The following is a 63590-nucleotide window of genomic DNA, read 5'->3' on the forward strand; positions in this document are numbered from 1 at the left end:
GACTTATTCCCATCAAAACAACACTTGGCCAGAAGGAGCCGAATCCGAATTCAAAGAAGCCCGAACGCACGACAGATTCCCCTGTTTCGCGAACAGGTTGGCATCAGTACGATTACCGCACAAATTCAAACCGTCTAACCACTCCAAGTATGATGGCAAAACCGAACCAAGGCAATGGCTTAGAATATATTCACAATCAATTGAACTAGCCGGAGGAGACGACGATATCAAAACCTTGTTCTTTCCCATGGCACTAGAAACTATGCCCCTTCAATGGTTCGACAAGTTAAATCTAGGATCTATCAGAAATTGGGAGGACTTGCAAAGAGTTTTTTGTGAAAATTTTGCAGGAATCATTACACACCCAATCACTCATGCAGAACTGAAAGGACTCAAGCAAAAGGGAGGCGAAAGTCTCAGAAATTACTATCGACGATTCGGCGAACTACGAGCTCAAGTGCATGACATCACCGAACGAGAAGTAATTGAAGCTTTCTCTCACGGAATCATGGCTAGGTGGCAATTTTAAGATTTCTGCAAAGAAAATCCGAGAAACAATGAAGAATTCAGGCGAACAGTGGAAAAGATGATTACTGCAGAAGAAAAAACACGAGAGAGGTTTCCGGATAGAAGCAACCAGGACAACCCGGACAAGCAAAATCATCGAAATAGCAGACATCAAGAAAGGAAACGTAGACCAGACAATACCGTGGCAATGATCGACAAATCAAAGAAGTTTTCCAAACCCAGAAGATATGATGACATTGAAAACATACGTTGCCCATTGCACCCTAATGGGATGCACACCATCGGAAATTGTTACACCTTCAATGATCGATACGCAAGAAAAGACAGTAAGGAGAACACCAAAGAGGACAATTAGAAAAAAGACGAAGACAACCATGAGGATATAGGATTCCAAAAACCTAGGGGAACGGTAGCAGTGATCTTCTCAGGGGCTCCAGATTGCAGGAGCAAACATCAGGAAAAACTAGCACTACGGACTATCATGACAGCAGAACCAGCTACACCAAGATATCTCAATTGGTCACAGTATCCTATCCAATTTACCAGAGAAGACCAATGGACTAGTGTGGGAAATGTAGGCCATTATCCACTGGTGCTAGATCCAACTATTGCTGGTATGACTGTCACCAAAGTATTAATCGACGGGGGAGCCGGACTCAACATCATCTTTTTGGAAACACTAAGGAAGATGGGACTACAACTCGCCAGGATGATCACACCAACAAGCACACCTTTTTATAGAATAGTACCCGGCAAAGCAGCCATGTCGCTCGGACAAATTACTCTACCAGTCACTTTTGGAACACCCTCAAACTACCGTACGGAATTCATCAAATTTGAGGTGGCGGACTTTGAGTCATCATACCACGCGATTCTCGGACAGCCAGCACTAGCGAAATTCATGGCGATACCGCATTACCCATATTTGCTGCTCAAGATGCCAGGACCTAATGGAGTACTTTTCCTTCGAAGTGACTTGAAACGCGCCTTTGACTGCGATGTTCAAGCAATCCAGATTGCAGCCAGAGCACAAGATGACCAAAGTAGAAAAGAAATAGCCACAATTGCTGCAGAGATAAGCCAAGAAGAATTAGAAATACCGGCTAAAAAGCCCAGCATCATCACGCCACCAAAAGAAGTCGACATCAAGCAGATTGACCTGGGTACTGGCGATACCTCCAAGACGGCCACTATCAGTGCTCACCTCTCGGCAAAATAGGAACGCGCGCTCACCAACTTTCTTCGAGACAACAAAGATATCTTCGCTTGGAAGCTGGCTGACATGCCAGGTGTCCCAAGAGAGTTGGCTGAGCACAGAATTGATGTTAATGAAAGCTCCAAGCCTATAAAGCAACGGCTACGACGATTCTCACCCGACAAAAAGGCAGCGATTAAAAAGAAATCACAAAACTGATGGCAGCCGAATTCATCAGAGAAATCCTTCATCCAGACTGGCTAGCAAACCCGGTCCTTGTGCAGAAGAAGAACACAAACGAGTGGCTAGGGTCTGCACTATTATCCTTTCTCGATTGCTATTCAGGGTATCACCAGATCGCATTAAAAGAACAAGACCAGAGCAAGACATCTTTTATTACTCCGTTCGATGCTTATTGTTACAAGACCATGTCGTTTGGACTAAAGAACGCCGGTGCCACATACCAAAGAGCTATCCAAACTTGCCTTGGGGATCAAATCGGTGAAAATGTGGAGACATACGTGGATGATGTAGTGGTGAAAACAAAGAACCCAGACACTATGATTGAAGATTTAGAGCAAATATTCGAAAACTTGAAGAGATGGAGATGGAAGTTGAACCCAAATAAATATGTATTCGGAGTTCCTTCAGGACAACTACTCGGATTTTTGGTCAGTCAGCGCGGGATTGAAGCCAGCACCAAGCAAATTCGAGCTATAATAGAAATGGGTCCACCTAGAAGTATCAAAGATGTGTAGAAACTAACAGGATGCATGGCGGCCCTCAACCGTTTCATATCAAGACTCGGCGAAAAGGGGTTACCTTTCTTTAAAATACTAAAGAAGACAGACAAGTTTGAATGGACGAAGGAGGCCGACGAAGCCTTCAAGAAACTTAAGGCATACCTCACATCCTCACCAATTCTCACACCCCCAAGGAAAGACAAAGACATGATGTTATACATTGCGGTGACTACTGCTGTGGTCAGCACGGCAGTAGTCGTAGAAAGAGAAGAAGAAAAACACGTGTATAAAGTACAACGACCCGTATACTACATCAGCGAAGTATTATCTGAATCAAAAATACGGTACCCGCATGTACAAAAACTACTCTACGCCCTATTGATCACTTCACGCAAGCTTCGCCACTATTTTGAAAGCCACCAGATCACAGTAGTGACAGACTTCCCGCTCGGAGACATCTTACACAACAGAGATGCAACGGGACGCATATCAAAGTGGGCAGTCGAACTCGGAGCTCTTAACATCAATTTCACCCCGCGGAAGGCAATCAAATCTCAAGCCCTTGTCGATTTTATGGCCGAGTGGACAGAGATTCAACAGCCTTTATCAGATATAATCCTTGACCACTGGAAGATGTACTTTGATGGGTCACTCAAACTAGGCAGAGCCGGTGCAGGCGTCCTCCTCATTTCTCCAGAAGGAAAACAACTCAAGTACGTCCTTCAGATATTATGGCAAGCAACAAATAACGAAGCAGAATATGAAGCCCTCATCCACGGGCTACGAGTGGCAATTACCCTCGAAATAAAAAGATTACTCGTATACGGTGATTCAGCAGTAGTCATCAACCAAGTCAACAAAGATTGGGATTGCACCAAAGAAAACATGGGTGCTTACTGTGCTGAAATACGGAAACTTAAAAAACATTTCCAAGGATTAGAAATTTTACACGTCCTACGCGATTCCAACATTGCAGCAGATGTCCTTGCCAAGCTCGGATCAGACAGAGCGAAGGTTCCACCCGGCGTATTCATAGAAGAGCTATCAGTTCCCTCTATCAAACAACCCGGTGAAATAATACATGAAATTCAGGCTAAAAGCGTTCAGATCTTGGTAATCAACACTTCATGGAGCCAAGTTTTCATCGACTATATCAAAGAAAATAAATTGCCAGCAGATAAAGCAGAAGCCACCCAAGTTGTTTGCAGAAGCAAAAACTACGTTCTAGTAGGAGATAGACTTTACAGAAGAGCATCATCATCAGGAGTACTCTTAAAATGTGTCTCATTTGAAGAAGGCTAAGAGATCCTAGACGAAATACACTCAGGTTGCTGTGGAAATCATGCCGCCTCAAGAACACTGGTTGGCAAAGCATTTCGCACCGGATTCTACTGGCCAACCGCTTTGAAAGACGCAGAAGAACTTATCAGAAAATGCAAAGGTTGCCAAATGTTTGCAAGACAAGCCCATGTACCAGCTCACAATCTTATCTGCATCCCACCTGCTTGGCCCTTTTCCTGCTGGGGGCTGGATTAAGTAGGACCCCTGAAGAAAGCAAAAGGCGGCTTCGAGTACATCTTTGTAGCAATCGACAAGTTCACCAAGTGGATTGAATACAAACCACTCGCGAAATACAGTGCAACCAAAGCAGTCGAGTTCATCCAAGACATTACGCACCGCTTCGGCATGCCCAATCGAATCATCACAGATCTAGGCTCCCCCTTCACAGCTACAGAATTCAAGAGCTGGGCACAAGACTGTGGTTTCAGTATAGACTATGCATCTGTTGCACATCCAGAAGCCAACGGACAAGTAGAAAGGGCTAATGGACTCATACTAGCCGGATTAAAACCAAGGTTATACGAAGAACTAGTGGACTATGGGTCCAAATGGATTGAAGAATTACCAAAAGTAGTATGGGGGCTACGAACTCAAATAAGCAGAGCAACAGCCGTACTGCCTGCTGACTTGATCTGGACATCACCAAAGATAGAACAATACGATGAAAGAGAAGCAGAACACACAAGAAGATTAGAACTCGACAGCTCAGAAGAAGTCAGAGTAAACGCTACCCTCCAATCAGCCAGATACCTACAAGGTTTAAGACGACACTACAACAAGAGTACCCATCCTCGATCACTACAAGTCAGAGACTTAGTGCTAAGAAGGATACAAAAGACTGACGGACGACATAAGCTATTCAGTCCATGGGAAGGTCCGTTCATTGTCACAAAAGTCACCGGACCAGGCACATACAAGTTAATAACCGAAGATAGAAAAGAAGTCAGCAATACATGGCACATCAGCCAGCTAAGAAGATTCTACGCGTAAAAACAACTCAAGAAAAAACAAATATGCAAGCCACAAGGGACCAACGTTCACAACCGACGAAGGACAATATTCTTCAACAACATATGTATTAGTTTATATTCATGATCGATAAAGATGATATTCATCCACAGCATGTCTTGTCATGACTTCCAACGAGTTGTTTTCACGAAACAAAAAGCAAAATGGCTGAAAACATGCCTGAGCATCCCGGCCAAGAACAAAATAGCTAAAAAGACGTTTGAGCCCGCCGATGAGGGTAGCTAAAAGCTAACACCCGAAACAAAAAGCAAAATGGCTGAAAACATGCCTGAGCATCCCGGCCGAGAGCAAAATAGCTGAAAAGACGCTTGAGCTCGCCGATGAGGGTAGCTAAAAGCTAACACCCAAAACAAAAAGCAAAATGGCTAAAAACATGCCTGAGCATCCCGGCCGAGAGCAAAATAGCTGAAAACACGCTTGAGCCCGCCAATGAGGGTAGCTAAAAGCTAACACCCGAAACAAAAAGCAAAATGGCTGAAAACATGCCTGAGCATCCCGGCCGAGAGCAAAATAGCTGAAAACACGCTTGAGCCCGCCGATGAGGGTAGCTAAAAGCTAACACCCGAAACAAAAAGCAAAATGGCTGAAAACATGCCTGAGCATCTCGGCCGAGAGCAAAATAGCTGAAAACATGCTTGAGCCCGCCGATGAGGGTAGCTAAAAGCTAACACCCGAAACAAAAAGCAAAATGGCTGAAAACATGCCTGAGCACCCCGGCCAAGAGCAAAATAGCTGAAAAGACGCTTGAGCACACCGATGAGGGTAGCTAAAAGCTAACACCTAAAACTAGTCAACCGAAATTGAACTTCAAAAGACCCTCCAGCTCTTCGTTCCGAAAAGCAAGAGGCTCGGGGGCTACATCCAGATAGGAATACTTTTTCCTTAGAAAAGCGCAAGCGCCACCCAAAAAAGCATTCGGATGCCGAAGTTCATCAAGACAACATTCTATGCTGAGTCGTTTTTACATAGCGCGGATGAAAGGTTGTCAACACAAAGATTTACATCTAACAAGTCATAGCGTGGACAAAGCACTCGACGGATCACAAAAGAGGAAGAAAAGAAAAGTACTCGACAAATCAAGGGGTCTCGTCAGGATAATGCACAGAGTTGTTTTGCGGAGCAGAGACAAAAACGGGACAAAGTACTCAGCAAGTCAAGTAACTTCGACCACACCCAGGCAAAGAATACATCAACGAAAATAAAGAATCTTCATTTAAAGAGGAGTGTAATATTACAAGGGGCTGGTCAATCGGATCAGGCATTGTCATCAGAAAGGGAAATGTCAATATTTAGACTGTCTACAACCCTACTGGCTAAACCTTCGACCTTAGGCTCCATCCTCTCAACAGCATCAAGGTATTCTTGGCTTTCAGCTTCCTCTGCTATCTTGGACAGAGGCACCTCTGGAGCAAGGACCCGGACCTAGGCCAGCACATTCTTGGTACATACTTGAGCACACTTCTTCGCAAACTCTTGGAAACGAGTCGGAATCCAGGGAATGAACTGCGCCCAAGATTACCCGTCATCCACTGGAGTCCGGAGAACATCAGCTACTGAACGAAAAGATTTCCACAAAACGTTCCAATTTTCAGTAGCCGTCGCCAGCTTCCTGGACAAGCCTTCAATAGTTTTTTGGGCCTGCACAAGATCTCTGTCAGCTCCACGCCTAATCAGCTTAGCAAGGGTGAGTTCTTCCTCAGCATGAGTAATTACCTCCTCAGCCTTATTATGACTAGAGCGGACAAGAGCCTTCATTTCATCGATACTCTCCGAGAGCTTCTGCTTCTCAACTCAGAGAACTAGACAAGACACCCAAGAACAAGTCAGCGAAAAAAGAAGAAGTCAAAATACAAGAAGAAAAAGGCAGAACCCGCGGCACCTTTGCATTCATTCTTCGCAGACTCCACCGCGGCATCTCTCTGCTTCTCTGTCTCCACTACCCGGGCACGAAGGGTCTTCTCCTCCTTTTGGTGCATTTGACGCTCTGTCTCCAACTCAGCCCGGAGAAGGTCGAGATCGGCTTTCAGAGCGTCCACCTCAGAAGACAACTTTCTCTCATTTTCAGATGAGAAAAAGAAGCCAGAATGATCATGAGAGAAAGACTGAGCAAAAAGAGGCAAAGAGAAATAAGGCGTAAAGACAGAAGAAAAACAAGCACGCAAAGGAGTGGCAGTAAAACCTACTTGGAGCTTTTCACCAAAAGAAGTCGCGAGGGTCGACAAGCTCCCCCAGGCTGTGGTTAGCTCCGATAACCGATGGGTGGCATCGAACTGTTGCACCACATCACCGGAAAAAGAAGGACCGTCGGAAGCAAGAGAAGGGGAAGGAGAGGCTGGCTGGGGCGAAGAAGGAGCGACCAAAGCAACCTCCAGGGAAGCCAGAGCCAAACCCTCAGAAGGACCCGGCACGACGGACACAGTCACCTCCGGAGCGGCCAAGTCCGCAACTTCGCCAGGTAGCTCCGAAGCCCCCGCAGCGACTTCATCAACAGAATGTTGTGAGTCCTGAGGCTCGGAACTCGTTGGCACGGCGGGAGGCAAGAAGAAGTCGATGAAGAAACGAGAGAAGACGAAACACTAAAAAGTGATAAAAGGAAACACCGATAAGAACCAGAAGAAGGAAGATAGAAGCCAAAAAAAAGCCAGAATTTACTCACCCGACCACTTTCTTCTTCGCGAAGCCAAAAGAAGGCCTCGCAGGGGGAACCACGACGGCGAAAACGTCCCTGCCACCTGGCGACGGGAGCGGGATAGCCGACAACGGAGCCGCGAAAGAAGCCGGGGCTGGAGCCGTGGAAGAACTCCGCACTGGAGGAGCGGTAGAGCTTGGGACCGAGGCTACCAAAGAACTCGACACCGGAGCTTCAGAAGAAGTCAGCGCGGGAGCCTCGGAAGAACTCACACCCGACCTCCGATTACTTCAAAAAGTTCAAGACTAAAAGTCAAGACAAAGAAGAGAAATTCAATGCAACAGGAATATGAAAAACAACTCACCGCCGCATGATGAGGGGTACTTCATCATCCTCTTCTCCCTCAGCCAAGGAAACCAGAGCACCTGCTGAAAAGAGGATAAAAAGTACTCGGTTTCAAGAGAGAAACAGGAAAATAAAGGAACAAAGAGTATTAAATGTGCTCACCTAAGAGCATGCTAGCAACAACTGGAGTACCTGAGGGAGTACTTGGTTTGCGAGGCTTCTTGGAGACAGGCAGGCCAGATGAAGACCCATCCGTTCGCCCCCTCTTCGGGACACTGCGAGGACCGCGAGGGACTAGACGAGGAACATATTCTTCATATACATCAACAAATCCGGAAGAAACCCTAGGAAGGGCGGTAGAGGTTTGGGACTTACTAATTGCAGAAGTTCCAGCAAGTTTATCCCCAGTCTCCACCACGGCGGGGAGAACATCGAGAGGGATCGGGTCGACAAAGTTCCGCCCAAGCTCCTGCGAAAAAGGATAAAACACCGAGACAAAGAAAAACTAAGCAAAAATGGATGCAGCAAGAGTACATAAAGTACTCAAACAAAAAGATAGACAACTCACAGCTGGGGGCGGGTTGTTGGCTGAGAACTCAGAGACAGCAGGAGGAATGACGCTCACTCCTTTCAGCATCTTCTGGAGATGCTCGAGTACCTCCTCACCGGTCAGCTCAAGAGCTAGGACCATGCGTGAAGGATCCTCGGCCCCAGAATACTCGAAGCCAAGGTGCTCCCGCTCTTTCAAAGGTTGAACCCGGCGACGAAGAAAGCTCGAAACAATACCGAAGCCGGTCAAACCCTGCTGTTTCAGCATACTAATCCTATCAAGGAGTGGCTGGATCACTTGAATCTCAGTAGGTGACTCAAGTTTCTTATCCCATCGGTCATTCACCACAGGACTAGATCTAGAGTGGACGACAAGGGAAGGGATCAAATTGGCAGCGTAAAACCACTCGGCACGCCAATCTTTTACAGAATCGACCAGGTCATAGTCAAAAAACTTAATCTTGAGACCCTGACGAAACTGAATCCCGCAACCGTCAAGAACGCTGGTTTCTTCACGGCGAGGTTGAGGTTTTAGACGAAAGAAAAAGCGAAAAAGAGATAGAGAAGGAGGGATTCCAAGGAAAGCTTCACAAAGATGAACGAAAACAGAAAGATGGAGAACGGCATTGGGGGGTTAGATGGTTCAGACTAACCCCGAAATAACCAAGAAACTGATGAAGGAAGGCGGAAGCAGGAAGGCAAAGTCCGGCGCGGACAAAGGAAACGAAGAGGACAATCTCACCAGGACCCAGAGCTGGAACGCGATGCTCGCCCGGAACTCTCCATTCAGCGATGACTTTGTCTTGGATCAAGCCGTCGCTAACGAGCTCGCGCAGCTGGTCTTCGCTTGTTGTTGGAGCCGGCCAGACCTTCTGAGCAGCCCTCATGGCCACGAACTCCTGGTTTTCGATCAAAGAAAGGGATGACTCCTCGTCCACGAAGGTCGCCTGGGACTTGCTTGCGGTTTTCTTCTTTCCCATGAACTGGCGAAAGCAAAAAAGGCACTAGGGAAGATGAAGCTAGGATGATGTGCTCGGGTGACGGCGACGATGACGGCGGCGGATTTCTGAAAGCTAGGGTTTAAAGGCAAGAGCTGGGGAGCAAGGGAAAGGAAGATAAAAGGTCTTTAAATAGATTTTTCAGTAATAAAAACGGCCCACAAGGCCCGTTAAAACACAGTGTGAGAACGCAACGGTCCATTTACCGACGCAGCTAAAACGACGGAGGGCACAAATCCACACAACGGTACAAATCAACGGGCAGATTTCAGACTTATCCATTCAGCACCACGGCAGGGTTATCAGATCGCTACAAGAACAACTCGTCAAACCAAGAAGAAAGAAAGGGCTACCTCACAAGGAACAAAAGAACCCGGTTATTTAAGAAAGAACTCGGTAATCTCATGAACGACATGGATCACAGCAGAAAAGTAAAAGACAACTCAGAAGACAAGATTCGTTCCATTACAAGTGGCTTCAAAAATAGAAGATTACAAATCTTACAAGACCCAACGAACTCGGTACCACGAAAAGCAAAGTAGCAAAGAGGAACACGGACACGGCTAGGCTCTGGAATGACTACGTGTCCCAAATTGCTACTCTGAAGGACAAACCGCCATCAGCTACACTGTTTTCTTCAAAGGACGGACGCAGTGCATCCAAGGCGGAAATCGACAGCACGGCAAGGCAACATGGAGCAGAGAAGGCCGGCGGGCATCTGTCTACCCAAGACCGATGTGATGCTAGATATAGTGTTGATCTGCACCGGACAGTCTCAAGACAGGCGACGAGGATCAACCCAGAACTGCCAGATGAAGGAACGAAGCCCACATCACAAGACTTCCTCCAACTACCGCCACGTACATCCTGGCACAATGCTGTCGCGGGATTAGACTACCTCTAATCCCTATCACAAGACTTCCTCCAACTACGACAAGACGCAAAGGAACTACAAAATATGCCTGGGGGCTACTCTACTTCACAAACTACCATGTTCATGACCACGAAGGTTTCAACAGAATGTTCAATGGATGAAAACAAGCACTCCGGGATAGTATTTATAGATCAAAGGAGCGGCGCACATGGACTAGGAGTACCAACGAAATAAGCCTAACAAAGGACATAGTGAAAAGACAGGACTCAATAATGGATGACTCAGGCGAGAGGGAACAGTACTCGAAGACGGGCATATTCGGAAGAATATACCAGCACAGTACAACCCGTGAACAAAAGGCATTTACACTCAACCATCACCATACAACTACATCTGACAACAGCAGACTATGAAAGAATACGCCAAGACCTCGCATCCGAGTTCTTCCTGAACAAAACAACAAGGATATACGCTCGGAGGCTGCATGCTGCGAAACTACTCGGATGATGGTTTAATCCAAGACTAAAGGGCTGCTTCGGAAAGATGCCGCAAAACTACTCAGATGATGACATAATCCAACTCTCAGGAACTACTTCAGAACATAAATTTTCAAACAACATAAAGATTCAAGACCCTCCAACTTTTTGTTCCAAATAGCAAGAGGCTCGGGGGCTACACTCAGTGAGTGCACTTTTTCTTCGAAAAAGCGCACGTCACCAAAAGACTTCCTCAACGCAGACCACTTCAAGACATTACAACAAAAAGAACCCGGAACGAGCCATATTCGAGTTCTTTTTGATAAAACTTCAACGAACAAACAGAGCAACTTCAAGACAAGATCCTCCAGCTCCTTGTTCCAAATAGCAAGAGGCTCGGGGGCTACAACCAGATGGATGTACTTTTTCTTCAAAAAAGCACTCACCACTCGAAGGTCCTAAGAAGCGCTAAAAGGTTTCACTCCAGAAAGCACTCGGATGACGTTTGTTCCTACTCATCAAGACCTAAAGGAGCAAAACGAGACTTTCAGAGCTCAACCATGAAGTGCTCGGGGGCTTGTCGATACGGGACCCACAGGATACCCCACAAAGGAGAGAGAAGATCTAGTCTAACTAGGATTCTTCCCTTGTAATCCTAGTAGTAGTACTATTCAGTAATCCTACTAGTAACTCTCATTATAAACCGACTAGGACTCTGGCCCCCTGACTATATAAAGGAGGGCAGGGCTCCTGGACAAAGAGAACGACAATTGTACAACACAACACTCACAATCAATCCAACGCAAAGGCTAACGCCGACTGGACGTAAGGTTATTACTCGATCCACGATCGAGGGCCTGAACCAGGATAAATCGACTGTCTCTTGCGTTAACCATCGAGTTCAGCATACGCCGAAGCCCGGACATACTGCCCCGGGTACCACCGTGGCAGGCTATCGGTGGTAAAAACATCGACAGACCGACGCAGCAGTCTCACGCTCGCAGCTCGCAAGCATCACGCAGTGCGTGCAGCTTCATCCCCTTTAGTCCCACCTCGCCCAGCCAAGCAGCACAGAGGCGGGGACTCGGCTATACAAGGAGACCTAGGGCAGCAGGTCAAAGCATACCTTTTTCGGCCTTTTGGCTAAGATCAAGTGTAGTGTAGTATCTGTTCTTATCAGTTTAATATCTGATACGTGTATTAAATTTAATTTTTATTGAGCAGGGTCCATCACAGTGGCTTGCCACTGGGGCCCTCGCGCGTCGCCCAGCCGTTGCTCCGCTGGCAGGGCTCGGCGCACCCCAACCAATGCTAGTTAGAAATTTGATTACCAGGGCTCAGTTAACTGAGGTGGTAGGTTCTAATTTATTCCAATAATGTTAAACAGTTCTGACAGGACTGGTTTGTGTTTGAGCTTTAGCCACTTGTATTGAAACCAGAGAGCCAGAGATATACTATGTATAAGAGGGAATTGTTCATGGTAGTTCCCCCAGCCCATAATCACTAGAGAAGGAGGGCGAAATGGGCCGGGCCGAAAAGGAACTTGTAGGCTCGGCTGACCTGATCCCAAGTGGCCCTGCCTCTTCCTTTGCTTATTGCTTATCCAACGAACCTACGCTGCTGAGCTCCTCTGAATCGAGGTTGCACATATATGTTTTTGGTCTCGTGTTGGGAGCTAAGGTTTCCTCCTCTGAATCGATCGTGTCTCCATTCCACAGTCGTGATCAATGGCAGAATGTTAAGAAACCTGGTCGGCTGGTCCTCTCACGAATTCGCTGCTGATGAAGTAGAAATTGAATTGAAATTTGAATGAGTCGTTCCTGCCCAAGAGAGGAGATTGTGTTCTGGCACATGCTTGCAGTCTGCACCTTACCTTCCATTCCATCCCACCATGCATCATATACATGCTGGCTACCTGTGCAATGCAAGCAGCAGAGGAGGATGCATGCCTTTTTCTCTCGCTCTCTCTCTCCTCGCGGTCTTGATCGATCAAGTGTAAGAAAGGGAATGTCTACTGTTCCTAGCAAAATACTGGAACGACTGAATAATACCAGAAGAAAACTGGTCCAATTCTTCAACCCTCTAAGCCTTGTTTGTTTCATCCTTAAACCATGGGAATTAGGGGAATTGGAGAAGATTTTGACTTGTACGAGATTTAATCCCTCTCAACCCCTCACAATTCCCTTTGGTTTCGAAGTAAAATGAACAGGGTCTAAAGTGGAGTAGGACTGAAGTGGGTAGCAACTCCAAGAGTCTCTTTTATATACTTCTTTATTGATAGAAATAGAGATTGTGGTGAAAAAATGCCCTCTAACAACTTTTAAAATTATATCTTCAAATAATATCATCTACTATTCCGTATTTCTCGCTCGCTAAAGATGTAAAGTGGGACTAAGATACAAAGAACCTGCTGGAGGATGGAAAGATATATAGAGCAATTTTTATTAGAGCAATTTTTATTCAAATGTCACTTCAAACGATAATTTAGAGAGTGAGTTTAAGAAAAGCTCTTGGAGATGCTTAAGTATTTCTTTTTAAATTCACTCTCTAAATTATTATTTGGAGAGCGATTTGAATAACTTTCTATATCTTTTCACCCTTCAACAATTTTTTTTAATATTTTGTGCATACTCTAGAGAGCCAATACCGCTCTCTCTATTTTTGGCTAGCGAGAAATCCGGAAAGAGGATAGCAATTTTTGGAGAAGCTGTTGGAGATCATTTTTTTAATCAAATCTCTATTCCTATCGACAAGAAAGGATATAGAGAGACTTTTGGAGTTGCTCTAAGATCATGGAGAATTATTTTAGTTTTTTTTAAGAAGGTGTTATTTGTGTTTTCATAATTTGGTCATATGCCTCTCAGCCTATAGCCAACATTACGCACGCATATGGTCCATCAGAATATTTTTTTTGGTTGTATACAAACAAATGGCACCTCTTGGTGGCTACAACATCTATTCATGGATGGTTAGGGCATTCTGATTCCAACAGGCCTGCACAAGGAACTAGCGTCGGGGTGGGAGCGCTAGCCGATGGGTAGCGGGAGGGCCTCTCTATAAAATTGCATGCGGGTGGTTTTATGCAAAAAAGAAGGAGATCTCCTTTTTTCTTCTTCTTGGTGTTAAAATAAGTTTTACGTTAGGGTCTTAAATGTAAAATAACTCAACATGTTTACTATACGACCCCACCAAATTGGACTACGGATTTATTTATGCGAACTTAGAAGGTGTTTCTGAAAAAACAGCATAGGCGACGTGTCTGCTCACAGATGAGCCACGGAGTTCCGAATGCTGTGGGTGAAGCGAAGTCTAGTATGTTTTAACTGCTTCCGATGGAGGCGCCTGTACTCTGAAGATCTGAGGAGTGAAGATCCGCTTGAACTACTTTAGCAGTATTTTACAGTGAACTTACAATGTTTTCCTCTCACAACAAATCAGCATCAGCACGAGCCAAATTTCAGCGAAACAAATAGGGCCGGCCATTTGTAAACACAACAGTATTTCTCTGCATTTGCGTAGGCTCATGTTTCCTTTCCAGATCCTGGCAGTTTAAGCAACCACTGTAAAACGGGTTGTCAGTTGTCACTGCACACTTGTGATTCTGTGGACTGTGGTGCCAGAAGAAAATCACTGTCACAGGAAGGCTGAAGGCAGTAACCGCGACGATTCTTTCCCCCGATGCCCCTCAAGTTCCGACGCGCGTTACGGTTCCCTCTCGCGACTCCGCCCGTCCGCCGCCGCCCTCTCTCTCCGCCGCCAGGCCGCGCGCCTCCTCGCTCTCGAGCCGCGCCCTCTCGCTCCTCCGCCAGGCCGCGTCCTGCCCCTTTGTCAGTTCGTCGTGCAGACTACAAAGTGGTGGAACCGCACGCCAGTTCTTACGGCAGCAACCTTTTCAAAGTTCCTTGCCACACGGCATTTGGTGGGCTTTCTATTGCTTCTGATTTCCACTCCCATTTGTCTTAAGGAAGATGGATAAAACAACGAACAACGACGACGGAGTAGTGCCAGAAGAAACAGGGATGGACAGAGTATTGTCTGATCTACATGCGCTCAAGAAGCTATACGGGCTGCTTCAAAGGTTAGATGAGACGTCCAAGGCCCTTATGAACAAGTTGCTTGATGATGCTCTCCTGAAGCAGGCAAAGGCTCTTACTACCGCTTCTGATTCGGTGATTCCGTTTTCTCTTGGTTTGACGTCTCCAAAGAAAACAGATCAAGCAAGTTCATCATTTCTTAACAACAAGGAAGCAGAGATGGAACAAATTTTGTCTGATCTGGAGGCGCTGACGAGCCTATACAGGCTGCTTCACAAGGGTCCGGATCCAGCAGGTGAAAATTTAGATGAGGCATCCAGGGCTCTTCTGATGAAGATACTAGAGGATGCTACCCAGGAGGCTGTCCGGAGGCAGGCAAAGATGCTATCAGGTTGTTCTCTAGTGTCCCCTGCGCTAGAGGGAAAGCTGTCCACGCAATCAGACTGCCGGACACAGCATGCCGATCAGCGCCCGAGGCGGCCAGTGGCCTCACCCAGACCAAGCCTCCTGGCCAGTGAGCCATCGCGCCGGCTAAACCTGCAACATTCTACAGTGTCAGCCCGATCCGGCCTCCACGTCGACGCCCGTCACCATGCACCGGAAGAGCCTCTCCTTGCTCGCCTCGCTACCAACCGCTCGTCGAGAACCGCATTGCCGGCACGACACCGTCCAAGCCAAGAGCAGTGGCACTCCAGCCTCAGCCTCCACCGTTTCCCCGTAGCTGGAACGTCGAGACATGGCACGGTGGCCGGAAGTAGTACTCGGCTTGCCGACCGCCGGGACAGCATCCGTCGCAGCTCCGGCCGTGGTGACCGGTGTTCGCTGGAACGTAGCAGCAGCAGGAGCAGCAGCCGGCGTTCCGTGTCACGGGAGCTGTCTCTGGGGCCGTCGTCAAGGCTGCGTGGCCGTGCTACCCCGCGGCACGTGGGAGCGGAGAGCTCCTCCTCGGTGCGTCTCTTCGAGAGGCTGGACTCTGGGTTGTCCCTGAGCATGACGTCGCGTCATGGCGTGGAGCGTGCCGAACGCTCTTCCTCGAGCAACACGGTGGCAACCATACAAAGCCGCATCAGACCAAGCAGCACTCTTCTCACGGAGCGCTCCCTACGACGCCGATTTGCAGTAGAAGGGAAGACATCGCGCGGGAGGCAACAAGGCAGCGACGTTTCCAGCGCGGACATGTCCAGCAGCAGCGGAAGCTCATCGGCATCTCCAGCGCCACGTGCTTTTGCTAATCCCTACTACTACTCGCCGCCGGTGACGGCGCCACGGGGCATTGCGCCGCCGGTGTGCGCACCTGAGGTGTCGCGCTCAATGACGAGGCGACGCCGCCAGGAAATCCTCGAGAAGCGGGTGGCGCGGCTGCGGATGCTCATGGACAAAATCGCCACGGTGTTCCATCACAGCCACGACCACCACCACCACCACCTCGGGGGCGGCCAGGAGGCGGGCCCCTCGTCCAGGAGCGTCGTCCGCGGCGCAGGCCACCTCAACTCGCCGTGGCAGTACCTTACGAGCATGTTCCACCGCGCGAAAGGGAAAGATAAGAACACTAGGCGCCGGACGGTGGTAGGCGTGCCGGAGAAGAGGTGCGGCGGTGGCGGGAACATGCACACGCCATTCGACGCAATGCGGCGGCACTTGAAGGGCAAGCGGAGGGCACCGGCAGGCATAAAACTGAGGAAGGCCAGCCGGGTGCGGGCCAACAAGATGCATTGGTGGCAGCGGCTGAGGCGACGGCGTGGCATGGCAGGGGTGACGGCGGGCAGTAGACCACGGCGCTGGCTGTAGTAGGTCTTGTTACTTCCGGTAGTTTAATGTGCTCACAACAAGTTTCAGTCTTCATCATGTTAATAGAGCACCGACGCCAAAAGTTTGTTGTGAGTTCCGAATAATCCCATTTTTGAGATGTAGCCTGTGGGTGTTTCACTGTTAATAAAATAAGTAGCTTTGATATAGGCCCGTTTGCTAGTCTGAAGGCCATACTCTCTTCGTTCTAAAATAAACAACTTTCTGCATGATTAGCTTCCGCATTAGAAGACAGTTCAGTAAAATCTTGAATTTTTTTAGAACAAATTTTAAACCTCAAAAAAAGGTGGAGGGGCCGTAGAGTACTAGCACTGGACTGGGCTCCCTCCACCGCGGCACAACGACTTAAGTCTTCTTTTACCAGAAGCCGGTGAAGCCAAAGCCGGTGAAACCAGAAAAACTGGTTTTTTTCGGCTTCTAGTTCATTTTAACCCCAGCTTACAAAACGGCTTCACGCTACAGTGCCTCGATTTGCACAAAATAGATGAAGCCAGCATAAGTCATGCCAAAGAGGTACTTAGATGTCCATCTGGTAACAATGATTGGCCCGATTGAAAGGTTGGCCTTTTTGCTGCAATGCAAAAGATGACCAGGACGTCCAACTTCTTCGTTCTGTTCGCTTGGCTTATAAGTCATACTTTTTTTAATCAATAAATAGTATTTTTCTCTCGTAATAAATCAGCTAACGGTACTTTCAGCCATGTCTGCGAGAAAACAATTGTTTTCACTCCTTGGCTTTGCTGTTTGTCACCGACAAGTTTTGCAGAAATACTACATCGCTGGCGTGAGCTGTGATATGCTTGTCCTCGATTGGCGTCGTTGCCCTGCTGCCTGCGTGCCTGCTTGATGGTAATTGGTAAAGGAGATGAAGCCCATGCCGTGTTTTATACCATAAAGTTCTTCACCCAATCACCCTTTTTTGGATAATGCCATCTTCGCTCAGGTAGTGTGGGTGTGGCGTTGTACTTTTGCCATATACAATGCCAGAGCATTTAGAATTCTTACATAATTAAGTTATTAAGTGTACTCGGCTTCACCCTGTTCGTTTATGCTAAAATTTGGCTTATATTGATACTTATGCAGAAATATTGTAAAAGAAAAACACCGTTTCATAACTGAAAAGTAGCTCTATAGGTACTCATGTTTTTTCTTGTAATTTTGAACTACTAGTAGAAAGTAGAATTTTACCGAGGAATACGCCATGGAGATTGTGCCCATTTCCATGAACAAAATCGGCATGTGTTGCTGACACGTGCAAGAAAATTGGCCCGCAGGATTCCATCAATTAGTGATATATATATTTCCCATTGTGTTTTGAGGTTGCAAAGTAAAATTTGGTTTCCTTGCTGCTTATTGATATAAAAGGGCATGTTCGCTTGCAGTAATTATGAAGGAATTTGAATGATTTAGAAGAATGTTGGAGGAATTTATGAGAGAAAAACACTGTTTCGGATGAAAAAAAGAAACGGATGTTTAAGGGCAAGCGGGACCAAAGAGGGAAGTGCACGCAAGCTGAATGGAAATGTGGTCAAATTATTGTTCTGTGTATTAGGTGATCAGTAGGAGTATCTTTTTTTTTTTGGTGCCATCAGTAGGAGTATCTGTATCTTTTTTTTTTGGTGCCATCAGTAGGAGTATCTGTATCTCCCTAATTCATTCAGACTTGTGTCAATTTATGAACCAAAATTGGCTTGGACCGCTTGATGCGTTTCAGATCTTTTCTATACATACGTACAAAATGAGTCAACGGCATGTAACTTGTTTGATCAGAAGAACTAGTGATGTGTAGAGTGCAATGTTGCAGTGTAACCCAATGCAATGCATTTCACCTACACTGCTGCCTCCTGAAATTCCTTGGCGACATCATCTTGCTGAGCATCGCCTTGAGCCGCCTGGATCCAGCGCCGGGCTTGATGATGGCCCCGCGCCTGCCGGGCTCCTCCTGCGGGTTGGAGCAGAGCGCGACGCCGCCGCCGCCCTCGCCCTCGCCCTCGCCCTCGTCGCCGCCGGAGCACCACCCGCCGTAGGCGAAGTGCCCGGGCTCCCGTCGGCGCAGGATGTCCCTGTCCATCCGGTCCAGGACCGGGTCGCCCTCCCTGAACTTGCGCGCGAAGGCGGCCCCGCTGAGGAGCATCCGGCGGTAGTCCCTGGCGGTGAGGTACAGCGGGTGCTGCTTGGGCGGGGTGTCCCACCGGATGTAGTGCAGGTCGTGGTTCACCGTGGCGTTGCGGAACCGCCGCGAGTTGCACGCCACCGTCTGGAAGTAGAACTCCGGCGACGAGATGATGTTGGCGTGATAGAGGAGAAGCGTCCGCGGCAGGTTGTCCCACCCCATCGTCAAGTACTCCGCGAACGACCGCGACAGCATCGTCCACGCCGACCCTGCAAAGCAAGATTGCAAGATGGATGTCGGCGTTGGTTTGGTGCCGTTTCTTGGAAGCAAGACGACATTATTTATTAGTACCAAAAAAAAAATCAAAGAGGAATGCATGCATCTTTGGCTTTGCCATTGCCAATGCAATGGTCTCTGGCTGGATTCGCGAGCTCCAAAGCATAAACAAGCGTGGATCACCGCTGGTTCAGATCTGAGGGAATAATCAACTGCGCTGCGATGAAGGTGGATCCGTACGCGAACTGCGCCACCTCACCTGCTGCATTGACTAGCCGCCATTCCACATAAGCACCCTATTAGTTTGATGGTTTCAGCCAGCCCAAATCAGCCAGCCAACAGTATTTTTCTCTCACAACAAACCAACACCAGTCAGCCCAAACCAGCCCAAAAACCAATCAGCGAACAGGCCGAACATTGTTTTTGGGACGGACCGGAATTCGTCGACCACGGACGGGCTCACGCCCACATCCGTGACTCGATCGAAATCCAGGGAGCAACCACTGGCATGGCATCATACTCCTAATCGGGTGCGTTGTGCCACGACACCACACCAGAGAGTCGGCGCCGCGGGGAGTACCGTACCGTCCGATCAACAACCGCTTTGACGAAACATGCCTGTCCTAATGGGGTTACTCACAAGCATGCTTACAATGTACCACAAGGCAGGTTTTCGGACTCGTTTGGTGGAGTGGAAATTAATTGTGCGGAGAGTAGTTCGAATTCGTGCAAAAACTCCCCCTTTTTTTATGCAAGGAAAAAGGATGACAGTTTTACGGCAAGCAAAATCGAGTAGTACCTGTGTAGAGCTTGAAGGCCGTGGGCACCTCCTGAGGTTGCTGGTGATGTTCCCCGGGCGGATGAGCTCCGCCCTCCCGTCCTCGTACAGCGCCGTGTCCAGGATCACCGGCCGCGCCCGCTTCTTTCTGCAGAGCTACCATCAGTTCAATCCATTTTGCTCAACAAAGGCCGTGTCTGTCTTTGTGACTAGTGAATCGATGATGGATGAATGGTCGCTGGCAGGACAGAGTTCTTACAGCTTCCAGCCCAGGTGCCTTGTGTGCTGGATGAAGCTGAGGTCCCTGGGCATCCCGGCGAACGCCTCCATCAAGTCTGCAACCCCAAATTCAGAAACACTTCATTCAGTTGAGGACCAACAACAAGCAAGCATCAACAGCATATAGACGTATTACCGTCCTGGGTGACGAGCGGGTAGTCGGAGGCGCTGAGGTTGATGAACCAGTCCCAGCGGCGGCGGAGGCGGAGCAGCACGGCGACGGCGTGCAGCGTGGTGGTCAGCATGGTGGGGCCGCGGTAGGTGACCAGGTTGGGCCTGCCGACGATCCACACGTTCCCCGCGCGCGCGTACACGCCGCCGCGCACCAGCTCCGCCAGCCGCCGGTGCTCCTCCGCGGGGGCCTCCCGGTCCAGGTGCACCAGGTAGGTGTTCGCCGGGTGGTACAGCGCCGCCAGCAGCCGCGCCGCGCGGGACGCGTCCCCCGTCGACGCCGAGATCAGGTACGCGAACCTCACGGGGTACCGCGCCTGCTGCTGCTCCTCGCCTTCGTCGGCGGACGTCGACGGGGACAGGAACAGGAACGGCCACCTCCTGGCCGGGCCGCCGGTGCTGCCCGTGAGGAGGAGCGAGGGGAGGAGGAGGATGGAGGCCACGAGAAGCGCCGTGAAGACGGCGGAGGCCAGCACCCCCCGCCGGATGCTGCTCAGCCCCATCGCCCGCGGCCGCATCACCATGCAAGCATCAATCTCCCGGGACCCTGAGCTGCGAGCTGATGAGCTCCTCTGACTCCGGTCTCCACCTACCAATCAGGAATCAATCCGTTCTCTCTCGCTCTCGACCGGTCAATCTATGGATTACTCGCGGTCTTTCTTGGAATCAAATCAATGGGATCTAGCACCTCTGAGCAGAGAGCAGCACGCAGTGGCGTGCGATTGGATGGGTTGGAGCATTCGGGAGAAGCGAAGGAAGGCTCTGGGGGAGGAGGGAGGTCCCTGTCGGGATGTGGAGCGGAGTGGCCTGACGGGTGGGCCCCAGGGCCGAAATGGGGAGGATCGACGACGGCCGTGGCAGCTGCACACGTGTTGTGCTGTCCAAAAATGGGAGAGAATCAATCCTTGCCGGTGTAAACCCTCTTATACTTTCACTGTTTTATACGCGTGCTTATGCTCACCGTTATCGTACATGTCGGAATCGTGCCGGTGTCCAGAGAGCTCGATTGCTAGAGTTTGCCAAAGATGCAAGAAGAGCCGGTTCCTTGTGGCCTTGTGGGACATCAAAAACTGACATACCCGTCCATTGCAACAAGACATATATCTGGTTGTACAATCATTTGGACGACTTGCTGCTAGGAGAACATCACGTCATGTGTTTCAATTCTTCATCCATCAGATAGTCCTCCTCGAGATGAAATGATCGATCACTGCTATGATCCTAGGCATGCACCATGTTGAACCGTGTCCTTGTCGAGGCTTGTATGCACCCAATGGCGACACGAGATCATTGTTCTTCCCTAAACTCGAATGAGTACTGTGCTTGCTACACTTCTCATGGCCAAAACAAAAAGCTAGCCCGATCCTCTCTATCATGGAGACTGCATAGTGTTTTTTTCTCCAAATACGCAAAAGATTTACGTATCATTGTATTAAGAAAAAGAGTTTAAACAAAACATACAACACGCTTCTAGCGAGCGCCGAAAGAGGTCGGCCTAACACAGCCGAAGCTGGACCATCCTAACAAAAGACATCATGCTTCGATATTACATAAAGGAGAACAACCAATATCGACGCAGCTTGGGACCTAGGAGGTGGCCTTGCGTCTTTCGCGGCTGCCTGGACGTGCCTTTCCAACGGCCAGGAAGAGCTCGTCCAGCGCCTCGGCTTCGGACGCAGTCATGTTGCCGTCGAAAAGCCTATCAAAGGTCTCCAACTCCAAAGCGGATGACGCAGATGGACCCTTGGTGTAGCCCATACGCTGCATGATCAACACCTCACCTCGCTTGGAAGCTGGCACACGGGAGAGGCTCTGAGCCGCCAACCACCTGCTCCGCCACGGCAGCACCGGCTTAGTAGGAGGTTGCTTGGGAGGCTCGTGAATCAGCGGTGAGTCCCTCTTACGCGTGACATTGCTGATGAAGCTGTCGAGGCATCATTTGGCGGAGTCGTCGTTGTCCACAGCTTGCTGGGTAACCCCCGGTGGTGAACCGGGAGGGCCATCCACCGTGAGGTTGACCATGTGTGTCTTCGGCGAGTCCACTGCCCACCGAATGGTGCGCGGGGGTGGTGTCTGCAGCTCACAGGAGACCACCGCCGGGTCCACAACCTCCAGCTGGGGGCCGCCACCGCCGGAGCCTCATCTAGAAGCTGGGGGCGTCGAAGTTGACGGGAGACGCTCAAGGGAAGGCCACGTGACGATGGGACTGCCGACGAGCAAGGCTACGAACTCATCAACCATCGGGTCCTCCGAGATGTCGCGATCATGCGTGGCGCCCGGGTACAACGTGAGCGTCAACGGGTCATGCTCAGCGATGCCCATCGCGTTGGTCGGCCCACCGTGCCATGCCTAAGCTCCAGCAGCGACCGAGGTGAAGTCCGGTGTCGCTTGGGCGGTCCCTGTCGACCGCCCATGACTGTCGGTGGCGACACTCGTTGCCGCAGCGGTGTTGCCCCCCTTCAGTCGGCGCCGACATCTGCGACGTCTCCGCCGTTTGCGCCCACCGCCGCCACATGTAGTCGCACCTGGCACTGCTGTAGCCACACCCGACACAGCTCCAACCACGCTCGACATGCCGCCCTAGGTACGTGGTCGGTTGCCCAAGATACGCTCCTGGACATGGCATCGTTCCCGGCCTTCTAGGGCACCAACTGTGCCGGAGCTAGAAGGAGGCACCTTCCGCCGCTGCTTACAGTCCCATGCGAGGTGTCGAAACCCCTTGCAGCGGACGCAGCGTGGGGGCAACTTGCAAGTTGCCACCCTGTGCGTGGTGGAGAGACAATTGAAGCACTTCCCGTGTAGATCTGTCGGATAGTGGGTAGGGGGCCGCTGGTTCGCCGATGCAGGATGGGCGGGGCGTACCCCACCAGCAGCACTAACCGACCCCTGCGACAAGACCTCACGCCAGCTGTCGACGTCCGGAGCGGAGATGCGCTTGCGGGCGGAGCCCCATCCGCGACGTCCGAGGCATTGTCGGGCGGGGACGCGACCCTCCACGGGCCGAGCAAGCAGGCCATGCATCAACTAGGGGCACGACCGTGGCCGGTGAGTCTTGCGGCTGTGCCTCCCGTGCACAGCGCCAGCACCAGTAGCACTGTTGTGCGCGCCTCTGGCGACGTTGGATGGCCGGGCTCCTTCAGCCAGGGGTCGCTTGCCCCGCTCTACAGCAACGTCGCCATGAGAGCCTCCGACGATGAGGCGCGGCTTGGCACGTTCTTGCAAAGGCGACGTCCGGAGCTGCGACCCCTGGCGGACTACGTCGAGGTAGGAGGTTGGGGAGCTGACCGGCGACCTCTCCGCGTCGGAGTCGTCAAGGTCCTCATCCGCCCAACGACGAGCCTTGGAACGCCCCATCGAGCCGTCCCCAGGGTGGAAGGGGGAGGCGAGGGGGGACAGAGAGGACGACAGGCCGGGCGCAGAGTAGGCCGCTACGGCGAGCTGGGCGCCGAGGCGTCGTCGTCATCCAAGACGTCCTCAACAAGGACCAGCGACCTGTCCTCCTTCAGCCGTGACTCGGGCCCGGCGGCGACTGCGCTCGGTGGCGGCAGCCGCGGTGGGTGGGGCCCACCAGATGTGACTACATAGTGGTTAATTACCTAGATTTTTTGGGTGACGTCTCAGAGTCATAAAAAACTCAGGTTCGCTTTGCATGCTGGATGAACTATGCTGCCACAAACTCACTTACGCATTTGTCGTGTCTATGGTGGTAGTGCAGATCGGTGAGATCTCGGATGAGGATGCTAGATCTGTATGTTGAGAAGGGATAAAAGAAGGAAAAATTAAACATAAATAGATTATTAGTAAACCAGTAGAGATGCTCAGAGGAACACAGAGGACTCCACACCTAAGAGTTTGAACCTGATAAAAAGTTACCTTTGTATCACACTCTCTCATCAAATCCTTGTGTCCTTCATGCGCTCCATCTAAACATTCCAATCATATAGTTTTCTGTGTTTTTTCAATTCTTAGGATTCATAATTTCAGGACATTCTATCTTTATATTTTTTTTCTATTGTTGTGTTTATAGAACACAAACTCTGGGTTTCAAAGAAAACTTTTGGCTGAGATCTGATGGGCACGCCACTGATTGAAGTTGGCTTTTGACATGCTCTCGTCACATGATGATAAGGTGAAGAGATGTGAGCCCTAATTTTGCTGTTATTTTATTCATCGCTCCAAATCATTAGACGATGGTGGATTTCCAGTGCGCTAGCCTAGAGTGCTGTCTCCTTGGTGTGTGGATGCTTTATTTATTTATTTAGTTATTACTCTTTGGACAAAGTTTACCTTTAGCTTCCCGCTCCTCCAGAGTTGGTTGCATTTGCTTCGGCACTACAAACAAAATAGCCAAAAGTACTTCCTTGATTACAAATATAAGTTTTTTTTTATTTTTACTGATACATGATGCATTTAAATATACAATATATCTAAATATCAGAAATATATAATAAAAGTAATGTACGCAGGAAAAACAAACCATCTTATAATTTAAAACAAAAGGAGTATACCATGGGCTAATTAGCAAGTAAGCTATGGACAGCCACTGATGGCCGGTTTGTTTGAGATAGAGAAAAAATAGGACATAAATAAATTTGAAATACAGAAAAGATTATATTATGAATTTTTAATACAACATAGGAAAAATCTAGGAACTGACAAACATAAAGGAAAATTTACACGAGGTCTATCATCATACTATTTTTTTACAAAATTTCTTTGATTTTATATACCCGTTGAAATCCTAAGGAATTTCATAGTTTAATCCTTTTGTTCTAAAGAGACCTATCGGAAAATTTCCCACATTATTAAAAATTCTTACATGTTTTTTATGGGAGAAGTCTATTTTGGCTATCCAACTATCGTCTGAGTTTATTTTTGTTCATTGAACTCGAAAACCAAAAAAATTTGACGATTCAACTATTGATACCGTTCATATTTCGCCATTCAACTATTTTGATGGGTGGTTTGAAAATTTCGGGATTCAAAATGTGAGAACTTCAAATAGAATTTTGTGATCATAAATAATTTTCAATAAAAAAGTTGAGATTTAGAACTTTGGTTTTGGCCATTTCTCCATCTAGTTTGTTTGGATAATTCAAAAATTTTGAGTTTCAAAATTTGTGAACTTCAAATAGATTTTTGGGACCGTAAATGATTTCAAATGAAAAAGTCCTATGTACAAAGTTGTGGTTAGTCATTTCTCCATCCGTGTTCACTTATAAATAATAAAAAAAATTGAATTTTAAAAATATGAGAACTTCAAACAAAACTTTTTGGACCCTAAATGATTTTAAAAAGTCGTCAATTATAAGATCTACATTATTTCTCAATTGTAGTTCATTTGAACAATTCTGAAAATTTAAACAATGACGACATAGGGACCTGACTACCACTAGTCGTCCACGTCACGAAAACCACCCTCAAAACAGCCAAATAGTCAAATATGAATAGTATGGATAGTTGGATGATCAAAGATTCTTCATTCTTTTAATTCAATGGCTAAAACCAAGCTCCAGCAATGGTTAGATGGCCAAAAATAGACGTCTCCCGTTCTTTATTGTTTTGTTTTACATTTGTACAACTGCAAACTACGCATGATTTATTCCGGGGGCGCCTGCGTGCACACAAACTGCAGTAGGGTCAAGAGATTTCTACTACAGCACGCACGTTTCTTGGCTTAAACTCCAGACAATAATTCCCTTTTCCGGAAACAAAATTCCGAGACAATAATCGGTGGTTCGTTTGCAAGCAACTGTTTTGCCTGACTGCCGGCTTGTGTTCGACTGCGATTCAGAAGCGCGTGGGCCTGAGTGCCTGACCGAGAGATCTCACCGGATCGGACCTGAAAGCTCCATGCTGCGCTTCTCATCAACCTGTCCGTTGCACCCATCTTGCACGAAAACCTTTTCATAGGTAGTACTCCGTACTTGAATTAATTGAAAGACACACGATGCCAACATGACAACATGTTTCATGAGAATAGAATAGAATTTCATTCTTCGTCTTTCCCCAATGAGAACACATTTTCCCTATTTCCCTTTGGAGAGCATTGCGAGCATGCTTTTACAAGGATGCAATTAACATGTGTACAAATGTTTGGATGGTACTGTCATGATTTTTATTCTATAAAATTTTACTACAAATTCACGTGGGGAGCATTCATCCTTTGCTTTTCGGAGCAGATTATGTACAAATGAACTCAGCTGTCGCGTTTGTAATTTATACGACTCTCTCTCTCTCTCTAAATGGTCTCCCCATACATTCAATGCAAACACCTATATTTAGAGGGAGGTGCTAGCGCCCGGACGTCTGGACGGACACGCGCGTCCGGACATCGGCGCCTCCTAGTGTCGCACGCCTCTCCGTTTCCTGTGCCACCTTCGTTTCCCGCGCCCGCGTCACCCTGCCCGCGCCCTCCGCTTGCACATGGAAACCGCCCGCTTTAGCTCCGCTTCCCGTGCACACATGGGGACCGCCTGCAACCGCGCTCTGTATCGAGCACGCAGGGACTGCCTGTGCCTACGCCGGCAGCTTCCCACACCCAATTCACACATGAACCGCATGTACGACGCCCTAGCAGCATGCTACAACGACATGTGGGCCCCATTGCAACATGTGCAACACACGATCTACTTTTGCAACGAAACACTTCCAACATACGTCTGAAAAACTTGCAACATACACGTCTAAAACACTTGCAAAACGCCTGAAAACACTTGAAAGTCGTTGCAAGCATATGCAACATCTAGATAAAACACTTGCAACATATGCGTGAAACACATGCAACATCCAAATAAAACTCTTGCAACATACGTCTCAGAAACAGATGAAACATTTAGAACAGACTCTTGCAACATGCGTGTATAGCCATTGCAACATTCATGAGAAAACACTTGGAACATACCTCTGAAACATACGCTTGCAACATACGCTTTTCGTGCAACATCTCCTTGGTGCTTGCCACACGGAGGGAGCGCAGCTACGCGCGCGGCCCCGCTGCGCCAAACCACCATGCTGTTGCCGACCAAGATCATCCACTAGTAGGCCAGCCATCAGCACGGGCGACGCGCAAGACATCTACGCGAGGAGGGGGCGGAGGCGCATCAAGGCAGCCGGCACAGCACGACACCGTAACAAGCAGGAGGGTCGCGCGGCTGGCCGGCTGCGTATGCCTGTGGTAGAGGAGCTCATCTACTACGCGCCGTCGACGGAGGGCTATGCCATGGGATGGCGTAGGAAGCGGTCAGAGAGGCAGCCACATCTAGCACCAGAGCAAGACGAGGACGACACAAGGGCCAGCAGGAAGATGGACGGACGCGGCGTGCAGGACGCACGATGGAGAGAGACGAAGGCGGGCGGCCACACGCTGCCAACAGGACAGCATGTTTCATGAGAATAGAGATTTTTTTTAATTTTAACCCTTTTTTAATATAATTTTAAATCTAACACTGTCGTTTTTTTAAAACTAACACTTTTGGCCGCGTCTATTGCCCTGGCGCGGCCAAATGCCTGTGCCGCGCCATGCATGGTGGCGCGGGCTGGCCGGGGGGGCCGCTAACGTGGCGGGTCCTGCCGCGCCACCGTCCCTAGCGCGGCAGTGTCGCGCCCTGTTGCGTGGCGCGGCTGGACCGACCATACCGCGCGAGCAGCCACACCACCTGGCCACTGCGCCTGCCGCCGGCCCGGGCTACCTGGATGGTAGAATCGAAACGCGTCGTGCCCGTATTTTGTTGAGTTTTTTTATGGCCGAATAGAGAATTTGATAAGCCAATGATTAGTTTTTCGTCTTTCATAATACGGTTATGCACCATTTTAACTAATCAGTTAGGAAAAATTGCCATCGGTGTCCAGATACGCAGGGACTGCCGATTCCTGAACGCATGGTACTTAATCTCGCCGGTAGTGCTGCCACGACTCAACGAAACGAATAAGAAGCAAGTTGACAAGCTGTCACATAACATATTCATTGTTTTGACATAAGTTTGACATAACATAACCAAATAACCCCGCAAGTTTCGGATGCCAATATTCGTTTGACCTAAACAAACTAAGACCCAGGAGTGTAAGGATCCCTCGGACGCCTCTGTCTCTTCGGATTTGTTGGCAACACATTGGGAGTGTAGCCAACATCGGTATGTCGCGTCGACGGTGCGTACGGCTTGTACCCTGCAGGTATATGATACGCACGATTACTTATAATTCTTTATGATCGTTAGTTCATAGAGCATACGTATTGAAACAAACTATCTTTGTTAGTACCTGTGAGGCTCCTTGGGTGCCAAACGGGTCACCACCTAGCTGAGATATGCCGATCTCGTCCTGCGGCCATTCGTCCCACTGGTCGTGCTGTCCGCGGAAGCCTGGGGGTTTGTCGTCGTCGTCATCGTCCTCCTCGTCCTCGGTTGCAGGGTCCTTCCTAGCGCTATGATGTGGTGGTGTACGCACCACGGAAGTGGCACCCTGCGTCATCGGCTGAGAAGAGGTGGCTGGTGTCCTCAAAGAGGCTGAAGACGTGCCACCCGACCACGTGGGGAGTGGCAGTTCCTCGTAAGGAGTGTCCATGCAGCTCAACTTCTGAGCTAGCTTCCTGCAGCTTTTCTTCACCTTCTACATAAATAGACGTTAAAGTTAGTTCATTAGCCAAACGCATATACAATAAAGATATATTTTTGAAACGGACAAGTTTATGTTTACCTCCACAAAAGCTGCGAGAATGCCTGGCCCCTGCCCTCTAGACTCGTGAAGCCAAAACGCTGCTTCGTTGGACAGCCTTGCCAATTGTGTCGCCTGGGTACATAAACGCGGTTGGACAGTTTTAGTACACATACTTAATACCAAAAGGATAACAAATTGTACTATTCAAGTATCTTACCACGTATCTTTGAAGCGGGGCTTTCTGTAGCTGTGTGTCCTCCCTAGTGGTGACGGCGTACACATCTTCGATGACCTCTTCCTCCGAGTCCTCGTCAATCGCCACGTCAGTGTACGGAGGCTTGATATGTGTCCTCGTAGACCTATGAAGCCACCGCAGGTACTCATCGAAGGTGTGCTGGTCGTGTGGAGAACCCGCAAGGACCGCATGTGGTACCCTGGTCTGCCACAAATGGATATACGAGTTGTGTGTCACGCGTTAATCCTTGGTCTTGTACCTCTTTCTACGGTCAAACCTGTAACAAAACGATATTAGTTGTACCAAACACACCTCTGAATTGTAGCATTGTTATTAATCGATAACGCACCCGTGCAATACTTGATCGGTGGAGTAAAGCGGTGGTGGGCAGCCTATCATTCTTCCAAACTGTCTGCAGACCCGGATGGACAAGTGAATCTCGACCACAAGGAAGAAAATAAGAGGGACGTCGCAGCGATACTCGTGTGACTCGTCCCTAGTGACAGGACTTAGATAGTCCTGGAGCTCCGGAGAATCCCAAAGACACCAAAACACCTAAAATTTCGTAATTGTGTTAGGTTGTGATATAGTGTACATCGAAGAAGACACTGCTATGATAGTATAGAGAGCGTAACCTGGTGCTGTGTCAGGACGTCGAGACCGTCCGTATACTCCCTGTACTTGCGTCACGTATTCTCTCTAACTAACTATGCTTTCGTCCAGATATACAGAGCTGTAGGGAGTGTATCATGCCCGTTCCATTGCTGCATTGAACACGATAATGAATTAACAACAAATAATCTCATCATATCTAACTGCCAGGAAGAATATAATGAACCGAAGTACTTACTGGTAAACTATTATTAAGAGGCCTCCCAACGGGCAATCGTTCCCAACATCAAACCTAGAGTAGGTAGGAGCAACTCCCAAAGTTCGCATGTCCTGAGGTGCGACGGTAGGCAACGCATAGCTGTCGATACGTCCATGCCAGGACTGCGCTGCCCCAGCTGTACCCCGCTATGTTCTCCCACGGCTGGCGAAGTATGTCAAGGAAGATCCAGCTGATGGTGTTGCCCGAGGCGTCTGGGAAGAGGAAAGCACCAAGAAAGTGCTAGAGCCACACTCGAGCGAACCTGTCGATCTATGCCTCCTCAGCTTGTGGGTCTAAGTACTCAAAGCGCTCTGTGATCCAGGACGACGAAACACCGGAACTTTTCCTGTAATTGATCAAAGAAAATGAGACCTGATGCCAGCTGTAAAGCAATGCAAGTATTAAATAGGCTTGAATTACTCACTTATTTTTCTTGAAAGCATCATCGTCCGGTGGAAGAAAACTAGTAAACTGAGCCACCAGCTCCCTCCAGTGATCATTATCAACTATCCCTGTCACTGGAAGTCCCCCCAACCGAAGGCCTAAAATAGCATTGACGTCCTGCAACGTCAAGGTCATCTCGCCACACGGTAGGTGAAACGTGTGGGTCTTAGGCCTCCACCTGTTATAAGAATAGAACGACTGTTAGTTGCCTCCAATTTGTTACAAGAAAGTTTACGTATAAAGAATGCACTCGCACATGTCCACAGTTGCAGTAAGTAGTGCTGGATCAAGGGGTGGAAGACCGTGGTTGACAACACGGATAAGCTCGAGGAAGCCGACACGCCGTATGTACGGCGTATAACACTCGTCCCACTGATGCGCCCTGGTGTGAGTGCGGGGCCTCAAAGGAGGCAAGAACACCTCTGCGTCGTTGTCACTCAAGATGTGTGCTCGGTGCTGGTCGTCGTACTCCACCTCCAGAATGGGGTACAACGGGTGCTACGTGGGAGGGGCCATCCTGTTACAAATTGATAAACAAAGCGTTAGAGTATTCAAATTAACAAAATTCAAGTTAACATTAGTAAGTTCACAAACAAATTCACTACCCTAACTAGCCTAAATCTCTAAACCCAAAATCCTAACTATACTAGATAATAAATACATAATCAATCCATATAAAACTTTGGTTCTAAAATTACAAGTAATCTCTCCGTCTCAAAATAAATACACATCTTGCTTCTCGAGTAGTCAAATATGTTTAAGTTTGATCAAAACTAAATAAACGGTATCAATATTTCTATCTCCTAATAAGTTTATTACGAAAGTATACTCCATGCTTAATGTAATAGTACATATTATGTTTCATAAATATTAGTACGCTATTATATAAATTTGGTCAAAGACACTAATAGTAGATATAAAAAATACTAACTATACTACATAATAATAAAAAAAATATGAAATCGAGAGGGAGGTACCTTAGGAGCGGGCGGTCTTGACGTGTCGACGTTCGTGGCGTGGCCGGTGAGGGCGCTGCGCGGCAGGAGTGGCCGGGCACGGCGTGGGCGAGTGGGCGAGGACGGGCGGGCGCGTGCGCGGCGTGTACGGGCGGGCGTGGGCGCGGGCGGCCGCAGGCAAGGCGCTGGCGGCGGCTGGCGGCTGCGGCGGCGGCGTTCGGGTGGCGGGCGGGCGGGTAGGGCAGGCCTGCGTGCAGGCGGCCGGGCTCGCGCGTGGGGTATATATCTGCTCCTGCCGCGCCACAGATCAGGGCGCGGCACTATCGCGCCATGGTCGGTGGCACGACAGGACCCGTCACGTCAACGGCCCCCCCCGGCCGGCCCGCGCCACGTCAGCCTTGTGTCGCGCCACCATGCATGGCGCGGCACAGGCATTTGGGCCAAAAGTGTTAGTTTTAAAAAAACGACAGTGTTAGATTTAAAATTATATTCAAAAAGGGGTTAAAATTAAAAAAAATCAGAATAGAATAGAATTTCATTCTTCGTCGCAAATGAGAACACTCTTTCCCTATTTTCCTCTTGAGAACATTGCGAGCATGCCTTTACAAGGAGGCAATTAACATGTGTAGAAATGTTTGGATGATACTGTCATGATTTTTATTCTGTAAAATTTTACTACAAATTCACGCAGGGAACACTCAATTCCTTTGGTTTTCGGAGCATTCTGTAAAAGTGAACTCAGTTGTCGTGTTTGTAATTTATACAACTCTCTCTCTCTCTCTCTAAATTGTCTTCCTATATATCCAAACACCTATCTTTTACTTCTATATTTTTCGATTCCTGGTGATAAGTGATCTCATGTCTCCGGTTTCCAAGTTTTTTTTTTACTTTTGATTAAAAACTGGATATCAGATGTTATGTAACCGAAATGGCTCGAGTTCAACCAAGAATCAAGCAATCAACCCAGCAGCATGACATAAAACCCTAGAAGTACAAATATGTATATATATAGCCACAAGCCCAAAGCTGGACAACATCAACATGGCCCACAAAATCAAAGCCCAGCGTCACATAAAACTCAAATTCCCCACGAGCCACGGCAGGCCCAGGTGAGGTCGCCGGTGGTAGCAGCAGCAACGGGGGCGGACCTGTTCTGCTCGCGGCTGCAGAGAACACTATTACTACAGTGATATGTGTGCCTGGTCGCTTCAGCTACTTATATGGCTGTTTGCGCTATGGTTGTGCTGCAACAGCACACCAGTCTAGCAACTGCTGCTTGAGGTTTGCTGTGGCTGCTGCAGCGGCAACTGCAGTCTAAGCACTACCGAGCACGCGTGTCTTGCAATGCCACCAGGAACAGCGGCTGTGGCTGCAAAATAGTCACGGCGAACAGGCAATTTAAAAAAGCAACAGGGGCGGCGGGCCCTAGCTCCAAATTGGGCCCTACTGAATCCCTTGTTTGGGGCGAGCCCTGTGTAACCGAAACAGACCAGGGCAAAACGGCTATTTTGAAAAAAAAAACGGAGATAATAGCATCCGGACGTCATACGTCTGCGCCTGCTCCATTTCACGCATGCCCGTGGCAACTGTTCTGTTTCTCTTGTACACGCGGGGACCGTCCGCGCCCGCTTTGGCGTGCATGCACGTGGGGACCGTCCATGCCCGCTCCGTGTCGCACACACAGGACCACCTACGCCTGCTTCCCGCGCCTGCTCTGTATCGCGCTAGCACGAGGGAATTCACGCGCCCCACCTACGGATGTGCGTCGCATGACTCCGGTTGTCCCATCCAAGAGTATACGCTTGAAACATGAAACACTTGTAACATGAAACGCTTGCTGTAACATATGTCTAAAACAGATAAAACGTTTGAAACATACTCATTCAACGTATGTGTATATCCATTACAGCATATGCAACATAAGTCTGAAATATACGAAACATTTTGAATAGACATTTGCAACATATGTGTATAGTCATTGCAACATACGCAACATTCGGATCTACTTTTGCAACATCCATATGAAACACTTCAAACATACGTTTGCAACATACGCTTTTCACCGCAACATGGGAATGCGGCACGGCGAACTAGAGCGGTGGAGATGGTCGCGGTAGGCAGGATGAGTCCAGGCGGCGGCGCGGCGAACTGGCGCAGTGGAGGCAACAGCGGTAGGTAGATGGAGACGCCCACGGCGGGTGGGGTGCGCGATGGGCGGGGCAAATCCGCACTGGCTAGAGTGAGCTGCACGAGCAGGGCGCGCGACGGGTGGGGCAAATCTGCGCAGGTGGGAGCGAGCAGCATGGGCACTTGCAACATGAAACGAATGCTGCAACATATGTCTAAAACAGATGAAACATTTGGAACATACTCTTACAACATATGTGTATATCCACTACAGCATATGCAACATAAGTCTGAAATATATGAAACATTTTGAATAAGCATTTGCAACATATGTGTATAGCCATTACAACATACGCAACATCCGGATCTACTTTTGCAACATCCATATGAAACACTTCAAACATACATTTGCAACATACTCTTTTCACCGCAACATGGGAATGCGACGTGACGAATTGGAGTGGTGGAGATGGTCGCGGCAGGCAGGATGAGTCCAGGCGGCGGCGCGGCGAACTGGCGCAGTGGAGGCGGCCGCGACATGTAGATGGAGACGGCCACAACGGGCGAGGTGCGCGACGGCGGGGCAAATCCTCACTGGCTAGAGTGAGCTGCACGGGCAGGGCGCGCGACGGGTGGGGCAAATCTGCGCAGTCTGGAGCGAGCAGCATGGGCACTTGCAACATGAACTGAATGCTGCAACATATGTCTAAAACAGATGAAACATTTGGAACATACTCTTACAACATATGTGTATAGCCACTACAACATATGCAACATAAGTCTGAAATATACGAAACATTTTGAATAGACATTTGCAACATATGTGTATAGCCATTGTAACATATGCAACATCCGAAACTACTTTTGCAACATCCATATGAAAACACTTCAAACATACATTTGCAACATACGTTTTTTAACGCACATGGAAAGACGGCGCGGCGAACTGGTGCGGTGGAGACGGTTGCGACAGGCAGGAGGCCGCCGTGGCAGGTAGACGGAGACGGCCACGACGGGCAGGGTGCGCGACGGGCGGGGCACGCGATGGGTCGGGCAAATCTGCACAGGCGTGAGGGAGCGGCGTGGGCGGGGTATGTCGTCCGGACGGACAGAGGCCATAATAATTGTATCATTGTCGGAAAAAAATATATGCCAGTGGTTGAAGGAAGAACAGAGCAAACAAGTAACGGTCGTGACGGCAGTGCCCAAGAGAGAAACAAGAAACTAAAGTAATGGTACACATGTCACAGTTAGTTATTCAGTGGCGTAGAGTATATTTGCAATATTCAATGGTGAGGAATTCTCTCGGACTAATACGTTGCGTGAAGTAATTTCTAAGGTGAGTTTTTTTTAACTTACGGCTTTAGTATGAAAACTACTCAGTGATTTCTTTTTTTTTTAGAAAACTACTCAATGATTTCAGCGTTAAGAGTACCCTAGTAAACCCAATATGTTACCGTGCATTCTTAAGCTGTGAAATATTAATACAGAGGAAGCAAAAGTATATGACCAGGAGCCCAATGCCCAGCGTCCTGTCCACCCTCATTCCTCTCCTAGGTAGCATCACCACGGCCCACAAAAGCCCAGCAACCACAAAGGCCAGCGTCCGGTAGATCCCGGGCTCCTTGGGTATCTCCACGGGCCGCGGGTACCCGCTCCAGCACGACAGCAGCATGGACAGGCCCAGGCCGACGAGGACGTTGAACACCGGCCCGCCATAGCAGCCGGACACGGCCACCTGCGCGCCGCCGCCGCGGGACGCCACCGCCACGTTCGCTATTAGGTCGCTGACGGAGTTTCCCCAGGCGAGCACGGTGACCCCCAGCGCCGCCGAGTCCACGGAAAGGATGATCCCGGCCGAGACGAGCAGCGACAGGACCTCGTTGGCGATCACGTACGCCCACGCCACGCTCATGGCGAACCCGCCGGCGAGCCACGCGCCGAGGAACCGGGTTGGTGGGGCGGAGGGGTCCGTGGTCAGAAAGGCAACGAGGCCCAGCGCGAGACCAGCAAGGGCGCCAAGGAGGACGGCAGCGAACGGGCTCCCCGAGGCGCGGTGGCTCCAGAGCAAGGACAGGAAGATAGGGGCGAGCGTGGCCGCGGTCACCGCGGTCGGCTTGCTCCACCGCTCTTTGCTCGCGTCCGGGATCGTCAGCCGCCGCGGGAGACTCAAGGGAAGCTCTAGCACGCGCAGGACGGTCCAGAACACGCTCTTGTTGCTGCTGCTGCTGTTGTCGCCGGCGTAGTATTGGAGTAGCGGTGCGGTGTCGTCGGGGAGGAGTGGATCTCGGGCCTCCTGGTCGGTGTAGAACTTAGTCTCCGTGACGTTGTGGAGCTCCGAGAAGGCGGCGGCGGCGGAGGCGGAGGCGTGGTCGTCTTCCGCGAGCGCGTCGTGGCGTCGGCTCCAGCGGTCCGGGGTGAAGGCGACGGCGAGGACGTAGACGATGTAGAGCGGGGCGAAACCGGCGGCGGCCCAGACGGTGACCTCGCCTACGGCGACGACGACGGCCACGGCGACGAGCGCCAGGACGAGGAAGGCCGCGTCGCGGAAGAAGCTGGCGCGGTGGACGGCGACCCCCTGGCCGCCGAGGCGGACGGCGATGACCCCGAGCACGGCCGAGGAGACGAACATGGCGCCACCGAGCACGCCGCTGAGCCCCACGGCGGCGGCGGCGGTCGGATTCGCCCCTCCTCCTCCCTCGCCGCCGGCGGCGAAGGAGGCGATGGCGGAGAGGGCGTCGGGCGCGCCGTTCCCGAGCGAGAGGAGCGTGGCCCCGGCGATGGCCGGCGGGAGGCCCAGCAGGCGCGCGAGGCCCTCGAGGCTGGCGCAGAAGTAGACCGCGGCCGTGTCGGCGAGCAGGTAGAAGAGCACGGCCAGCCACGCCGCCAGCGCGGCGTACCCGAGGATGGGCCGGCGGTCGCCGCCGAGGACGCAGTAGAAGAGGTATTGGTAGTCGACGTGCCCGCCGCGCGGGTGGCGGTCCCGGCCGTCAGACCCGGGCGCGACGTCGTCGCGGCACCTCTCGGCGTGGGTCCGCACGCCCGCGGAGGCGCCGTGGCCGCGCGCCTCCTCGTTGGCCACCACAACCGAGGGGGGCGAGAGATCGGCGGACAGGGCGCGGCGCGGGAGGCCGAGGGAGGCGAGCAGGAGCAGCAGCGCGAAGGCGACGCCGAGGCAGGCACGGAGCGCCGCCCCCGCCGCGGCCGCTGCAGAAGCGGAAGGCTTGGCCATACATGGTTGTTGCGATCGCGCGCGGTGGAATTTGGGAAGATTATCTGATCACCCCTGTGGCGTAGGAGCGCAATGATCGGGATGTTGACGGCACCGACGACATGGACACGACAGCAGCAGTGGTAGGCGAGGCGAGGCGAAATCATGCTCTGCTCAGCGTATGGATGGATGGATGCCCACGCGCTGCCGTCACGTCCTGAACAAGTAAACGACTGCTCTTTCTTTCCTCTCGGGCCAGACGAGACGATTGCGGATCAGAACCCGCACAGGCGTACTAGGCACGTTGCCAGAAGGGAAGGGAGCACCGGAGCAGTTGCCAGGCACAAGCCCCCTGCCTGGCTGCCTCATCTGCACTGTGTAGTCACACACCAGCACAGTCACAGACCAGCTCGTGGCCAAGGGGCAAGGCAAATGCAGTTTCCCCCCCCTTCAGATCTGCTCGGCTGCTCAAGGAAACGGACAGTTTGTTATATAAAAAAAGGAAACGGACAGTGTGTCAGTGACCAGCAGCTGCAGGACAGACACAGACAACCCCACAACCACCGTAAAAGCTGCCTCTAGCCCAGCCAACCTTTTTTTTTGGGCTAAGCCCTTGTTTAGTTGGGTGAATTTGGATTTTGGGACTACTGTAGCACGTTCGTTTTTATTTGGCAAATAGTATTCAAACATGGACTAATTAGGCTTAAAACGTTCGTCTCGTAATTTCCCACCAAACTGTGCAATTAGTTTTTCTTTTCATCTACATTTAATGCTCCATGCACGAGCCGCAAACAGTCGATGTGACAGGTACTGTAGCAACTTTTTGGACTTTGGGTTGGAACTAAACAAGGCGTAACTTCGCAGCTAACTTGGGCACACACGTTTGTTGCGAGGAATCAAATGTTGTACGAGCATATCATCTCCATTCTTCAACACAATGATAGGCAATCAGGGATGTACTACTGATCCTCACATGTGCAAGGATCTGCATCAAGTGAACTGGTTCTAGGAAACAACACGTGAAATTGATGTGGATGAGAGCCGCTAGTTTAGATCTTAAGAGTGTCTCGAGACTCGAGGTTTGTACAGGCAAATTTTTCCTTGCTAGCACAAGAGCGCTTGGCCTAGCATAGCAAGACAAGACAGGTAAGGTAAGGTTGGTAAAGAAAACCAAGCAGGCAGTCCATCTCAGCTGCGGCAACTCAAGATGACGTATGCATGAATGGCTTACAGAGGCATCAATCTCGCTTGTATGGTCGTCTGTTCTTCACTTGTGCCCCACCATCTTCCATGACCCTCCTGTCCTCTTTATTTTCTTAAACGAAACGGCAAGAGAGCTGTCTGATAGAGAACTCCGTCTCCGGTTTCTTAAGAAACTCTACCAAATGGGGTATAAAAAATAGCTTCATCCCCTTAAGCCACCAAAAAATTAGATCCCTTTTTAGTAAAGAACCGGAGCCAAAAAAATTCTCTCAAAAAAGCTTTCTAAAACTGTTTTGCCAAACGTTTTTATGAAGTCATTTAGCTCACTAAAATAAGTTGTTCCACTAGAGGAGTTAGAGCCAGAGCCATTTTAGAATGAGATGGAGCTCTGCCAAACATGTGGTAAATTTTCAAAATGTTTTGATGTTTATCAAAAGCGCGACCAAGTTGTTTCAGTGGGCGCGGCAAGGGATGTCATCGTAGAAATCTTGAGCATGAAGTCCAGTTCGGGAGGGAGATCATCTAAGGACAGCTCCTCGATGGCTTACAGAGTGAAATGGTGGCGCTCAGGAAGAAGAAGAAGAAAATAAAGTCAGCACTACCTCACCAAAACAGCGGTGCCGGAGATCACCAGAAGGTTTCTTGAAGACCAATTGTGAGTGCTGGGGGTTTGCGATCACTGATGAATGACGGGTGACTTTTTTTTCTGGTCAGTGATGAGGGATAGCACTGGTGATGTGGTCAGTTCCGGCCGCTGTAGATTGGGAGAAGCATTGGAGGCCTTTCACGCGGAACTGATAGCTTTGATGGTAAAACAAGCTGCGATGTCACCAAGCTTTGATCAAAGTTTGACAAGTGGTTTGGTGTGGGAGATGAAAGAGATGCTACCTCACAACTTTCGAAATGTTTCAGGCTTGCATGTTTCAACAATCAGTAATCTGGTAGGCCACGGCATTGGCCTTAACGCTTGGGGGTCAAATTTGAATCAGGGTACTGGCTTAGTGGCTTGATGTTTGTGCCCAAGCTGTATGCTTAATTTGGTTGCCAACGATATGTCACCGGTATCTAAGTAATGGCATTCACCATTTAAAATAAAAAATTGTTTCAATAATGTAGCCTTTTTTTTTGAATCAAATAATGTAGCCTTCTGATGATGACTAATTTGCTGAATTTCGTATTGTGGTGCTGTCACCACTCACCACCAACAATGTTACTGAAAAGGATATGCAGCAAATTGGTGATTCTCGTTTCTCTAGTTGAATGTGAAATTTGAATGCTCAAAGTGAAGGGTATCCATGGGGGGAAAAACGGGTCGTGAATGGCCAGTTTGCTAAGGAATGTTGGAGTTTGGTGGGCATTACAATCCAGGCTGATCAAAACATCATTGCTGCAGTTGATCAGATCAAAGATCAATCTCATCCCAATTTCTTTATGATGGTCACAATTTTAATGTGCTGGGCAATTTGGACACTTAGGAATGACTTCATCTTCAAAGATATTCAGCCAGCTATCACCTCGGCGAAAGCAGTTTTCACAAAGGAAATGAAGATCCTCTCCCTAAGGGCTAGGACTAGATTTTCTCATACTTTTGATTTATGGATTCAAAATGAGTTGTAATGGCTCTTCCGTTTTTGCTCTTCTTTGTTTTCTTCTTTGTTTCTTAATCCTGTCGTTCTGCTGGTACCTTGTTGCTTTGTTTCTTTGTTTTTAATAAAATTACTGTAGGGGCTTTTAGCCCCTCTAGTTTCTTAAAAATAAGAGTATTGATGTCAATATGTTCGATCGAGAAGATTCTATGACATCCTTAAAATATTAGAGGCATAAGTAAGGTGTTTACAAAATTTAATTGTGCTTGATTATACTTCTAACACATGCATGTCATATCCACTTCGTATGCAAACATACAAGAAAAATTGTATTACGGTAAAAATTCCTAAAAACTCTCAGTAGTGTTTCCATAAAACGCAAAGCATTCCATGTTTACTTATCACCAATTTGAATGCACGTACTTCCGGTTCTTTAATTAGAAAAGGGCCTTACTAGGGGACGGACGTCCGCGTCTAGACGCGGTGCCTGATGCTCCATTCATGCGCGTCTGCATGCACATTGGAGCCCGCGCCCCACCTCCGCGCCTCCCCGTCCGGACACCTAAGCCCCATCCCGCTTCCTACCCGCACCCCTCCGCTTTCGGCACACGCATGCCGCGCGGGGACCGCCTGTGCCCTCCCCATCTGCTTCCGGCGTAAGTTTCCCGCGCCGCTCCGAACTACACCAGCATTGGGAAGAGGAGTAGGGGGGCGGCGAATGCCCAGCTGGCGCCCGGAGGAGGAGAAGACACCGAGGCAAACGACGAGGGAGATGCAACAACCGATTTACTTTTGAAACATCGAGATACAACACTTACAACATACGTCTGAAAACAGATGAAACACTTATAAAAAAACACATGAAAAAAAACCATTGGAAAACATACGCAATATCTAGATAAAACACTTCCAACATATTTATGAAACATATGCAACGTCCACAAAAAACACACTTGCATCGTACATCCGAAAAGATAGATGAAACATTAGAAACAGACCTCTGCAACATACATCTACAACCATTGCAACATATGCAACATCTCGATCTACTTTTCCAACATCTGTATGAAACAATTGCAACATACCTATGAAACACCAGAGACATACGTAATTAGCTTATAATGCAAGTTACTAAAACCGTTGCCCGTTCGGCCTAGAGCTCAACTCCGTGGCTTGGGGTGGGTGGGGGGTATTCTGCAGCATTTGCCCTAGGCGATATGCACTTCTTATATCTCTACACCTAAAAAAACCTCTCACGGAGACTCTACCCGGTAGACATCGCGCGTCGCCTCCCTTCGCTCTGCCTCTCCGATCCAACTACCTGGAGGAAATCATGCAGCCTCAAAACGGTTTGTGCCCCGACCCTGCGCAATCTCCGGCTGGAAAACAAACAGGACTCAACATGTTACGGTTAGGAGAGGAAAGGCTCCGTTTTCGGAAAACAAACGGACTCTATGGAAGTTACGATACATAACAAATACTTTGAGTGCACTACTTAGTTAATAAGGCCACAGTACATATAAAATAACAGACTGACTGAGCCGTGAGGACAAGGAAGACTAGAGGAGAGGACCAGAGATGGGGATCGAGGAGCCGCCTCCCGCTCGCTGGTTGGACGGCCATCCGCCCAGAGATGCCTGCCGCAGAGCATGGCTGTAGGGGCCGAGTCGCCGGACGCCGGGAGCAGGTAGGGGCGCCGCTCGCCTGCGTCGCCGTCGGCCGCTTTGTGCCTCGTAGCCGCCGTCCGCTCGCCGATTAGACGGCGAGCCGCCCAGAGATGCACGTGCGGAGCTGGGCTGCAGGGGCCGGGACATGGGAAGGGCGCCGCTCGACTGCGTCGCCGTTTGCTGCTCTCTGCCGCGTTGCCGACAACCGGTCACCGCTCGTCGGGCGGAGTGCATCGGGAGTATCCAACTCGGCTTAGACGTGTCGGATACTCGTATCCAAGTCAATACGTATCCAGAAATTCAAGTAGTACGGCACGGCGTATCCGTGTGCTGTACATATCGGATACGCGATACGCAGGCCCCATGAAGTATCCGCGTATCATAGATTATTACAAGCCCGCCAACGCGACGTACGTGTCGTCGCTCCTGGACCACGCCGAGGGGCTGTTCGCGTTCGCCGACAAGCACCGGCCGGCGCTCCTACTCGTGCAGGTTCCGGAGTTCAGCGCCTACGACAACTCCACGACGTACCAGGACGAGCTCCTGGGGGCGGCCAGCTGGCTGTACCACGCCACCGGCAACCAGAGCTACCTGAGCTACGCCACCGGTAAGAACGCCGACGAGTTCGCCGACCTGGGCAACCCCAGGTACTTCAGCTGGGACGACAAACGCGCCGGCACCGAGGTTGGAATCTTCAGCTGGTACTTTAGATGTTCATTCTGATTTGAAATCTTTAGAACGAAGGGAAAAAAAAAATACGGCCAGCGACGCTCTCTTCGCCAAGTCTTTTCAACGCCGGTTCGTTGCAATCCAACACACGATCTAAGGCCCTTCCATCACCGCGATCCAGAGCAGCAATCAAGTCAGCGCGCTGTCCTCTGGGAACGGCGTGACGAACAAAAGAAAGGAAAAAAAAAACCAGCGATCAAGGGACGCTCGCTTCCGCTGTTCTCTGGCCACGACATCGCCCACCTCGATCCAGGCATCAGCCAACCAGCATACAGGTATGCCTCTGGTCTCCCAATCTTGCGTGTCCAGTCCTGTTTCCTAATCTTTATTTCCAAAAAGTATATTGTGATTATATTCATGGTTTTCGTGTAGTTATTTCTCTGAAGTAGCCAAGATGGATTCCAAAGAAAAAAACGGAACTCAACTCCTTCCATCCACTTCAAATAAAGGTAGCAAATTATGCACATGGTCAATTGGATATATTTCAATTTCAATATAACCGATATCACACCCATCAAAAAATAATATCAATTAATTTCGAGTTGGTCAAAATGCATCACATTCATCGAGGGTGGATGAACACCCGAAGGAACATAAGAGGAAAAGAGAAAGAGAAAGATTTGCATCGATGTCTAAAGAGAGAAGGAATGAATTGAACAAAAAAACGCCGTGAATCATACCAACGCAGAAAAGGTAATGCAACTTTGAGTATTATGATTTTATATACACACCAATGACCATGGTTTCTTATCTTTAGTTTTTACAGTGGGTCAAAATGCATGTGGTTCACGTCTAGAAGTCGTTAACCCAATAATACTTAGAAATCAAAGGGACAGAGCCCGCCGTGCATCAATGCCTCCTGAGAAAAGAGAAGAAATGAACAAGAAGCGTCGTGAATCATATCAAATAAAGAAAGGTCAACCTAAGCTCCTCAAGCCAAAAAATGGTGATACTACATATGGTTTTCTCAATATATATACCACGTAATATTTCTCACAATTCATATATGTTTCTAAAATAATATGTAGGTTGCGACGTATCAATAAACAAGAAAAATGAGGATTTTGCTAACAATGGTGAATGGATGAATAGGAACTCACACATACGTTACAATGCTGGTAATGGGAACATCTCAAATCAATTACCAGGTACTATTTAAAACTGTGTATATATTACAATGCATATTCACTAATAAAATAATTGTTCTGTTTAATGCTCTATTTTCACAGCTGATAGCCCACTTACGCAAAGAGAGAAAAATGTGTTTACATTCGAGAGTGGTACAGAAATATGCCATTTGAGCATAAGAAAGCAAGGGCAAGAACGTGAAAGGTTGTATAATGCGACGACCAGACGAAAAGAGGCAAAAAGATCCTCTAAAAGAAGGCAAAATGAGTTGCGTCCCAAGTCCCAACACTCTACACCCGGATTCCATTGCCATGGAAAACCCTAAGTATATTTATGAGCCTGCATCTCCATAATCATGGCAACGCCTTCTACTAATCTCTATCTACACTTAAAAATAGTGTAACATCATCATCTAGTTGGTGATACCAAATCTCGATCTTTGCTCATGCGTCCATGTCCGGTATGAATAATCCACTACTCAGAGCTCACGCGTCCGCATCCTATCCGGTTTTGATACGAAGATCGGATCCACGTGTCCGTGTCCGATACGAAGTCATTGAAACACACGTGTCTGCATCTGACCGCTAAGGTTTAGTCAAAAAAAATCGTAACCCCATGCAACGCATGGGCTTATATCTAGTACTGAAAAAAAAAATGCCAGATCGTTCCGCGTGCCATATATGCCAATAATAACTATTCTTCTCTGTTTATACATGGTTCTGCCTACATACGACGAGCGAGATGCCCGCGTTGACATCCCCGGCACCGGAAGAAAACAAACACACAGAAGACAAAAAGGGCCAAAGCTAGGGCCTCCAATCCAAGCAGCTACAAACGGCGCCAACGCTGCAAACCCAGCCTGAACCCAACTGCTGCATACCGTCTTCAGCGATCAGGATCCGACAGTTTGGCAGGCAGGGTGGAACGACGCCCTTGGAACACGCGTTGATTGCGCTCTTTCGATCGACGTGAACCACCAGCAGGATACCAACCTGGTGACCGAATCCGGAACTGCATGCGTCTGCGCGGGCAGTTGAGTCCTAGCTAGATGTTTGCCACCAATCCACCAGACGATCGATCATCGGCGGTGGGTGTGGGTCAGTCAGTCTTTCCAGCCGCCCCCCGCCTTCCGAAGAATTGCTTGAAGCATGCGTGTTGCGAATGGCTAGCTAGCATAGCTAGGGGAGCGAAGCGCGCGAGGATGGCGAGCGAATTCTCTCAGACAGTCAGATATACGACGTAGTGCAGCGTCTCCGTCCGGTCCGCATCGCGTTTAGTTTGCTGCGCATCATCATGTTGCATCCGGACCGCCTCCACATCCCATCCGGACATCCGGTGACCGCTGCTGGGAACTGAAGCCTGCCCAACAAGCAACAACCTTCAAACTAAGGAGTTGGTCACCAAAGCTAGCTAAGCATGCAGACCTGCATGGTGACTTGGGACCAATGTTTTAAATCTCCGGCTATAGCCTTCGCTATCTCCGGCTATAGCTGTTTAAGAAGGATTTAGTTAAATTTTTTCATGTACAAATTAGCCCTTAGCTGCCGTTATAGCTCGATATAGCTGGCTATAGCCAGTTTTTAGACATAGAAAGCTAAATGGCTTAGCCGGCTATTTAAAACTTTGCTTGGCACTGGACTCCGCGTCCCCCGTCCGTTGCCTGTCGTAGCACCAGGCCAGCATGCATGCAAACAGGAAGGAAGCGTCCATCGGCTACCAAGAGCATCATCTCATGCATCCCGTGGGAACGAAACGTTGAATATGTTATGGGCTTGACCCATATAATATTTAAAAATTAAATAAAATTCTATGGTCCGTAACATTAAGCATTGTATGGTTTAATATCGTACGAGATGTTCACTGAACGTTGATTCAGCTTATTTGGTTGGAAATTATTCATCTTAATTGAGAAGCTGAGAAAAGAACACAGGAGTGCCACGCGCGCGCCGCTGCCGCCACCGGACGGGCCGAGGCCTTGGGCGTGGGTGTGGCAGGCAGGCGGGCGTGGCCAGGTTTTGCCACTTAATCCACATAATTACGAGAGTTTCTTTCTTTTATGGTGGAGGCGAGTTGATTGCGCCAGTTACCGTCTTTTCGTGTCTTCGTCTCCTAAGTTCCTCTGCTGGCTTTCTTCCTCCCCGCCGCAGGCATAAAAGTAGAAATCCTCCGTCAGCCCAATCTTCCCTTTGCTTCCGAGAGACCAAGCAATGGGAGAGCAGGTGCCTCCGGAACCCTCGTCCGCTAGCGAACCTTGCACGGGGTGTGCGACGATTAGGTTTTTGGGGAGCGATTCCGCGACTGCTCGTCCACGGTATGAAGATGCGGCAGAACTTATTCGTGGATTTATTGGCGCACGAAGAAAATGAATATCGGAGATTTCTTCCTGCCGATATAAAACATTATCTTAGATGCATTACAGAAAGGTCTATAAAGTAGAGTTTGTAAGCCTGCGACGCCGCGCTCTCTGTGACTGTTAATTTTAGAAACTTTGCTTTTTGGATTAACTATAACTTTAACATTGATATTTAATTTTTACAGTATTGTTATCTTATCATGCGATCCGTGTGTTTTTAGTATAAATTGTTAGTTATCCCGTAGCAACATACGGACACGCTACCTATAGTGTGTGTGCATATATATATATATATATATATATATATATATATATATATATATATATATATATATATGAAGGCACGCCGAATCGGCGGCCTTCTAGGGTGTCCACGTCAGTTCTTTTTATTTGGTGCGTTAGATCAAAATTCCACGGCTCAGATGAGATAGATGAAGATGGATGGTATCAGAGGACGAGAGATTCTCGACATCGGTGCGGGTGGTCGGCACGCATCCTCGCATGTCGCTGGGCCCTTGCTTGCATGCATGCAAAAGCTGACACTCATGACACTCACTTGCTTGCTTACTTCACTTGCTTCTTCACGGGATAACCGGCTGTCCACAGAAAAAAAATCTCGTCCCCTCCAATCGGCGTCCCGTCGTCTCCTCCGTGGCTGTCGCCCTGCCCTCTTTCTTCCCCTGCGCCGCAGCTCCGCCTCTCACAGCGCCGCCCCTCCCCATCGCCTGCGCCGACGGTGCGCCCTCTCCGGCGCCTGCTCCGCCCCCTCTTGCGGTGGGGAGACGGCGACCCCCTGCGCGGCGCACCGGCGCGAGCACGCCCGAGCGGTTGGTGCCCCTCGGCACGGCGCGGTGGCGGCGGCGCAACGTGGCCGGTCTAGTTCCTCGGCGAAACCCAGCGATGCTCCTACCCAAGGGTACCACATTGGAGGTCCGCTCCTCCTCCCGCTCGCCTTCCACGCCTCCGTCCAACTCCTCCAGCTTCCTACTCCGGCTCCTCCTCTTCCTCCTCGCCGCGGTCTCGGCGCTCGCACCGGAGCCTGCTAGGCTCGGGGACATCGTCGTCGTACTGGTAGGGTGCGGCGTGGGAGCGGGAGGTGCAGCGTAGCGCGAAGCCGCAGCGGGACGGGGCACTGTCAAGCCACCGCCGCCAAGGTCGCCTCCTCTCACCTAAGCTGTGGACAAACAGAAACAGACCGCATCTCTTCCTGGTGCCCGTCAACCGCCAAGCCTCGTGACGCGACCCTACGGCTGGACCTGCCCCCCCCCCCATCCACCGCCGCAGCCGCGGAAATGGTGGCGGCGGCGCGGGCGCGGGCGCGCGCAGCGGAGCTTGTGGGAGGGCGGTGGCCGCAACGACGCCTGGGGACGACGTCCGCGGCGGAGACGGAGAGCAGAAAGGACAAGGAGGAGGAGGGGTCCGGGGCCGGGTGGGAGCTCTCGGCGGCGCGGGAGTACTACGACTACCGCAAGTCCATCTACGGCGACATCACGCACCACGCGCTCCTCGTCGACGTCGTCCCCGCCCAACCCACCGCGCAGGTCAGCACCGTTGCCCGCCGTAGGACATCGTTCCCCTCACCCAATCAGCATGTCCCGCTTCTTTCTGTTCTACCGGCTCACTGCGTGCCTGTGCGTTAGTGATCGTTACGTCCGGGCTAGTGTCATGCTGTGATGTGCAGTCTGCGTGGTCACTGGGCTGTCCTCTGGTAGCGCAATACGTTCTCTTCTCATCATTGCAGCTTGGATTGAATTGTCGGGTCTGAATTTTGCACTGCTTTCATGTGGGTTCTGTGGTTCATGACACAGATTTGTCTGTAAAAGTTTCTATTCTGAATTATTAATCGTGTGCTCCCTTTGTTTAGGTGTATAAGAGCATTGGTGAGAAGTATGGAGTGAAGTACTCGAAAGATGAGATCTTGATGAGATACCGGCGGGCATACGAGAAACCATGGGGTGGATCACGTCTCAGGTATACATTTCTGGTATATAAACGTTGCCACTTACTGACAATTTATCGAATCTGGTCTGATGCATGTATATCTGTTTATTGATGGTAAGCATAGATCTTGTTGTGCCATACTTTTCTGTTTCCTGTCTACGTGTTATTTTTGGCTAGACGCAGCGAGTGCTTGGTGATTTGATGCAAGCTCATTTGCTGAGAGGTCAATTTGTTGACAATGGAGATTTCTCTTTTTTTTAATTGGTCTGACTTTCTCCAAGATTCTATGTCGTCGACTCCATACGAATCTGCATGAACATTGGTGTACGGTGCCATTCCTGTGCGCAAAATGACATTTTACACGTGCTATTCCTAGTACACGACATCCTTGTCACTTGTATAAATAACGTCTCTCAGTTCAGCTGTTACTTATTAGAAGCCCTAGATTTGCAAATGATGACAAATTGGGAAAAATGGGAAGATTGAAAATAGTGGCGCGGTTAGTTGAGGCGTGCTATTGCACTACTTTGTCATTTTTCTGGTTTGCTTATTTTAGTATCAAGCTGCATATTTTAAGGTCGATTTTCACACACAAAAAGTTTACATCTTGAGGCTTCCATATCTTTACGTCTCCGTGCACATATAGACATATAGTTAGGCTTACCTTTCATGGATGCTCAAAAAAGCTCTGCAAAATTATTTTGTTTCCAAAAGAAATTGTATAGTTGGTGGAGTAGTCAATGCTTGCGTATTAGAACAAGACTACAGTGTTGTTTAATCTTATTATTGTTATGTTCTACAATTGGAGTGGAGTTATGGTTTGATTTGTTTATTATTTGTGCACTAAATTACTCACTTCACATATTTCTTTACTTCTATGCCATATTTTCATGTTCTCATAATAATTCATGTAAACACATGTGTTTGTTGTGCTCCCTAATAGATAGTGTGATCAGAACTTTACACTAAAGGTGCATCCATAACACCAATTTAATCTGGTTCCATGTTCTTTTCTTTTCCCCATACTTGGTACTATATACTTATGTACATAGGTTGTTTTGTTGATAAATGTGCCCCTCTTCAAAATTACCAAGAGATATCGTTTGAAGAAACTGAACAAATTTGGATTTATCCTTGTTTCGATTTTGTTTGTCCAACCATGAGATTATTTAGAAAAGTATTGACTTGCATATTGTTTTCTTTCCACTGTCTGCTGTTGCCTTTTATGCTAATTTGAACTGAGAAGCTTGCTTAAACAATCAAGTCAAAAGCCACTCCTATGGATATTAGGGAGTTGATTGTTTGTTTTCACAAATCACACTTGTTTTGTGAAAACATGGGTTCATTTTTTCGTCCTGTGCTCATTTTCTCTTTTGCTATTACTTATGGCAGTACCCTTGTATTTATAAACAGAAACCATGCGCATATAATGCTATTTATTTACTCTTTTTGTTTATGTTATCTTCGTGAACCCATTCCCTATTATCGTTATCCATGTTGTGTTGTAGTACTTTATACTCCTGATATTTCTCTCAAGTATCTTTTTTCCCTGCTAGAATGCCTTCTATATATTATCATTGATCCATTTCAAGATTAAGTTACTATACCAACATTGACCAGGTATGTGGATGATGGGAGACCCTTTTGGCAGCACATAGGCACTTCTTCTACATGCTGTTCCGATGCACAGTACTCTGAGGACCTTTATCAGTACTTTATGACAGAAAAGGTTAGATTAACTGTGTAGTCAGCAGAAGAACATTCTTTGTTGTCTCTAACTTCAGCTGGACTAATGAGAAGCTTTTTATGCTTGCTAGGCCTAGAAGTTTGTTGATCCTGATGTTGAAAATGTATTTAGAGCTTTAAGGAAAGCTGGTGTTAAAACTGTTGTTGTCTCCAATTTTGATACCCGTCTACGACCGCTTCTACAGGTCTTGAAATGTGACCACCGGTTTGATGCAGTTGCAGTCTCTGCAGAGGTTTGTTTACATGTCTTGTCATTTCTTCTACTTATGTTAAAAACAGATGGCTTCGTTGCAGAAATCTTGTGCTTGCAATTCCAAGTTATCATGTTTGTATTATATACTATTACCCACTGCTACTGTAATCTAGTGATGTAGTGCTTCTTTTTTCTATAAAAAGGTGGATGGATATTCAGTTTGATATTTTTTTATATCTCATAATGCGATTGTTTCCAACCTATACTATCAGGTTGCAGCAGAGAAGCCAAATCCAATAATATTTTTGAAGGCTTGTGAGCTCTTAGGTGTGAAGCCTGAAGAAGCTGTGCATGTTGGTGATGATCGTAGAAATGATATATGGGGAGCTAGAGATGCAGGCTGTGATGCTTGGCTCTGGGGCAGCGATGTTCGCTCCTTCAAGGAGGTATTTCTATTTATTCTTGACACCTTTGTTCTAGAGGTCTATCTTGACAGCGAGCTAATAGATTTCAACATCAGAGAATGGTCATGATCGGTATTGAACTAGTGACAGGAAGGATAATTGTGGGCACGCTGCGCTGCACTGCACTGGCGTGTGCTGTGTGGGTAGCATTGATTGCTGGAGGTACGGTAGGTCTGTCATGCGCCGCAGGGGAAATGGTTTGTGGTCCAGCACGCCTGTTTGTGGCCAAAGAACAGTCCAGAACGGATCGACACGTCAAAATGTAATTTATGTTAGAAAGAACGGGCATTTTGTGGCATGTCTCCATCACTTGAAATGGATGCTTCCTGGTGTTCTTGGGGGTGGGCATTGTAGATTTGTAGGTTTGGATAAGACCAGCCACAGCAACGCAGCATGCCAAGAGCTGTGTCCCTCCCTTATTACCTATTTTGTTCTTTAGGAATGAGTGCCGACTCCATCCTGACCTCTCTTTTTTGCTAGTGCGCTCTTCTTGATGCAGGTCGCCAAGTGGATTGGTGTTGAGGTGACGAGGTGAGGATGGTGAATATACAGAGGCAGTACCAAGGATCGCGGTCGTGAAGCCAGTGACCCATCCTTGTGAATTGTGTGCTGCTAGAGTAAAAATTCCCGGGCTGGTTTGTAGGCTTGTAGCTATATGAGTAACATATATAAGGGTTTGGTTGAACCCTTTACTAGCCGTAATGTTGGTGCCTGAGATCTGCTCGTCCCCTAAATCCGGATGATCTATTGATTGATCTGTTATGCGTCTCGATCTGTTAGATATCTGACTATTTCTGTTTGCCCACTGGTATCGGTTACTCTCGTTGGGTTTGAGTAGCAAAGCAGGCCGTGCACATGAAAGTTCATCGGCCACTGGGGCTCTTGTGGCCCGTTCGTAGCAATTCAGTGCTTCACGGGCCACCATGTTGGGCTTCGCCAGTCCTTCCCTTTGGTTCGTGGCTTCGTGCGGCCTCGTGGGTGGAGGCGACCTTGGCGGGAGGAGGCGACCTTCGCAAGAGAGTCCAAAGGCAAAAAGGTCACACTAGCTTGAGCCTTTCCTTGGGCAATATTGATGTGCTACAAAAAATGGACAGTAAGGCAGCACTCTTTATGGTCTCCATCAGTTCTCGGAAATTTGAATTTGCTGAGCATTTCGATGAACTACTTTTCATTATACATCAGACACTAATCTGGTTATTATTATCTGACCAGTGGCCCACATGAAAGCTGCTAACTGGTGTACTTACCAAGTCATGCCACGTGCAATTATTCGAAGAGAAACAAAATGTACAAAGAAACCTTACAAAGGGTCACTTGTGTTAGTATACTTGGATGGGGCAGGGCCATGGAGGGACCTGCAGGTGGTCGAAGGTGCTGCAATCAGGGTTTCATAGCACTTGTCACAAATCCTGTACGGTGGTGAATAGTATGAATAGAAATTCAAAGAGAAAACACGGTAATCCTCGGCTGTTCTGTAATTAATGTTATGATGAATGATCCGTTTCTTAACGTGCAGCAGTCGTCTTAGATAGATCATAGATGTGCTCGCCTGCTCGGTGGGGGGCTCTAGCCAGGGGATAAGCTAGGGTTTGCAACGAGAGGGTGTTGATTTGGTTACGTGGGCAATGAGTGTGATTTGTGGTGATACTGGTGCCGCTTAGCTTGCTGAATAAGCACCATTTGGTTTGTACGGCTGGGCTGCGTGCCCCTGAAACCTTTGGCTACGTACCGAATAATCACCATTTGTTTTTTGGTGATACTGGAGACACTTAGCTCTGCCGAATATAGTCTATTATAGCACCGGTGGAATTGGCAGAGCCTGGCTTAGCCATTGGTATCACCACTCGGCGCACTTTAGCTCGCTTAGCTTTTCCTTTGAGCACCACTGGCCTTTTGTAATGGTGGACTAGTCATTGGTCCTGGCACAGTCCACTATTTAGTCTGGTGCAGAGACCAATTAAAGGAAAGCGGCAGGATATTTATGCGTAAGAAACGAGCAGTGTCCGAAGCCATTCCCTAAGGTATCCAGAAATTCACTAAGTAAGTTTGAAAACACTGGACATCTTCACCTACGCAGGGTGGGTCGACAGCAGGTGAACACATTTGATGCCTCTCCTTCATGTTACCATCAGATAGAAACAGGTCGGGCAGGTGGACATATTTAATGCCTCTCCTCCTTACCATCAGATAAAAACGCTTCACCGACCATGCAGGACCATTTGTACTTACACATGCATCCATGCATCTAAGACACGGCTTGGGTTGTGTGCACGTTGCTCTCGAGATGATCGGTGGTTGGGGTTGGTCGCCATTACTATAGCTACGATAATTGCATCTGCATCCATGCTTGCAGAGGCGCTCGTTCCTTGTGGCTTTGTACTTTGCGTCGCCTGCGGTTACGCCTACCATGACTCAAGTCTCCCCGCACTCTTTTTTGGGATCTTGTCAAAACCTTGGCTTGCAGCCATATTAGTCATTAATGGCCTCGGACATCGCTCACCTCGAACGCATAGGACGTGTATTAATGCATAGCCTATTTGTGCATTGTTGTGCCGTATTGCTGGCAGATACGCCATCCATAGGTGTCACGCATGTCATAGTGTGCATGGCCTACTCGTGCTTGTTACAGAGTTAGGTCTCCACTGTGGCTTTGTGCTCCATGTTCGCCCATGAGTCACATCAGTAGTGAACCACATCTTCTCTTACCCCTTGTCTACGCTCTTGTTGGACCCTTGCCCTGTAGTCATACTACTCAGTAATGGCACCGCACGTCACTCGCCTCGAACGCGTGGAATTTGGTCGATTCGTTCGTAGTGATCCCGCGTAGGAACCCTGGTGAACCGCGCCAAGACCATAGCCTGCTCTGCCTTTATAAGCAGAGTCTGGCTTAGCCATTGGTAGCACCACTCGGCACACTTTAGCTCGCTTAGGTTTTTCCTTTGAGCAAGCTTTTTGCTCAGCCCATCTTTGTAGCCACCGCCAGAAATGGTAGGAGCCTGGGTTAGTAATTACTGCCTGAACGTTGAGGGTTTTCCTAGAATCCTGCATGCCACCCTGCAAAAGCTCGGAGTCAAAGATCATCCTGAGTATGAGGGCCGTGAGTATGAGAAGCATAGCATCGATCGGTGTGAGGTTACCGTCTACATTGGGAAGAGTGAAGAGTTCCCCGACATCACCGAAGCCTGGAGTGTGACTGCAACTGGATTTAGCTTCACCGACACCTACCAGGTTGTGGCCCGCAAAGCCTTGCGGTACCTTTGCCAGCTCTATGAAGAGCCAGTTGCCCATACCCCCATGAGGTTCTTTCCACCCTTGGATAGGAATCGGCGGGCATGGAGGGCTCGCATGGAGGTTTTGCAAGGGCGGGATGCGCAAGAAGATAGTCCTACCGTGGTGCACTTGACCACGTACCTGCTTGCTCTGGATGAGCAGTATTGTAACACCCTAGGTGTTTGGCTCCTACAAAATTGCATTTCATTTCATAAACATGTGCATCATCTATCTCATCATGCCATTGTACTGAAACATGTACGCAACATTCTTAATTATGTTTGTTTCATACTTGATTGCTTGTTAGTGGTAGTAGTGCAACATGTGAATGCAACATGAGTTTCTCATACCTTGAAACATGGCAACTTGGTAGTATAATGTGACAAGTGTAAAATTGCAACAAAGTCATGAAACATGTGAAACATGGAATTGCAACATTAGAGTAAAATTGAGTGTTTTGTTGCTTCATCACATGTGATCCTTAGAAGTTGGTGTAGCACTTGTGTAGAGTGGTTAATTAGGGTCTAATACACCTTAACTACACTTAGGGAAATTGATGGGACATTGTTCATGTGGACCAAAATGACTAAATTGCCCTCTAGGGGAGGTTTGACTTAGAATGACCCATAGAGTGACTCTAGTTTGACTGATTAAAAAGTCCAACCTAGAGATCTTGCATGGCTGTGCACCCTTTACCAAAGTTGTAGCCAATTTATCAAGGAACAAAAGTCTCAATATGACCCTCTCATGAAAATGGCTAGAACATGTTCAAACAAGGCCCACAAGTTATATTTCCCTGCTGATTTCATACTTAGAAATTTTGCTAAGTCATAAGTACAGTTTCAGTTGGATCGAGCCAACTTTGGCTTGATGTAACTTCTGATCCATGGTGAATTAGATGATGATCCTTGAATAGAAGTTGGAGATGGAAGGTAGGGCTACAATTTTCATGTACATGGTTTTTGCGATGGACCAACGGTTTAATCGTTTTAACGCGTTGAAGTTGCACTGTCAGGCTGTTCAAGTTAACTGAATGCGAGCTACAGTACCTAACAGCAATCAGACAATGAGCGCCGCGTGGGTGACACTCATCGCCGGCCATCTGACCGCGCTGCCACACGCCGCGGATGCCCTGGCACGGCTGGCCGCAATGTGAACATCCCGTGCGCCTGCCCGACCTGGTCATCAGCTCCATTTACATCTCCTTTCGCCTCCACCGCGCGCAGCGACAGAGCCACAACAGCTCCACCATTGCCGACCGAGCTTCGCCATCGCCTTGCGCTGCTCGCCACTGCAAAAACGCGTTGGCCTAGTTCGTCCTTAGCTTCGCCGTGTTCTTCTCCACCTCCTCCACCTCTTAGCTGTGTCGATTGGGGCCTGGTAAGGTCGTATTCGCCATTTCCTCCACCGCCGCCATGACGGGACCTCGCCGAAGTTGGCACTCCACGCGGTCAACTACCACCGAGGCCTTCCCATCCCCTCCTCTTTGCTTGGTTAGCTTGGTAGCGAACTCCGGAAGCTCGTACCGAGCTTAGCCACGCGTCCTATGGGGTCGGACCACGCCGGAGCCGGCCAACCCGTGGCCGTGCGCCGCCATGGCCGTCGCCATTCCCTCTAGCCGCTGGAATCACTACAATAGATGGTATCCCTAGGTGTGCATGGGTGAGGCGAACACGTTGGCACCGATGGCCTCGCCGGAGCTGCCACCTGCGACGAGCTACGCCGTCGTCCTTCTTTCCCTCCCCTGTCTGTCTCGTTGACTCGCGGGACCCATTCATCAGCCACCGAGCACAGGCGAGAGCCGGCGTGGGCCATGCCGAGTTCTGGGCTGCGCTGGCGCGCGTTGTGGGCCACCGTGTTCTTCCGGGCCGGCCCAGTAGCTGAATAGGGTTTCCATTTTTGTGTTATTTATTCTTTTTCACAGATTGGAGTACATATTCAAAAATGTGTATCTCTTGGTTGGTAGATCCAATTGATGTGGTTCCAATTTTGTTGAGTTCCTAATAATGTCTAGTTTATATTAAAAATATAATTTATGCCATGTTCTGTTATGAAAAATGGAGTTGCTAATTATCTCTTTTAATCATGAGGGAAATAGGGGTAATTATATCTTTTTCTAGTGTAGCTCCAAATGGCATGAATTTTTATGGTGTACTACTCATATCATGAATAGCTTGTAGTTAAATTTTCATACATTTTGGACACTGTATGTAGGAGTTAGGTAATTCTCTTGTTTGCATGGATGGATCTTGTGTGAATTTTCATAATTTTTCTATAGATCCAGTAAAGGTAAAATTTGGTGAGTGCTATTCTTAGGCTAGAATGATGCTAGGAAAAATGTGAAATCTGTTACTTGACACTTTTCAATAGGGTTTCCTAATTATGCTAGAAATAGCCCTGCCATCTGTTATTTTTGATACAGCAAGTTCTGCTTGACCAATTGCTTTGAAATTTTTATGGTAGTCTATGTGAAGCATGAGATAGCTACTGTAATTTTTGTAGATTTTTCTGAATAGTTTTACTATATGTTGCTTTAATCACCTAATTAACTAAATAAATTAGAAAATGACATTAAATAATTTATTTAGAGGTTGGCACTATACTTTCTGATGTTCCTCTGGTATGTACAACAAGTTGGTAAACTTAGTTTTGTCCAATTATGCTTTTGCATCATCACTAAATAATTAATTTAGTAAACCTATCATTTCTGGATAGATTCTATGTTTACCTTAATTCGAATTGGTTACGTAAGAATCATGCTTTGATGTTTACAAATGATTTGTAGAGAATTTCATAAGCTTTCCAGAATGTCCTCTTGCAAGTCATTTGAATTTATAGAACTCTTGTTGTGATTGAATTAAGAAACTGCTCGTTTGCATGTGAAACCTTAACTTTGAATTAAGTATGCCTTTACTATTCCTAAGCTTATTGGTAATGTTCCTAGGTGTTAGGCCTTTAACTGAAGATGAGCATCTTTATCTTAGGTTATGCAAGTTAGGTAAGTTGATCTCGTTCTTCAAGTTAAGTTAGATACATGTTTTAAAGTGATTTGAATAGAGCTATTCTTAATCGGTAAACGAGTGTCCAGTGATGTTTCGTTAAACACTTACCGTGATCCATTCATCATGAGCATCATGTCATTCCTTATGCATCCATGATATTTATCTTGTGCATCGGCATGCAATAGGTGTACCAGAAGGAGTGACACTACTGGAATTCGAGGAACCGAGCGAGCAGCAGCAGCCAACACCGGAGGTTCAGGAGGTGCAGCCCTCGGGAGAAGTGCCAGACGAGGTCGCCGTTGAGTGCCTGGATCACCGTCCGTGCAACTTTGTGAAAGGCAAGCCCCAGGAGCATATTAAGCCTCCTAATTTCCTGAAATGTAGTTAAAGTATTATTGTTACATATATATATTGTTGCATTAAGTTTAGGTGTTGGATGTAAACATTTGCAGCATTGGTTATCCAATCCTTGTCCAGATATTGATACCCTGAATCCTATGTAGCTCAGGTTCGTGTAGTGCTTAGCCCTGCTTAAACGGGTAGAAGTCAGGTGATTTCCTGTCACCTGCGAGATATAGGAATATACATATGGCACGGTTGGCTATATTTGCTATCATGGAAAAGAACCTATCTTAATTTGAAATGAAGACCGAGCGGAGGCTTGCCAGGTTTGCAGTGACTCCGTCTGTGTCGCTTAAGGACTGAATCTTGGAGCCTTTCCTGTTCATGTTGAACTGCATGCCTCTCTCTTAGTTGGCCGGATCTGGAGACCGACCTACGAAGCCGAGTAGCTCACCTCAGGCCGAGAGTCGATAAGTATAAAGTACGCCTCAGAAGGGAGCCGTAGGCGTGAGTCCAAGGGCAGGTGATTTAAAAGTGCTGATCGTCCTGGCAGAAGGGTAATCCCTGAGAGCTGCTAGCGCTGGTCGAACCCACGAAGTTGGTTCCTGAGTTGTACCAAAGGTGACCCACGGCTACCCTTGCAAAGTATGCCAGGGTGAGAGTTAGGAATACCCCCTCAGCTGAGTTGTAATTCGATTCGAGTCACCGTCTCTCTCAGTTAGTGAGAACTTGATGGGCTTATCTCCAAAGTAGATACACTAAATAACATAATGGTTCGGAAATGATGATATGATGATGACAGCCTTATTATACCTGCTATGGTTAATATTGTTTGCTCCTAATAAGTGAGTGCTCTAGTACAGGTGCAAATCTAGTGGACAGGTAAATGATGATAAACTTGATGCGAAGTTTAAATAGGTTACTATATTCATAAGCTCTTTTATGCAACTAGTGTCCAGCTAGCCTACCTCATAAGCCTTGCATGACCCTTGGTGTCTTTTATTTCTAGTTTTGACTGGGTAAGTCTAGCTGAGTACCTTCTCGTACTCAGGGTTTATCTCCCACCTGTTACAGATGACCAGTTCTACTTTGGTTGCTGCAAGTATTGCCTTCTCCTAGGCTGGGGATGAAGACTAGACCAGTTGGGCTGCTGGTCTCTCCTAGTTCTCGTACCTGAAGATGCTTTTGTGGGACATGACTAAGATCTAGGCAATGTATTTGAAACTATGAAGTTATGTACTAAACTATGTTGCTTCCACAAATTTGAACTTGGTTTGTAATATTTTATTTGAACTCTGATGGATGTAATCCAAATGCCACTTGTGAAATGTTGTAACAAATGATGTGTTGTGTTGAATCACTACTGGTCTTGGTTTGTATGTCGAGAGTTGGTTGAAATCCTTCGTGATTTCCGGACTACCGGGATTATGGGAGCTTAAGTACAGGAATTTGATCACTTCGGTGATTGTTTTTGTACTTACGTTCTTATGATTTGGTCGGTTCTGTTACAGCTGGCATCAGAGCAAGATTCGACACTAAACATGTCATTTGTGTAATTAAAACAAAAGTATTTGTGAAAATTCTAAATTAAATACTAAGTGTTGACCAGTGGTCATATCCCTTATGCCCAAATAAGGACTCTTAGGTGGCTTATTAAAGTACTAACTTGGGGGTTCTTACTTGTTTCTGTTTCGTTGTCCATACGAAGTGCTATTGTATGGATGCCATCCGCTTGGGTGGTAATGTATGGATCAAAATACCTCTATGCTCTGGTAAGTGGGAGTTGTGAGAGCATGACCGTCCAACCGTCGGTCTAGGGGAGAGTAGTTGTGGTTGCTCGCATACTTACATGTTCGATCATGTATCTATGAGAGTACTTAAGTGTGGGTATCTCTGTCGGGTAGCTATGATACTAGAGTATATACATCGGGGGATGTATGTACGAAAGTATTTAGTTTACTGCTTACTTTACATGCCTTTTTGGGAAATTATTGGGCTGAAATGAAATTTGCTGCAGGTACACTAACAACGTATCGTTGTAGATCGACTAGCTACCGTATATGAGAGAACATATGTATGCCATCCGTATATTTAGCTAGCCTTTAAATTTTTCTAGGTTTGTGAGGACGTACGGATCGTGCATGCATCATGTTCAAGCATACATGGCATTTCTTGCATTACTCCCTCCTTTAAAAATTGTTAGTCTCGAATAATTAAATTTTGTATCCCTTAAATGATTCTCCCCTTACGTTGCAACTTTTTGCTACAGATGGCGCGCACGAAACGCACTGCTCGCAAGTTCGCTGGAGGTAGGGCGCCTCATCACCAGTTAGCTCCTCGTGAGCCCCGTCCTGAGCCTACTATGGAGGAAAGGCTAAGGGCAGAGCTAGCCCGGGTGACTGCTGAGAGGAGTGCGGCTCAACACCGTTTGAAGCAAGTAACACAGGAATGGGATCAAGAAACCCTGGAGGTTCAAAGGTTGACAGTTGCTCACTGCAACTGTGAGCGCATGTTGATTCACGTGCTGAACCAACAGAATGAAGCTTAGAACGAAGAGAATGCGTTGAGAGCGTGACAGGTTGAGCTAGAGCAGCAGTTGGCAGCTGCCGAAGAGTACAATGACCATCTCCATGAGGAGGTTCACCTATTACATAATCAACTTCACCCTCTCCTACCCCCTGATGATGAGAATGACAATGAGGATGAGATGGGCTCTGGTGTCATCATGGCTAAGGATGATGATGACATTGAGATTAATGGACCCGAAGGACGTTCCACCTAGAGAGGAGGAAGATGAGGAGTTAGAACCTGCTAGTGATGAAGATGGAGGAGAGATCTTCGACACTGACTCCGAGGACGATGCAGTAGTTTAGCTTACTACTTAGCTAATGCGCTAGAGCTAGTCTTTGGTTGATCCTCATGCATGAACGAGTAGCGTGTAATAAGTTAATCGTTGGGATGTAATATCGAACCCTAAGTTATCTTTGATGTTAGTTTGGAACCTCTATGGCTTGGATGTAACCTATCAAACGTGTTATGCTCCACGTATGTGAGCCTTTGATAATTTCCGTCTGTGCGGTCTATCGATCTCATTGTTGGTTAAGTTCATCGCATTAATGTGTCAATTGATGCGCTTGATGAGTTGTGTGATTGTGATGGATGATTGTGCTCTCTGTTGGTAGTATAAATTCATTTTCTCCATTGGAGTCAGTTGGGCATAATTATACAATTCATCTACAAAATTTCCACATCGTCAGTGCTCATTAGGCTATATATTTTGCAGATGGCTTATAATCTTCGTCACGGTCGTAGCCTTGGAGATGAGGAACAACCACCTCCTCCACCGCCCACACCAGCTGAGCTAATGCAGATAGTCATCGAAAGTCAGCGCATGCTAGCTAAGGCTATGCGCCAACTGGCTAACCGCGATGACCGACATGTCCGCTAGGGACCCGAGCCGAACCAGTATAGCAGCTTTAAGGACTTCATGGACACAAAGCCTCCTATCTTTAGAGAGGCAGAAGAACCATTACAAGCTGATGAATGGTTGAGTACGATAGAGCAAAGGTTTGCATTGCTCCGATTGACAGAAGGTATGAAGGCCTCGTATGTAGGACACCAGCTCCAAGGCCCTGCAGGCATCTGGTGGACCCATCACAGGACCACCTTCCCTGCAAACATTCGAGGTAGTTTGGGACCAGTTCTAGGAAGCTTTCAGGGGACATTTTATCCCTCCTGGTCTCATGGCTATCAAGCATACCGAGTTCATGAAGCTAACTCAAGGCAACAAGAGTCTTACTGAATATCTCTAGGCATTTAACAACCTGGCAAGGTATGCTCCCTGAGTTTGTTGATACTGATGCCAAAAAGATAGCTAGTTTCAAGAGGGGACTTTCCCCTAAACTGATGAAGTCTATGGGCAACTGCAAGTGTGTCACCTTCAATGAGTTTATCAGTGACACCCTGACTCAGGAGAATAATGATAAGGTATATGCTGCTTCCAAGACCCGTAAAAGAAACTTTGAGGCAGGTGCTTCTCAGTCTAAAGCACCAGTGGTATCCAAAACCCAATATCGTCCACCCAATGCTAATGTCCGGTACCGCCCACCTCAGAAGAAGAATCAAGCTAAAACTTGTTTCCGCAAGGGGTACACAGTTTCTTTGCCAAAGAATACCTCTGGGCAGAGTAGCTCCAATGTGCCACCTAGCTAATAGGCCATGCTATAACTGTAACAAGCCTCGGTCACTGGGCTAGTACTTGTCCCTATCCTCCTAAGCAGAATGCTCAGGGAAACATCCACTAGGGGCGTGTTCACTACACTACTGTGGAGGAAATTCCTGCTAGGTGAAGTGGTCACCGCTGGTAAGTTCCTTGTTAATGATCACCTTGCAGTTGTACTCTTTGATTCGGGTGCTTTGCATTCCTTTGTGAGTTCTACTTTTGCATCTATGCATAAGATGAATGTGATTACAATTGTTAAGGGTGGTTATTGTATTAGTGCTGGTGAAAATAATATCATGACTAACCAAGTAGTTAAAGATGTAAAGATTGAGATTGGGGATCGAGAGTTCCTTACGGATCTTGTAGTTCTGCCGAGGGGTAGGAATCGATGTAATCCTAGGGATGAAGTGGATGAGCGGGAATGGAGTGTTGATCGATACATCAACCCATGTGGTAATGTTGAGGGATCCTATGGATAAGAAGGGTTTTCTAGTGCAGTTACCTCGTGATATCGCTATCCATAATACAGCCAATGCTACCCTAGCCAAAGCCATTGAGGATATACCAGTTGTCTGTGAGTTTCATATGTCTTCCCTAATGACTTGCCTGGATTACCTTCGGACCGTGAAGTAGAATTCAAGATAGAACTCATTCCGGGTACGGCTCTTATTTCTCGAAGGCCCTATAGAATGCCGCCCAATGAGTTGGCTGAGCTGAAGATTCAGTTGAATGAGCTATTAAAGAAAGGTTTGATTCGGCCTAGTTCTTCTCCTTGGGGTTGTTCGGCTATCTTTGTGAAGAAGAAGGACGAGTCTCTGCGCATGTGCGTGGATTATCGCCCCCTTAATGCTGTTACTATCAAGAACAAATACCCTCTTCCTCGCATCGATATTCTGTTTGATCAACTCTCCAAAGCTAAGGTATTCTCCAAGATCGATTTGAGGTCTGGCTACCATCAGATCAAAATTCGTCCTGAAGATATACCTAAGACAACTTTCTCTACTCGTTATGGCTTGTTCGAATATCTTGTCATGTCCTTTGGGTTGACAAATGCTTCGGCACACTTTATGTACCTGATGAATTCAGTATTCATGCCGGAATTGGACAAGTTCGTCATCATGTTCATTGATGATATCCTTGTATATTCTTAGAATGTAGAAGAGCATGCTGAACATTTGAGAATTGTTTTAACTCAATTACGTGACAACCAACTTTATGCTAAGTTCAGCAAGTGCGAATTCTGGTTGAACAAGGTACCTTTTCTAGGTCATGTGTTATCTAGAGATGGAATTTTGGTTGACCCTACTAAGGTGCAAGAAGTCCTAGAGTGGAAGGCACCTACTACGGTCACAGAAGTCCAAAGTTTCCTGGGTTTGGCTGGCTACTATCGTCGCTTTATCTCAGATTTCTCAAAAATTGCCAAGCTCATGACTCGACTACTTCAAAAGGATGAGAAGTTTGTGTGGACTCTAAAGTGTGAAGAGGCTTTCCACACTTTGTGGACCTTACTAACTTCTGCTCCTGTATTAGCACAACCTGATATCGAGAAGCCTTTTGATGTCTATTGTGATGTATGTGGCACCGGTTTGGGGTGTGTTCTTATGCAGGAGGGCCGAGTCATTGCTTATGCTTCGCGCCAGCTTCGAAAACATGAAGTCAATTATCCTACCCATGAATTAGAGCTAGCCGCGGTTGTTCATGCCCTGAAGATTTGGAGACATTATTTGCTAGGTAATGTGTGCAACATCTATACTGACCATAAAAGTCTCAAGTACATCTTTACTCAACCCGAGTTGAACATGCGTCAACGACGATGGTTAGAATTAATCAAAGACTACAACCTTCAAGTGCACTACCATCCTAGCAAGGCAAATATGGTTGATGATGCCTTAAGCAGAAAGGCCCATTGCAATTCCTTAGTTAGTGAAGACTTTCATCTGGCACACCTCCTTCATCCTGTAGTACTCCACAATATCACTCTGGATTGCTCTCTTAGAAGTCGAATTATCGAACTCCAGAAGACTGACGTGGGTGTGTTTCACATCAAGCAGAAGATGAAAGAGCAGGAGACCAAGCACTTTAGGGTCGATGACAAAGGAATTCTCTGGTTTAATGATAGGCTTGTAGTACCCAAAGACAAAGAACTTAGAAATCAAATTATGGCTGAAGCCCATTCTTCTAGATTGTCCATCCATCCTGGTAGCAGTAAAATGTATCAAGGTCTCAAGCTGTATTATTGGTGGACCAAGATGAAGAAAGAAATCACAGCCTACATGGCAAGGTGCGATAACTGTTGTAGAGTCAAGGCTATTCACATGAGGCCCTGGATTATTGCAAGCCACTCTCTATTCCTGGCTGGAAGTGGGAAGAAATTGTCATGGATTTCATTGTTGGGTTACCCACTACCAAAAAGGGTTGTGATTCCATCTAGGTTATCATAGATCGTCTAACCAAATCCGCTCACTTTATTCCGGATCAAGTCTACCTACCACCCTCACAATTATGCTGATATTTATTTTCAACAAGTGGTACGTCTCCATGGTGTACCCAAATCCATTGTGTCAGATAGAGGACCGCAATTCACGGCTCACTTTTGGGAGTGCTTACATCAGAATCTTGGCACGCATCTAATCTACAGTTCTGCCTATTATCCGCAAACATCAGGACTAGACTGAGCATGTTAATCAAATTCTTGAAGACATGCTTAGAGCTTGTCTTATCTCTTGCAAAGGCTCTTGGGAGGAATGGTTGCCTCTTGCTGAATTCTCTTACAACAACAGTTACCAAGAGAGTATCAAAATGGCTCCTTTTGAAGCTCTTTATGGCCGCAAGTGTAGGACTCCTTTGAATTGGGTGGAACCCAGAGAAAGAAGATTCTATGGTATTGATTTTGTAAAAGAAGCCGAAGAGCAAGTCCGAACTATACAGAAGAATATGATTGCCGCTCAGGCTAGACAAAAGAGCTATGCTGACAAGAGAAGAAAACCTATTGAGTTTGAAGTAGGTGACCATGTTTATCTAAAGGTATCCCCTATGAAAGGAGTAAAACGTTTTGGAATCAAAAGGAAGCTTGAGCCTCGA

At 48.0% G+C, this 63590-nt stretch overlaps 3 protein-coding genes and 2 pseudogenes across 3 annotated transcripts; 3 read left to right on the top strand and 2 right to left on the bottom strand.

Moving 5' to 3' along the window:
- The first annotated feature begins 11829 nt into the window (after positions 1-11829).
- LOC136511906 (U2 spliceosomal RNA) lies at positions 11830-12012 on the top strand (annotated as a pseudogene).
- Positions 12013-12159: 147 nt separating this feature from the next.
- On the top strand, positions 12160-16672 carry LOC136488680 (uncharacterized). Its single transcript, XM_066485527.1, has one exon. The coding sequence runs from the start codon at positions 14676-14678 to the stop codon at positions 16527-16529; it is 1854 nt and encodes a 617-aa protein (XP_066341624.1). The 5' UTR covers positions 12160-14675; the 3' UTR covers positions 16530-16672.
- A 1547-nt stretch (positions 16673-18219) lies between these two features.
- LOC136488689 (beta-glucuronosyltransferase GlcAT14A-like) lies at positions 18220-20921 on the bottom strand (annotated as a pseudogene).
- A 13973-nt stretch (positions 20922-34894) lies between these two features.
- LOC136488696 (cation/calcium exchanger 1-like) lies at positions 34895-36846 on the bottom strand. Its single transcript, XM_066485539.1, has one exon. It carries the CDS (start codon positions 36682-36684, stop codon positions 34906-34908), a length of 1779 nt encoding a protein of 592 aa, XP_066341636.1. The 5' UTR covers positions 36685-36846; the 3' UTR covers positions 34895-34905.
- A 9775-nt stretch (positions 36847-46621) lies between these two features.
- Positions 46622-50456, top strand: LOC136459658 (uncharacterized). Its single transcript, XM_066459502.1, has 5 exons — positions 46622-46870; positions 47194-47300; positions 48891-49249; positions 49482-49655; positions 50154-50456. The coding sequence occupies exons 1-3, from the start codon at positions 46622-46624 to the stop codon at positions 49015-49017; spliced, it is 483 nt and encodes a 160-aa protein (XP_066315599.1). The 3' UTR covers positions 49018-49249; positions 49482-49655; positions 50154-50456.
- Positions 50457-63590: the final 13134 nt, after the last annotated feature.

The sequence above is a fragment of the Miscanthus floridulus genome, chromosome 1, assembly GCF_019320115.1.
Source record: "Miscanthus floridulus cultivar M001 chromosome 1, ASM1932011v1, whole genome shotgun sequence".
NCBI classification, from domain to species: domain Eukaryota; kingdom Viridiplantae; phylum Streptophyta; class Magnoliopsida; order Poales; family Poaceae; genus Miscanthus; species Miscanthus floridulus.

What these genes read in the sequence shown, in the direction of transcription:
- LOC136488696 (XM_066485539.1), bottom strand. Translation starts at nt 36,684, where the DNA reads ATGGCCAAGCCTTCCGCTTCTGCAGCGGCCGCGGCGGGGGCGGCGCTC.
- LOC136488680 (XM_066485527.1), top strand. Translation starts at nt 14,676, where the DNA reads ATGGATAAAACAACGAACAACGACGACGGAGTAGTGCCAGAAGAAACA.
- LOC136459658 (XM_066459502.1), top strand. Translation starts at nt 46,622, where the DNA reads ATGGTGGCGGCGGCGCGGGCGCGGGCGCGCGCAGCGGAGCTTGTGGGA. An exon ending in CCGCCCAACCCACCGCGCAG is followed by an intron (nt 46,871 to 47,193) that starts GTCAGCACCGTT and finishes CCCTTTGTTTAG; the next exon opens with GTGTATAAGAGCATTGGTGA. An exon ending in TGGGGTGGATCACGTCTCAG is followed by an intron (nt 47,301 to 48,890) that starts GTATACATTTCT and finishes AACATTGACCAG; the next exon opens with GTATGTGGATGATGGGAGAC.